Consider the following 71315-nt stretch of genomic DNA (forward strand, 5'->3'; position numbering starts at 1 on the left):
GAGGTGTGAGGAGGAAATTGAAAAACGCAACTGAAATAAGGCTTGAGGATTATCTGTAGATTTCATTTATCTTTGCCTTTTTTTCCATTATTATAGTGATCAAAGGTGTAATTCAGGGTTTGCAGCAAATGCTTTTGGCTTTTGCAAATTCAACTGTACAGCCCTGGCAGTTAGAATTTTTAGAATGTTCACAGAAAGACAGTTGGAGCCTGATACTACAAATAGTGTTGAAGTTCCAACTGAGGGGCTTTTGCCTTTTGGCTTCTGCCTTGGCCCGTGCTTATTTGTCTTGGAAACATTTGGACCTAGCCTGATTTCTCTGGACCTCTCCCTGATCTCTCCATTTACATCCCTCCTATTTCCCTGAATTTCCCTTTGGGCCCTGGGAGGAAGGGTGGTTTTGGTGGCTGGACTTCGTGGGTTAGCTTCTGTAGGCAAGTAGTACATCCTTAAATCAAGCCACCCCCTTATTTAGTGATCTTATAAATACTTTACTTCAGGGCAGTGAATCCTTCCTGACTGGGAGAGCCATCTCTCTGTCTAACCTTCTCTGTGACCCTTCTCCCAGCATCAGTTTTCTCCCTAGCAGCAGTTACAAAACCCTGAAACCTTTTCTCCCTCAAGTTATCCCTGCCATCAATAAATCCCCTTTGTTACCTATACAAAAGCCTCTGGTGAATCATTGTATTGAATATTAAGGCAAAGGGTGAAGTGGGAAGAAATTACTTCCTTTTATTTTCTTGAGGGAAATCTAGGCATCCATCTTGGTCAGGAAGTACCCAGCCAAGACTTCCTGCAGACATCAATTTCACTGGCAGGGAGAAGCCTTTGATTCCTCCCTCAAGGGTTCTTAGAAATTAACAAAAGAAAACCCTCCAGCCAGATCTAATAATTTTTGACTATCCCAATTTCTCTTGTATCATAGAGATACTTTCCCTGCCTGAAGATCCAGCCTATTCCCCCCAGTATCCTCTGTCTCTAGCCTCCTATGATTAGCCTGTTTGAGCAGCCCCTCCTATACTCCCATTTATTCCATTACCTTCCTATATACAACCCATTCATCCTTTCATTACTCACCTAACCCCTTTACTCCTCCCTATACCAAGATTGCCTATTCATTCCCTTAAGAGTTAACTCAGCCATCACCCTTTATCCCTGTTATTTCTTCCCATTATCAATATTTTGCCTTACTTCTTTATAAAAAAAGGTTGACTGCAATCTAAAAGACAAGGCCTAATGGATCCTCACAGCTTTTTGCAAGGCTAGAAATGAACACCACTTTGGGGATGAAGGGGATCTTTGAGACAATGGATAATTATACATATTTTAACGAAAACATATAGACACTGAAACACAAGTAGTATGTTACTTCCAACTTGATTAATTCCCTAAATAAGAAATAACTAGTAATAAATTCATTAATTAATGAAAGAGCTGTCTGATATGGTCATGAGAGAAAGGCCATTTGAGGGTAATACTCTTAAAATATAATTTAATTTCTGCATTATACTTTCTGCTACCTTATATAATGTTATTTTGTTATATTACAATAAAGTATTCTACTACAATATCATATTACAGCATATTTTATAAATATTCTACTTTAATATTATATTATAGTACATAATGCAATTATAATGCTGCATTTTTTCAATTGATGTCAAAACAATTCAATACCATCCTCATCCGTACTGATTTGTATACTTTAATTAGTTTATTTAATTTATAAAGTTAAAATAATATAACTGAAAGATCAAATAATTCTTCACTGTCTCTAGAAAGCCCTTATAAAGCACATGTGAAACAAATTTCTTTTTTTCAAGTTGTTGGAGATCTAGGAGCCTCTAGCCTAATACCAAAGGCCTAGAAACTGTGGGAGAAAATGAGGAGTTCTTGCATTAGTGCATGAGTACGATTGGTTTATCCAGTTCACTAATTGTACTTGGAAGGTAGAGAGAGTCTAGTCTTGCTGGGAAAAGGTATGGAATATGAGGTAGCCAAATAGAAGAAAGAAGAAAACCTGGAAGCAGCAAAGTCTGAGTCTCACTGCAAGTGTGATACCAATAAGGAGAATAGGTCCAAGTGGGGCACCCCAGAAGGAGCTCTGTGCTTGGAATATAGCAATAAGAGTTCTAAGCCCCAATTCTACTCTCATTTAACACTAGCAAATCTGTAGCACACATTTTGTGCGTGAGTGAAGAAAGTTAAAAGATATGCTTAATTTCAGTTAAAAGAACCCATTGCATTTAAAATTGTGTGGATCTTAAATACCATCCCTCGCCAACCTCTGAATTAGGAGCACGTTTCTACATCTAGGATTAATAATAATAACCCTTTGTTTGAGCAACTAAGGTTTCCTTATTTTATTACTGTCATTACTCCTAGCTCTGCATATTTCCTAACAAGAACAAGAGGGCTTTGGTCATAAAACCAATAGGGACGAAGCCATCCCTGCCCTCTCCTCAAGAAGCTTAAGTTCTACAAGAGGATGTGGCAGGTAAACAGAAAAACAAATTTAAAGAAATCTGAAGAGGAAGAACATTTATATGTGTGGACAGACAGATGGATAGACGGATAGACGGATAGATAGATAGATAGATAGATAGATAGATAGATAGATAGATAGATAGATAGATAGATAGATAGATAGATAGATATAGAAAATTGTGATACTTTGCATTCCCCTCTTGTTAAACTCTCTCACTAATTAATGGGAAAATGAGCCAAAGAAATTGTGAAAGACAGTTAAGATAGGGCCTCTAGGAGGACTTGGAGGACAAAGTAGTAGTGATACTTGTGGGTGTCACAGGAGGAGCAGGGATGAGGAATGGTTAAATCATATGATAAATCATGGGAGGTGGGAGAGGTGACTCCGGCTACTGTGTTGGCAAGCATGTCTTTTTTCCCATCTCTTTAAGGGAAGCTACATAGGCTCATTGGCAGGGACTGGGAAAAGAGTGGAATGTGATAGCATCCAGTGTTCAGATACTAGGGGTCTCATACTATGTATGTTCAATGAACCTAATAATAGTTTTTAGTAGAAGCTCTATAGGCTCAAGAGATTTCTTACACAAATTTTTGGACCTTGAAAGGCCATGACAAAATTGGTAAGAGTGGATTTGTGGTCTTAGTCCAGATGAAAGTGATCAGCACAGTAAAGGTCTTAAGATGATGGCATATAAAGGATTGGTGAAAGAAAATGGGAAAATTTAGGCCGCTGAACACTCCAGCAGGATGGTATAGCTGCTTCAGGTATATTCAGGGTGGTTATGTCTGTTTTGTCTACCCCAGAGGACAGAGCTAAGAATATAGGACAGAATCAAGGGCGTGTTGGAGTCAGCTAGAACCAATGTGAAGGGACAACTGTCAAATTTTTATCAGAAGCATTTACTGCTCAGAAAGCCCTGCAAATGCTACAAATTGGGGCTTAATTTGTTTTGTTGGTTAAAAAAGCAGTGTTGTGTTGATGAAAAGGGAGGAATGGAGGATGATGATGGGAGAAGGATGGGAACAGGAAGGGAAGGGAGGTAGGGAAGGTAACCTGGATAGCCCCCAGCCACGGTGGGGAAATTTACCCAAGCCCTTTCGGAGCAGAACAAAGTCAGGCTAGACTATAGGGATATTTAACTGGGTTTATTTAGGTTAGAAAAGAAAAGTTCTGGGGAAGCTAGCTGGTAGATCTCCAACAGCTATGTCGGGACCAAGGTTTTACAGGGGAAAAACATTCTCCTTGGTTCTAGGGAAAAGGCGACAAAATACCCACACCCCTCTCTCTTATACTTTCTCAGACACCTTCCACAAAGGAAGTAGGATGTGTCTGAGGAAGTTGTGGTAGGGAGTCTGGGAGATGTAGTCTCCCAGGGTTCAGAAGGTTTTCAAACTGCAGTTTCCTCGCTGTTCAATAAACAAGATTCTTCATTTCCTAGCTCTGGCTGTTGTCCATGCCTGGAATAACCTCCCTCCTCATTTCTGCCTATTGACTTCCTTTAATGTCTCAATTAAAATTCTATCTTCTATAGGAAGCCTTTCAAAACCTCTCCTAATTCTAGTGTCTTCCCTCATTTAATTATTTCCTACATATCCTGTATATAGCTTGTTTGTGCCTATTTGTTCTCTCTTGTTAAATTGTAAACTCCTTGAGGGGAGGAATTATCTTTTGCCTCTTTTTGTAACACTAGCACTTAGCACACTGTTTGGCACATAATAAATTTTTATGGCCTGGATACAGGTACATAGCACCTTAAACATTTTATAAGTATTACCTCATTTAATTTTTTTAACTCTGAGAAATAGGTGCTATTATTATCTCTAATTTATAAATAAGGAAACTTAGGAAGACAGAAATTAAATAACTTACCTAAGGAACAGGAAAAGGAGGTGCAGGAGAAGGAGGAGGAGGAAGAAGAAAAGAAGGTAAAAGAAAATTAGTTAACCATGTAGAGAGCTGGAAGGGACCTTAGAAGCCAATTAGTCTCTCATTCTACAAATGAAGACACCAAAGCCCAGAGGACTTTTTTGTCCATAGTCAAACAAGAAATAAATAGCAGAACTAGGATTAACCTACACCCTGGCTCCCGATCCAATTCTCTTTTCAAAACACCACATATTTACTTTATTCCCACTATAGCTGATCATCTACAGATGCCCAGATAGTTCTCCAATTTAGCTTCATCCCACCGCATTTTTTGACCAAGTGAGATCTCAGACTCAAATCCAAGGTTTTCCCTGCTCTGAATCCCAGCTATACTACCTTCCTCTTGCAATTATCCTTTGGTCTAGTTGCAAGGCATTTTGATTCTTAAACAAACAATAACAACAACAAAACCCTTACCTTCTGACTTAGAATCAATACTAAGTATCAGTTCCAAGGTAGATGAGCTATAAAGGCTAGGCAATTGGGTTTAAGCGACTTGTGTAGGATCACATAGGTAGGAAGTGGCTGAGGCCAGATTTGAACCCAGGACCTCCCATCTTTAAGCTTGACTCTCTGACTGCTGAGATAGCAAGCTGCCCCAAGGCATCTTGATTCTTGGTTTCATGCAAAGAAAACTACTTTTCTACCTGGCCTCCTATAATTCTTTCCCTTAATTAATTCTTCCTTGTGGTAGGGCCTTCTGTGTTCATACAGGTCTGATTAGCCACAGTCAGACACACATAGTGATGTCATTTTGGTACTCTTTTGAGTATAAAGGATAACAATCAATCAACCAACCAGATGGGCTCACATTAATCTTGTGGTTGTCTTCATTCTCTGCTTGACCTTTCTCAAAATTTTTCATGTCTCAGAAATTTTATTCTTTCATTGTCAATATTTAAACTTTTAATAACAAAACCTGAAGACAGTATAAAAAGAATATAAATATTCTTATAATATAAATAAAAAAGTATAAAAAATAGTTTACTGCTGTTGTCAATTCCCAGAAAAAACTTTTACAATGAATCACTAAACATTTTATTAATTTTTTTACATTTTATTTGTTTCTTTGTTACATTAAAATTGCCAGGTACCTCCCTTCCTCTCTCTGCACTAGAAAAGGCATCCTTTGACTATATATATAGCTTATTTCTGTTTATCAGTTCTTTCTCTGAAGGTGGATATATACAAATTATTCTTCAAACAATATTTCTGTTGTCTAATGTTCTCTTCGTTCTGCTCATTGTAGTCTTCATAATTTCATGTAGGTTTTTCCAGGTTTTTTAAATTAACAGTTTAAAAAGTAGATGATCAGGACACAGTAATTTTACTAATGGCAAGGCATGCCAGACAAAAATTTTGACAGATTCATTAGGCTAGCAAATAAGGGAAGTGGAAATGGCATATATTAGGTTTTCAAAAATTACTAATGCATTTCATTTTGATATAACTATCATTTGCCCGTTTTTTAAAAATTCCCCAACCACAGCATTTTTCTTTTGAAAAACAATTACAAAAAAACCTTTGAGGGTAATAATTAGGACTGACAGCAGATGTAACTGTATTCTTATCTCAGAGCTCATCATTTCTTAACAGAAAGGAAGGAAATGTAAAGCATACTCTAATATCATTCTTCTGGAATCTATTCTGGACCAGATTCTTTACATTTCTACTTTCACACAACATGCTAACTTTATATCGGTTCAGCAGTGATACTGAATACAAAATAATTGTTATGTTTGCTCACAGGTGTTATTACAAGAGGATTGTAATAGTGAAGGTATCTGAAGGCTCTTGAATGAATACACAAATTCAAAATAGCACAGCTAAAGTGCCATACTTATGTATTTGTTACTAAAATAAACTGCAAAAAGAAGTTAAACAGGAAAATGCTACCAGCAAATTTATTATTCTGTTTTATACAGTTGTTTTATCCCTTTCCTTTTACTAAGGGAGCTTTTACATTATAGATCATATAGACATGCTGAATTTGACATTATATGAGGTAGTCACAGGGAGCAGTGGTTAAGAGCACAATGCGCTTGGAGTGAGGCAGCCGTAAGTTCAAATCTGACCTCAGACACTTCCTGTGTGACCTTGGGCAAATCACTTAACTTCTGATTGCTTGACGAAAGGATCCACTGGATCCATTAGAGAAGGAAATGACAAACCACTTCAGGGTCCTTGCCAAGAAAGCCCCATGGATTAATACAGTCCTCGAAGTTGATCACAACATGTCAGATATGACTGAGCCATTGAACAACAACAATGAGGTAGATATACCTAATAAATAGTTTGAAATATAAGAGATGTCAAGGTTATAGATACAGATTTGGGAGTCATCTGCATAAAAATGATAACTAAACTCACTGGAGCCAAAGAGATGACTCAGGAAAAGAGAGGCAAGAGATCTCTAGCCAAGGACATAGTTTTAGGAGACTTTAAGAGACTTTAGGAGATTTCAGGAACAGGAGGAAGACGAGTCAGTGAAAACTGAAAAAGAACAGTTAAGAAGAGAAGAACCAGATAGAACAATCTCCTGCTTGCCAAGGGATAAAATGAATTACACATCTATATTTTAACCTAACATTTCCACTGAATGTAAAATGGATATATTCTTTAGCCAGAGGGATGTAATTAGGTCTGATCTGTGGCCATTAGACCCTTTGCTGCTTTATTAAGAATATTAGAAAGAGTCAATTAGCACCTACCTGTTATGGAAATCTATAGTGAGCTTATTAGTTTATCTTTGGTTAATTATCCTACTTGGAATTTGTGATCATAATCACATTCAAACCATCCATTTTTGGTCAGTCAACATTTACTAACTGCTTGCTAAGTGCTAAGCAAAGGAGATACAAAGAAATGATAAAATGTATTTATGTACATGTAAATAACTAGGTACATAGACCTATATACAGAGCAGATGAAGGTAATTTGAAAGAAGACAGCAACTGGAGGGCCTTGGGAAAAACCTCCTATCAGAGATGATCTTTGAGTTGACTTGAATAAAGCTAGGAAAACTAAGAAGTGTAGTAGTAGAGCATTTAAGGCATGGGGGACGCCTAGAGCAAAGATGGGAGATGGCCTGTCATGTTTAAGGAACTGCAAGTAGGCCTGCTGTAACTGAACCACAGAGTTTATGGAGGGAAATAAGGGTTTTAAGTAAAGCTAGAAAGGTAGGAAGGGGCCAGGTTATAAAGAACTTTAAATGCCAAATATATGACTTTGAATTTAGTCTTGGAGGTGATAGGGAGCCAATAAAGAGCACCAAGCAAGGGAGTGGCATGGCCAGACCTACAATTTATAAAAATCGTCTTGGCAGTTGAGTGGATTATGTTTCAGAGTCAGGAGAAACTTGAGTCAAAGAGTTTGAAGACTACTGCAGATAGTCTAATCAAGAGTTGATGACCTAGAATTTTGGCTATATAAGTAGAGAAATAGGTATGTATTGTAAGAATTAAATTTTAATGGTTTGACTAAAATACATGAAGATTACATGGATTCAAAGTATTATTGCTCAAAGTCTAAATGACTTTAATAGCTTTCATTTACAAAAGAGGTGGAAAGAGTGAAAGTAGAGAAATATAAAAGGGTAGAGAAGACATTAGCCTGCCTAACTAAATATTGCTCTGGTGCTCGACTCAGTCAGGACTTGTTGACCATCAACCGGAATTAAACTCTCTCCAGAAGACAGGAAGGGAAAGCCAGCTATTCACTCAGCCGAGTTTCCTCTAAGAAGCAGGTCAAGACAATGACTGGAGCTGAAGGTGATCCCTGAGGCCGACTTTCTTCTTGAAGCTGACTTTCGTCTTGAAGTCCAACTCCTTCTTGAAGTCGACTTCCCTAGCCCCAGAAATTCAGGGCCTTTTATAGTGGCTTCTTATCCCTTCATCTCTTCACAAGGGCCAATCATAGCTTCCAAATTGCCCAGCACTGCCCAGGGGCAGTGTTTGTGGGGACCATTTCTCACCTTCTGGAGAGGTGAATATTCATCAAAAGGGTTCACAGATTCCTGGCTGACTGAGGTGTGAATTCTCATTTCCTGGCTGATCTAGTTGAAAGGGCGGAGAGCTCCTCCAACTAGGGCTAAATAGGGTGTTCAAGCTTTTGTTGATTCAATTCAAAAGTAGACAAAGGAGAGTTAATCTTGTTTTCACAATCTGGTGAGGTACTAAGTAGGGGCACTTAAGTTATTGTTAACCAAGGTGTTAACTCCAACTAGGCAAAGAGAATAAAGAATTCCCTTTTCACAAATGTAAACTCAGAATAGACAAAGAGAACCAAAAAATTCCTTTTACAGTATAAGAGAGATATTATGAAGATAGAAACAAGATTTGGTGATAGTGTCTGGATGGTGAGAGTGACAAGTTAAGGATGACATCAAGTCATCCTGTGTGCCTGAGAAGACAGTGGAGTGCTCAAGAAATAATAGGAAGATTGGAAAGGGGAAGGTTTGGGGAAGAAGAAAATGAGCTCTGTTTAGACATACTGAATTTGAGAAAAATCAAGGAAATCAAGTTTGAGATGTCTAAGAGGCAAAAGAAATTGTATAAAAGCAGAAATTAGAAGTTGATATGGATCTGGGAGTGATCTGCAGAAATGATAACTGAACCCAGGGGAACTGATGCAGTGAGACAGTATAGAATAAAAAAGATCAAGATTAGAGGGCTTCTTGATTAATATGAATTACCAAATTTTACTCCACAAAATAAACAAATACATACCCAGAATTAAGACCATAAACATTTTCTACTGAAGGGATAATTGTTTCAATGTCAACAAGATTCAATTTATTTTATAAAAAAATGCAATAAACAAATTCATTAAGATATTACCAGGTTGTGATTTCTGTATAAATTCCAAAGAATTTGAAATTAAAATTTTAAAATAAAGGCATTCTTTAATGCTTTAAGGAAAAATACCTTCAATTCATATGATAAAAACTGCAAGGCTCTCAAAGATTTACATAAACTAATTCATTTATTTTTACAAAGCCATGTCCCTATGAGAAAAGTAGAGAAGAGGAACTATAGTATAGTCTCCACCTGACAGATGGAAAAAAAAAAATTAAATGCTTTGTCTGAGGTCATCCAGATGGTACAGTAGAGTGTATATATACAGACTGGATGTCTGCTGATTAACTTCCATCTCTTTGCTTCTTCAATATTTTACCAAGTGTGTTTGGTGGTTTTTCTTTACCCAGAGGGCTTTCTTTTTAGCTAAAGAACTGGACAATTAATTCTTAAAAATGATCAATCTTGCTTATACGAAGTGCTTGGAGAGTCAGAGTTTTCTGAAAATCACGCACCAGTTTCCCTGATCATAATAGCTTTGCTCAATGCTTATGTTACTTAACTTTCTACAGGCTGCTTCCAGTTCCCCTTCACAGAATACGTGGTAATAGCGGTGAAATACAGGGCTTGGATCATGTGGTCCTACCAGATCAGGTACTGGTTTCAATGGCTCAGGCCCTTTGTCTCTTCTAGGGTCCTTTTTGAAGTGCCAAGGGACTAGTACATCTTGAGAATGGAAAGAGGTCCTGTTAGTGTGAACTGGCAACTTGGAATTACTTACTCCATTTGTATTATAATCTCTGTCCTTCAAGTCATTAATGGATGGGGTAGAACATACAGAATTGTGACTGCTGATGCCAGGGATCACACCACTGTTGAGATGCTCTTTCTTTTCTTTAGTATCCCTGCTCCCCTTAAGGTACTTGGACTTCTGCTTATTGTATTCTTGTTCCATTGCCCAGACATAAATGAGAGCCTTTCCTCCTGGCCTTAGGAGTCGAGCTAATTCTTGGAGGGTTGCCAGTCTTCGTTCCTATTTAAAACACATTGCCATTTATCAACCCAAAGAAGATAATGGAAGAAAATGGCAAACAAATAAATAAGCAAATAAATAAATATGCACACACACACATATATATATATGCGTACACACACACACATATATATTGTCTTCAAATTTGAATGTGCAACTGCACTAAGATATGCTAAGTGAAGAAGAAAAAAAATTTTTTAGTAATGAGTTCTCAAAATAAGAAATGCTATAATTGGACTGAGTAAAAAAATACATGTTAATCTTATTAAACCCTTTATCATTGGCCTTTCCCTCATCTATTGATTATCCAGAAGCTATACATTCTCTTTACTTCTTAAATGTTGATATGTGTAGGCTTTTATATAAGTCACATTTGATTTATATAATGAAAGCATCCACTTGAACAAGGACTAGCATGTCACAGAAGATATATTATGGGAGTGAAAGCCCATTTCCCACCCAATTGATTCACATCTCTTCAGTATTCCCTGGCTGTGAGGCCCCTTTTTCCCTCTTATTGGAGAGGGTAAAAAGATAGACAGAATTCAGAGAACTCCTTCTAGATCCTTAATTTACAAAGGGTCCTCAGGGCAGCCGTTTCATCATTTGTCACTGGCTTCATCATGTCCCTAAATCAGGTATTCTGTCCCCTTCCACCAAGCACCTCCAACTTTCAACTTCTTTTTCTTATGTTGTCTTCTCTACTAAATTGTGACTCCTTGAAGAAATAGGAAATAATAAAAAGCTGCAAAGTAACAAGCAGGCAAAAGAAAACCAAAACCAAAAAAAAAACAAAAAACTGGTATTCTCAGTCATTGTGCTTACCACATTAGGTAGAGAATGAAAAATACTTACTGCTGTTGCAAAATGGTGAATAACAGCAATGGAAATGCAGGCATCACATGTCTCACTTCGAATGGGGACAGCTAGGGCATCACAGACAAAAGCCTCAAACTGCCTTTCCCCACATATCTCAACAAGGTTTTGACTGCGATCACAACCAACCTGTTAACAGAGAAAATTCAGTTTTAAGTGTATTGTTTGAACTTCTTAGGAAATTAAAACTATTGTCACTTGATCACTATTGATAACCACTGAGGACACTGACCAGGGACTATTCATTTTCATGAATAATATGACAACCAAACTAAGAACATGGTATTATTACCATGTATAGATTCAATGTATATGATAAAAAGAAGGCCCACATTCAATTTGACCAGGATAGCTTTCATTACTTTGAAAAATACTCTAGGTATCAAGTGCCCAAATTAACAAAACAAAACAAATGGATGAGAGGAGTAAATGTGCAAACAGTTGGAATGTGACATCTCAATCTCTAACTTTACAACCACAGTTTGAAATCTAAGCTTCTTATAAAACACCATATGGTTGTTTTTTACTACTAAACAGTCATCATCATGAAAAGTTTCTGCCACTCCAACAGTCTCCAACAGCACATACTTATCTATGATTATTCAAAGACACATCTGCCTTTAAATTACAGACATTTAGACTATTTCATAATAGCTACTCAATGGCCATAAGTTGAAAGTGAATAAAGTAATCCCACTTTTTTGTCTGTTTAGTACAGAACTGTGGCCTCAGTGGATAGAGAAGTCTCAGTGAAGAAATCTCCCTACCAATGTAGATCAGCAACTGTTCTATAACTCACAGATACAGTTACCAAAAATATTGAGAGTTTAAGTGATGATACAACCAGATTATAAAATATGAGACTTGAACCCAGATCTTTGATCTTGACTCGAAGACACAGGACTTGAACCCACATATTTGACCTTGACTCCAAGGTCTGTCCTTTATCCCCTATATTACGGTGCCTCCCAAAACCATTGTTTTTTTCAAGGTATTTTAGTTCTCTTTTCCCCCTTGTTCCTATCAGAGAAGAATTTAGAAACCCCATCAAGAATGAAGTACTTTATTTTTTTTTTACATTTTTAATATTTATTTTTTAGAAAAGTTAACATGGTTACATGATTTATGCTCTTACTTTCCCCTTCACACCCCCCTCCCCCGACCTCCCCCCTTCCCATGGCCGATATGCCTTTCTACTGGTTTTAACATGTGTCATTGATCAAGACCTATTTCCAAATTGTTGATAGTTGCATTGGTGTGGTAGTTTCGAGTCTACATCCCCAATCATGTCCTCATCAACCCATGTGTTCAAGCAGTTGCTTTTCTTCTGTGTGAAGTACTTTATTAAAAGCTTTTACAATTAAAAAATTTTAGAATTGTTTGATTAGTGTTTATTTGTAGCTAGCTGGATGGTGCAGTAGATCAAGCACTGAGTCTGGAGACAAAAATACCTGAATTCAAATCTGGACTTAGATACTTACTAGCTTTATGACCCTGGACAAGTCACTTAACCTCTGCTTTAGTTTCTTCAACATTGAAATGGGGATTATATCATAGCACCCTCCACTAAGGGTTATATAAGAATCAAATAAAGTAATATTTTTAATGGTTAGTCCACTGTCTGGCACATAGTAAATGTTACAAAAACGCTATGACGATGATGATGATGATCATGAGCATGATGACTACTGTTATTAGTGTGTATGTGTATTTGTGTCTATGTATGTGCCTATATATAGAAGAAGAGTAGAAGAAAATGAAGGTGGTAGTCTGTCTTTCTATCAAGTACACACAAGGCATGATATAGCCTTAAGTACCATAATGCATGTGTCTCTTTTTATTGAACTTCTTTGTGTGCCTTCTCTTAGCTTTCTGATCATCAGAGTTCTAAGAGGATCACTGCATATGGACCATGGAAGGTTTGGAACTTAGTTGCAGGTGCTTAGGGAATATTAAATAATAAATTAGCAACTAATTATCTTATGCATTGCCTTAATTTAATTTTTGTAAGAGGAGAAGAAAATTATAAACAGATTTAGTTAGATAGGAAAGGTTACCTCAAGCTTTTGTTTACTCTGATAATTAAATGAGCAATGATTGCCAGTTTCAACCACCCTTTTGAGAGTTGATGGATATTAACTATTTTGCAAGGGAATTTCTTTCTTATTTGATATGAGATCATTAATTGTTTGTGTATTAAATAGGTGTCATATTCTATATCAGAACTGAATGCATATCAGTGGTAGATAGAGTGGCATGAATGTAGTAGATAAAAGAAGAGATAGTGAAAAGCACTATGAATGAATGCACAATTATGGCATAACAATTCCTAGGGAACTATACCTTAAAATACTGCTCAAAATAATATGCATTCTGTATTTTGGCTCTTGTCTCTCATTACAATGAATAAAACTTTTCAGAATTATTTTTTAAAATTATTTTAAATTTCAATGATTTGAGAGCCAGCCCTAGGGACAGAAAGTCCTAGGTTCAAATCTGGCCTCAAATACTTCTTAGCTGTTGTGACCTTAACAAGCCACTTAACCCCCATTGCTTAGCCCTTACAACTCTTCTGTCTTGGAACCAATATACAGTATTGACTCTAAGATGGAAGATAACAGTTTTTTTAAAAAGAAAATTGAACAAAGTAAAAAAAATTTCTTTTTAAGAACAGAAGATTTATGGATGCAAAGGACCTGAGGGATTATCCAGTCAAATCCCTTCCATTTCCACTTGAGGAAATGGATGTTCAGAGAAGGTCTTACTCATTGTCACACAATTAGTAATCATCAAAGCAAACATTTAAGCCCAAGTTTTCTAAATCCAATGATAGCATTTTTTCTATTACATAAAATTGCTTTGTGAAATCTAACTTCCCAATAAAAGGATCTCATTTTCTAAAGATACAGGTCAGCTACTTATACTGATGACATGAGAGCCTTGAATAAGCAAATCACACTTTAGGGAACATACAACAAAATGAAACGAGAAGCATAATAGCAGTAATGAAAGAAAATTTCCCCAAATGAGTACAGTCCTTATACACTCTTTCTTTTCTCCATAGGAGAGAAGTCAGACAATGTTTGGCAAGTCTAATGCACCAAATCTAGTGTATTCCCCTCAAAGAGAAATGACCAAACCCATCTAATGTGTCCACTGGGTTGGTTTCATTCATTTATAGTCAGTCGCTCATCTAACTATCTGCAAATTCTTCATCCTATTATCAAACATTTTTTATCCTGAATTTCGGTTCTCCAATCTATCTTCACATCTCTAAATGTAAATCTAAATCCCTAAACCAGGGGTTCTTAACTTTTTTTATGTTATTGATGCTTGTGCAATTTGGTGAAAGCTGATACCTCAGAATGTTTTAAATGCATAAAATACATTGAATTATAAAAAGTACTGAAATGAAATTATAAAAATATTTTAAAAAAGAAAACAAGCAAGTTAGCAGAACCTACATTAAGAATGCTTGCTCTAAAGACTTTATATTGAAAATGGGGCAGAGTATCCAGATAATCTCTACTGACATTGGTATGTAATCATCAACAACAATGAGCAGAGACCATCAATTTATTCAAAGATATCTACATGTATTTCTTGGAAAAGTAAAATGATAAGTGTTTTGAGGCAGGATACATGTCATGACAGAATAAATCATATTTCTCAAATTAAATCCTATTTAGATTACTCATCTTAAAAAAAACACAAATCTCCAAAATCTACTTCTTATAAGTATAAACAAATTACCTTGCCATAAATGTCAATGCCTTAACCTGTTGGAAAAACTAAGTATATTTTGTCCAAAATAATTACTTCCTTCTAACAAACTTTTTGGAGTTTTATAGAATCTTAAGAGTTGGAAGAGAGGGGGCAGCTGGGTGGCTCAGTGGATTGAGAGCCAGGCTTAGAGACAGGAGGTCCTAGGTTCAAATCAGGCCTCAGACACTTCCCAGCTGTGTGACCCTGGGCAAGTTGTTAATCCCTATTGCCTAGCCTTTACCACTCTTCTACCTTGGAACCAATACATAGTATTGATTCTAAGACAGAAGGTAAGGGTTTAATAAAAACTTTAAAAAAAAAAAAGAGTTGGAAGAGAATTCATATACCATTTGGTCTAACCTAATCTTGAAAAAAGATCTATACCAAATCTACAAATTTACTGGTCTTTGTCTATCTCCAATAAGGAAGAATCTACTGCCTATTTTTCATCAGCTCTAATAGGAAGTTTTTCCTTAACCACTAACACAGTGGATAGAGAGTTTCCTAGCACATGTTAAGTGCTAAGAAATACTTGCTGATTAAGTGACTGGCCTTGAGGCTGGGAAGAATTGGATTTAAGTTTCATATCTAACACATATCGGCTCTGTGACCTTAGGCAAGTCAAACAATCCAGAACTGTTAAAACAATGAAACTATATAGTTCACCTATCCGATCTGTGGAGAAGGGAAGAATTTGTGATGAAACAAAAGATAGAGAACATTACAAGATATAAAATGAATAATTTTTATTATGTTAAATTAAAAAGGTTTTATACAAACAAAACCAATGCAACCAAGATTAGCAGGGAAGCAACAAACTAGGAAAATATTTCATAACAAATTTCTCTGATAAAGGTCTCATTGCTCAAATATATAGAGAACTAAGTCAGGTTTAAAAGAATCCAAATCAGTCCCCTATTGATCAAAGGATATGAATAAGCAGTTTTCAGATGGAGAAATTGAAGCTATCAAAAATCATATGAAAAAATGTTCTAAATCCCTCTTGATTAGAGAAATGCAAATTAAAACAACTCTGAGGTACTTCCTCAGACCTAACATTTTGGCCAATATGACAGTAAAGGAAAATGATAAATGTTGAAGGAAATGTGGCAAAACTGGGACACTAATGCATTTCTGGTGGAGTTGTGAACTTATCCAACCATTCTGGAGGGTAATTTGGAATTATGCCCAAAGGGCTATAAAAGAATGCATACCTTTTGATCCAGTAATACAACTATTGGGTATGTATCCCCAAGAGATTAAAAAAAAGGGGAAAGGACCTGTTTGTATGAAAATATTTATAGATGTTCTTTTTGTGATGGCAAAGAATTGGAAACTAAAGGGATGTCCCTCAACTGGGGAATGGCTGAACAAATTGTGGCACATGACGGTGATGGAATACTATTGTGCCATAAGGAATGATGAATAGTATGATTTCAGAAAGAGCTGGAAAGACCTACATGAAATGATGCAGAGTGAAATAAGAAGAACCAGGAGAACATTATACATAATAACTGAAATACTGTGGAATGATCAAATGTGATAGACTTTGCTACTAACAGTAATACAATGATCCAGGACAATTTTGAGAACTTATGAAAAAGAATGCTATCTACCTTCATGGAAAGAATTGTTGGAGTAGAAATGTAGATGAAAACTTATAATTTATCACTTGTTTATTTGGATATATGTTTTGGGGTTATGGTTCTATAAGATTTTTGGCTTACAAAAATGAATAAAATATAAATATGTTTTGCATGATAATACATGTATAATCTGGATTGAATTGCTTGTCAGCTCTGGGAAGGGGGAGGGAAGAAAAAAGGGAGACAATATGGATCATATAACTTAGAAACTTATATAGAAATTTATTATTAAAATAAAACAATTAAAAAACAAATGATTACTGTGGGTTCAATCAGATTAAAATATAATTGGGATATGTTCCGACAATAATATTAATTTGTGATTTTCTAAATCAATATGCACCACAGGGATCCTCTATTTGAGTTTGTCATAACATAACCTCTCCGTGCTCTAGGAAGCTTGCTAGAACTAAAAGTTGTAGAGGTATTGATCTGTAGTTGCAGAGAGCATCCTCATCTGAGAGTTCCCCTAATCACAGGTCCAGTCTCTATTTAGAATATAAAGAAGGTAACTTGAAAGGAGAAAGACTTGTCAGCAGTAGGGACCAAGAAAGATTACCTGATTAAACTCATGTTAAACCAGAAATTTTCTTTTCTAGTATTGCTTTAGAACAATACTGGATTGTGGGGAAGAGAAGGATGCTGGTGGAAAGGAAGCAGGGTAGAAGATTATTGTATTTTTGTTCTATTTGTTCTATGATCATATACTTCATTTTTTTTAAACTCTTACCTTCTATCTTAGAATCATTACAAGTATCAATACCAAGGCAGAAGAGAAGTAAGGGCTAGGCAAATGATTATTTATGTTTTTATTTTGAGGTTTTGGTTTTATTTGAGTATTCTCTTACAATGACCAATATGGAAGTATGTTTAACATGATAATACATGTATAACTCAGATCAAATTGCTTCCCATTTCCAAGAAAGGAGAAGGGAGACAGATAGAAAATTTCAATCATTTATAATTTCAGAAAACATGTTGAAAATTATTACATGTAATTGGGAAAATAAAAGATCTTTTAAAAAAAGAAACACTTTCAAGAAATAGACAAATCTTAATAATATCTAGTAAATCTAAAGATGAGAAATATAAATTTTCCCCCCATTAAGCTTGGGATAGATATTAAGAAGTCACATTAATCTTCACTCTATTTTTACTATTGTGCATAAATAACATTTTGGACAATTTTGGGCCTTTAATTATGGGCTAGTTGTAGATATATTATCTGGTATCAGTTTGGCTAAGTTCCGAAAAGTTTATCACTAGATAGCTGGTTACCAAGCAATGAACTTGACCATCAACTTATAAAGCTGTGATAGGTCTGTGATCTGCATCAGTGAATGAAAAAAACCACACCAATGAAAGCACAGTTGCCTTGAAGTAAAAACAAAACAAAACAAAAACTCCATATATGAGGATAAGGGATAAAACTCACAAAAACCAAGTATGATGTTTACTTACCATATATATCTCCTTGCAGAGGCCCAGATATTTTCCATTTCCACAACCAATATCTGCCACTACTGAGCCCTTTGGTAAAGCTTTCAAGAATGCCACAATTTGGGGCCATGGAGTATGCCTTGTGCTGCTGAAGTGTTCAGCTATCTCCTCATAAACTCTATGAACATACTCTCGTTCCAGTTCTGAGGCTTTTTTGTCATTCTCTGGGAAGGAGGGTAAAGTTTCATTTTGATGACATCTCTGACTGTCACAGACCAAATGGTAACCTGAATAATAAAATCAAAAAAGTCTTTAAACTCACACCCATGAAATAACTTAATAATTTTTCTCAAAAGCGGGGGGGGGGGGGGAACTACAAAAGATAAGTTTTCAATTCCTGCAGAAAAGAAAGAGTTCATATACAACAAAACCCTCAGTAATATAGTAGTATGTATTCTGACTGAATTTTGATTGAATGAAATTAATTGTCATTTCAATCCCTTTAATTCTCTTGGAAATTATGAACACCTGATTTACCAAAGATAAGAGCTACCTCTGTTATTAAAAATAACAACAATAACAACAAAAATTCTCTAGATCTTCAATATAACTTTTTAGTGGATAGTTTTGGGCTTAAAATTAAAAATAAACTTATAAACTGACCCCTGAATAAAGGCTTGTTAAATATATCAGTATCACATTAGGAAGGTTGTCGATGAAATCTGTTAGTGAAATATTTGCCTAATAAAACTTGTTTTTACAGTCAGATCTAGACTCTAAACTCCTGGACAGTGAGAGCTAAGGCCATCTATTTTTTCTAGATCTCCTATAACATCCGCCAAGGTACCAAATACATAGTTGCTTAACAAAGACTTGTTAATCAATAAGAAATTTCATGCTTTAGGTTCCTATTAGAAAAATAGACAAAGAACTATTTTAAGCTTTACTGTTGTCAAGGTAACCTATTACCTCTAGAGATTTTAGATTTTCCAAAAATATTTATTTACAATTCTGAGAGATGTAATAATAAGCATCTTTAACTCAAAAAGTTACTTTAAAGACAGTCCTTATGTCCTATGATTAAAGATAGCTTATTCTGTTAGATGAAGTATAATTTGTTTCTGTTTTATCATGCATAGAAATTAGAATAATTTGTTTTCTGCTGCCTACAGTGGAAGCCCCCAGAATATTAAATGCAACTCATTTTCACTGTAATAACTAAATATTAATGGTCTAGTCTTGTTAAGCTTAAGCTTAAAATCACTCAGTTTAGTAAAAATTTTCTATGGGCATCTTTGTTACCTATAAAATGGGGATAATAGCCTCGTAGCAGTGTTCTTTTTTTTTTTTTTTTAAACCCTTACCTTCCATCTTGGAGTCAATACTATGTATTGGCTCCAAGGCAGAAGAGTGGTAAGGGTAGGCAATGGGGGTCAAGTGACTTGCCCAGGGTCACACAGCTGGGAAGTGTCTAAGGCCAGATTTGAAACTAGGACGTCCAGTCTCTAGGCCTGGCTCTCATTCCACTGAGCTTCCCAGCTGCCCCCTCGTAGTATTATTCTAATGCTATAATGAGACAGCATTTGTAAAATACTATACATGCTAAATAATATAAATGCCAGTTATTAGTGTGAAATACTTTTCCACCTTTCTAGGGTTCCAAGTCAACTAAAAATAAATCAGTATTTATGCCCCTTAAAGGCAACCTACTATCTAACAATCTGTCATATTCAGCTCCCCTGTAGAGTTAATGGGAAGTAATTTTGAATCTTGACAACCAACAAATTTATGCTCAGCCCAATAACTGTGCAAAGAATACTTTGTTTCATTCCTTTTCCATTGTAGACTTATCACTGTGCACTTATAGTTCTATAAGAGCCAGTAAAGTCGATTTTACAGTAGAATGATTACATACTTACTGCAGTCACAAGGTGTTCTCCTCACTTTTCTAAATGTAAATGAGGTCCGCACTCCTCTTTTATTTAATGTTAAGTTTCCAACATCATTAGTGATAATTCCACTTTTCTGTCCCTCAGATGCCTGAATAACATCAAATTTTCTGGGTGTGATTCTTTTGTAAAAAAGGAAGACATAATAAATTGTTAACATTTTATCATAATAAAATATTTCAGATTAAACAATAAAAAGTACAAATGGAATAACAAATACTGGGAGAGGCATTATGAGAAAAAGATAGAAAAAATTATCTTTGCCTACCACAAATTTACAATTGACAGTTGTTAAGGGTTGAAGATATTAAAGATACTCACGAATAGAAAAGACAACACAATATAGGGTATCCCAAAAGTCTTAGTAAAGTTATAACCTTGAATAACTTCAGAGGTATAAACGCTATCAAAGTTTACTCCCCCAAAATTTGAAAATAATTTGATTAAAATATCGATATGCCTTTTTATTAAAAATTAAATATAATAACTATCTTGTGATATACACTGCTTGGGTAGATTTTTGCACTTTGTAAAAACTTTCATCACTTCTGCCCAGTAGCAGTAAGGATTGCAACTGTAATCCTAAAAATCCCCTAGAGAGCAAAGTTTTGATGCAAACATGGTAGTTTTGATGTATCTTCATAAGGAAAATCTAATGGAGAAAGATCAGGTTGCTGAGATAGCCAAATAGGAAGACTTCCTCTCTCAATCCACTAATCTGAGAAAGTATCATCTAGAAATAGTCACAATGCAACACATAACAAAAGGGTGCCTCATCTTGTTAAAATTAAAACATTTTAATTATCTTTTAAAATTAACAAAACTAGATAAGCATAAAAATTTAAATAGTGATGCTTTTCAAAGATTTTTTGTCAAATTTTTGGCATTTTTACTTCTTAAGTTATTAAAACTTAAAAGGATAGGAAGACATTTGGAATACTCTATATGTGGTAGTATATAGCTGAATGGTAGAATAGTTTAAAAGAGGCTTAAACTACAGTGGTCTGGAACTGGTGAAGTAAGGCAGATCTTGAAGGAAACCTAGATTTTTGAGTAGGATGAAAACTGTGGAAATGGATAAACTACTATAATGGGGGTTGGAACAATATTGGAGATTAGTAATAAATTTATGTAACCACTTATGTTTATATAATTTAGAGTTTATAAAGTACTTTCTTTTCAACAAAGCTATGAAGTGGTGGTAGAAGAATTATTATCTCCATTTTATAGATGAGAAGGGAATCAGAAAGGCTGAAAGGCTTTACCCTAGTCATAAAGCTAAGTATTGAAATCATAATTTGAAAGGAGATGGTAATTTGTAGAAGGTACAAGTAAACAAAAATTGACTATTAATTATTGAAGGAGATTCAACATATGATTTTAAATCAAGTCAAGAAGCTGCAAAAGAATAAGAGAACATCTTGGACCTCTTTCTAACCAATTAAACAACTAGTGAACATTGGCTGAAAGACTGAAATGAATGAGAGAATAAAAAAGGGTTTAAGTCCTTACTATGTGCCAAACTTGATGCAAAGTGTTGGGGTAAGATACAGAAACAAAGACAGTCTCTAACCTTAAGGAAGTGAAGGTAACACAGAGAAGGCAGTGGTGGCCAGGGATATTTTGGTTTGAAAAAAGTTACAGATGAGGCAGTTAGGTAGCTCAGTGGACAGAGAACCAGGCCTGGATAAAGAAGGCCCTGGGTTCAAATCTGGCCCCAGATACTTCCTAGCTGTATGACTGTGAGTAAGTCACCTAATCCCCATTGTCTTAGCCCTTACCGCTCTTTTGCCTTGGAACCAATATGCAGTATTGATCCTAAGACAAAAGGTATGAGGGTTTTGGGATGTAGGGTGAGGGTGGGGGAATGGGAGAAGCCAGCAAACTAAAGATCAGTGAGCTTGCTTTAATAGTTCTAGAATGTAATACTGGAGTGATTATTAATGAATATCTAAAAAAAGAAAATGGTAGTCAAAAAGAGCCAGTATGATTTCCTCAATCAATCAAATAACAAGCATTTAATAAGCTCCTACTATGTGCCAGGCACTGTGCTAGGGATACAAATAAAAAGAATGAAATCTTGTATCAAGAACAGGTCATGTCAGGATAACCGGAAGATATAGTTTATGTAGCAAAGCATTTAACAAAGTCAATTCAGGTAGACAGGATGGAGGATATAGGCTGGGCAAAAATACAATCTGATAGTTATGTGGCTAATCCTCCCAAATAACAGTGATTAATGGCTCTGTATCAATTTGGGAACAAGACTTGGAAGAAGTAGAATGTTCCTGGAATCTGTACTTGGCCCTGTGTCATGATTTGGATGAAGGCATATGTAAAGACAGGCTTATCAAACTGGCAAATGATATAAATTTAACACATTAGGACTCTATACAGAGCTCTCTCCCTCTCCTCTCTCAGTGATTTCATTCCCTCCTATGTTTTCAACTATGGAGAGGATTCCCCAAAACTACATTTCCAGCCCTCATCTCTCCTGACCTCCAATTTTGAATCTTCAACAAATTTCATAACAGTTCCACCTGGATGTTTCATAAGCATCCCAAATGCAACATATTCTAAACAGAACTAATTACATTATTCCCTGAGTCCATCCTTCCTCCTAACTTCTCTTTTCCCATGAAGGATACAACCAAATCTTCTAGTCACTTAAGTTTAAAACCTAAGAATCAACTTTGACTTGCTATTTCTAACTGCCATGCCTAACTGATTCCACCTCAATATGTACCAAATTCTATCTTTTCTCTAATCAGACCACATCACACAGGCCCTTATTACCTCTTGCCTGGATTATTGCAATTTGTTCCTAATTGCTCTCCTCAAAGCCACTCTTGTCCTTCTCCAAATCCTTTTCCCCAAAGCCTCCAAAGTTATGTTCCTAAGACAAAGGCAAATGATACCACTCTGCTGCTCAAGAAACTTTTAGTGGGCTTCAGAGAGACTCTCTGATAAAGGTTTTATTTTCAAGTTGTATGAGGTACTGATTCAAATTTATGAAAATAGGTGCCATTCTCTCAGTTGGTAAATGTTCAAAGAATGTGAACAAGTAGTTTTCAAAGAAAGAAATCCAAGTCATCAATAGCCATATGAAAATAGACACCAAAACACTAACAATTAGAAAAATGCAAATTAAAGAAACTATGAGGTTTGTTATATTGAAACTCTGGGAGCAGAGAGTCTCACTGTTGATTGACAGATGAAGGTCACTGGACATCAGAATGTTCCCAGAGGCCATGAGGACAGGGGAGAAAGCGGTTGGCCGGGGGGGTGGGGGGGTGGGGGTGGGTGTTAAATACCCCAGCAGCACTGGCTTTTGGTTCCTTTCACTTCCCTTGGACCTGAGATCTGTGGACCTTGGTCTATTGGGATTTGTGACTTGCTTGGTTTAACCTTGCAAGAATTCCTGTCTTGTACCTGATTAACATTGCCAACCTGTACCCAGACCATGAATCTTCTTATTCTTCTGTCCCCTATTTAGGAATTCAAACATCTTTAGTTATTTAGGTATCCCAGGGCCCGGGAGGGATCTGGGAAGTGGGCAGGAGAAGAAGAAGAGGGTGGAAAGGGGTGGTACCTGAAGGCTGTAAAAGGCATAACAACATCTGGCAAGAAGAAGAAGAAGCTGAAGTCATCAAACAGCAGTTGCTTGCTCTGGTTTGGCTGTGGCCAGGCTGATCCAGAGGAGCTGAACAAGCCAGAATCACTCACTTGCCTACAGCTCTGAGGGATTACTATTATCAACATTAGTTTAGGGTTTCCCAATTCCTCTACCCATTTCCTAATATTCCTTTTTTGCTAGAAATATAGATAAAGCTATTTAAGTACCTTCCTGGAGTGGTTGTGTCATCACTTCTCTGGGAAGGGAGCAACGCAGTCAGATAAATGTATCCAAGGCTAATAGAGCCCAATAACCATCATTAATCAACCCCAGGTGGGACCTGACAGGGAGATTCATCCATTGACCTGAAGGATCCTGCCTGGGCACTGTTATAAAGGAGGGAGGTGGTACAACATCTAGCTAGGTGGCAAAATTCAGATCTCTTGCTCTAGCCACATATCTGAGCTGCCACTGCTGTCTCCCAATTGGCAGTGGTAGTATCCAGTTTACCCCTCTGCTCTCTCTATCTGCCCATTTATATATAACAGGTTCTACCTCACACTAATCAAACTGGTATAACTGAAGGGGGAAAATGGAAAATGACAAATATTGGAAGGGCTACAAGAAAATAGGTACACTAATGGACTGTGTGTAGAGCTCTAAACTGGTCCAGTCATTATGGAAAGCAATTTAGAACTATGTCCCCAGAGTTATGCAGAAAATTAATGTTGAACTGGGATATCTTTGGGAAATAATTTTCCCCTTTGGCTCCACTTACCCAAGGTGAGGAAGAAACAGCTTCTGTTCCAGGCTATGAAATTGGATTTGGTACCTCCCTTCTTTTATTTAGAACTTAAAAGGATCACAGGATTAAGAGCAGGGCTGGGAGTCACTGCGAACCCTGAGTAAGAGTGTGTTCTGAAGTCATGTTGGATTGGCCAAGCCATGTGGCAGAGAAGAAAGGGTGTATTAGCATCCTCACTCTATGGACAAATATCTGCCTTTTCCTGTGATGAAGTAATGAGGAAGGAGCTGAGATCTCTAAGACCACCATCACTTCTGTGATTATTTACCAATCTGATATATCTTGGGATGCTAGGGGAGGGACTATAACAAGTGGTATATAAGGTCTGCTTGAGAGGGGTTCAGTCTCTTTTGTCCCACTTTTATCTTTTATGCATATCTGGATCCGGGAGGGAGACAGCTGACCAATTTAGATGGTCTCAAGCAGTCAACTAAAAAATTATCTTAAAATTAGGATATCTTGTCTCTCTAGAATTTTGATCATTACATTACTAAACTGAGTATGCAAACCCTTTGACCAGTTATTCCACTACTAACTAGTTTTATACTTCAAAGAAACCAATGAAAGAGGAAAAAACACAAATGTACAAAAATATTTACAGTAGCTTTTTTTTTAAAGCAGCAAAAACATGAAACTAAAGGAATGACATCAACTGTGGAATGACTGAACAAATTCTGGTTATGAATACAACGAAATGCTATTGTGCTATAAGGAATGATGAAAGGAATGGTTTCCAAAAAACCTAGATGACTTGTGTGAATTGTGTGAAGAGTGAAATGAGCAGAGCCAGGATTTGAAAAGTAAAGAAAAAATTTATAACAGTTAGTTATACCAAAGTAGAGAGTTATCTTGGGTGGAAGAGGGGTTCCCTTCATGGAAGGCTTTCAAGCAAAGCTTGGATGAGCACTTAGGCAGGTTGTGGAATGTATTATTATTCTGTTACAGGACAGACTAGATGGCCCAGTTCTGATTCTGATGAAAGTGGTATTTGAGAAGAAAAGAAGTAAACTGACAATGGAATGTAAGATAAATTTTGTTGTTCTTGTTCAGTCATGTCTACTTGACTTAGTCCATAAAATTTTCTTGGCAAAGATACTGGATGCCACTTCCCTCTTCAATGAGTCCCATTTTACAAATGAAGAACTAAAGCAAAGAGAAGTTAAATGACTTGCCCAGGATCACATAGTTGATGTGTAAGACTTGATTTGAACTCAGATCTTCCTGACTCCCTATCCACTGTGCCACCTGGCAATAATTAATAATATAGTTACACATAAAATGTTCTTTTTATTTTATAAATGTTTTAACTGAGGGAACTCCTTAGGAAGTTAAGAAGATATGAAGAACAGATGTAATCAATCTGAACAAAGCTGGACTCCCCAAACTCTCAATTCCAAGTTTATTATTAAACCACTATGTGTCACATAGCCATGTTCCCCTTCAACAGCTCATCTCTGTATATATAGACAGAAATGGAGCTGCCCATTAAAAACGGAGCAATTATTCAGAAAATCAGATTGCTTTTAAAGAGGTTAGGATCAGTCAATGTTTAGAACCAGTCATAGTTTCTTTTAATTTTTGCAAATATAAAAGTTTCTGAGTAGGAAGCAGAGTATAGATCACAGTATGCTTCAGCTATATTAAAACATTACAAAGAAGCAAAAAACTTTTACACAGCAATCCACCCTTTTTAAAAGGGCTACAATAGTTCTCCTTGGCAATAGCCTCATAACAAAATTATCAATAAATACAACTTCAGACAAGGTAAGAAGGAATGAAAATTCTTACTTAACTCTACAGAATATACTTTCTGTATTAGGGCAGACAAGTCAGTTATCTACCCTAGATCCCATGTTTTTCCTCTATAAAGTGAAAGGGTTAGAAAATGATCTCTACAAGCACTTTTAGCTCAGCATTCTATTGGACAGAGAAGTCTCAACACATACCCATGGGTCCAAAGGTATCTAGATTCTCCTGTCATCACCAGCAAACTCCGCTGAGGCAGCATAACTGATACTGTGTGGCCATCTGGGTGCTTAAAATCCATGACAATCTTAAAAAGATCAAAAGTGTAAATATTAAACGTGTGGAATAAGAATGAAAAAATGACTACTACTTTATGAGCAAGTATTAGATAAAATACATATGATTATAAATATTTTCACCAAGTAAAGACTGCTGTTCACTAAGGATTCTTAAACTTGTACTTTTTTAAAATTAACAGGTATTTTCTATTTTCCTCCTTGGAACATATATAGTCAAGTAAAATAAATCTGTAGTCCATCACCTCTTTTTCAGGAGGTAATTAAGTTAAGGATTCTTTCTCTATTATTATTGTTCCTGTGATGACCTGGGCCTTCTCTTTTCTCTTTATATCAAAGTTTCTAAACTTGGGGTCTGTAAATTAAAAAAAAAATTTTTTTATAAAAATGTATTTAAATATGATCAGTTTCATTTGGAATTTATGTATTGTGTTTATTCATTTAAAAACTATTCTGAGAAAGGGTCCATAACATTCATTAGATTGCCAAAAGGATCTATGACTGAAAAAAAAGGTTAAGAATCCATGGTTTATACAATTTCGCTTTTTGATCACATCAGCTTTCATAGGTCCAATTACTATCTCTATGCAGATGACTCCCAAATCTATATATCTAGCTCTAATCTTTCTCTTGAGTCCCAGTCCTATATCAACAACTGCCTTTTGAACATTTCAAACTGGATATCCCACAGGCACTTCAAGCTCAACATGTCCAAAATCCTTTCCCCAAAACTCTCCCTTCTTCCCACTTTTCCTATTATTGCCAAAAGCATCACCATATTCACCATCCAAGGTTCAAAACCTCAGTGTTTCTGTGGCTTCTTATCTGCATTAAACATATGTGATATGTTATGACAGCTAGTGGCACAGCAGATAAAGTACTGGTCCTAAAGTCAGGAAGAACTGAGTTCAAATCCAGCCTCAGATACTACTTGTGTTACTAAGTAAATCACTTAATCTTGTCTCTCACTTAGCCTGTTTGCCTCATTTTCCTCAACTGTAAAATGGAGTATCTACCTTGTAAGGTTTTGTGAAGATAAAGAGTGATATGTTTTTTAGAAAAGTACTTAGCAGAGTACCTGACATATAGTAGATGCTACATAAATGCTTATTCCCTTCCACATTCCCTTTTCCCATACATCCAATGTGTTGTCCAATATTGTCTCTCACATACCCTAGTACAGGCTCCCATCATATCTCATTTGGACTAGTTCAGTAGGTTTTTAATCAGTCTCTCTGCCTCAAATCTCACCCCAACTCCTCTCTTTAAGCTTAGCAATCAAAGTAATTTTCTTAAACCATGTTTGCCCATGTTAGTTCCTTACTCCATAAACTCTAGTGGCTCTCTATTATCTCCAAGATCAAATACAAAATCCTGTTTGACATTTAAAGCTCTTCACAATTTGGCCCCTTCCTTTTTTTCCAGGCTTCTTTCACACTCTATGATCCAGCTACCCCGACCTACTTGCTGTTTCTTACACCTGACGCTCCATCTTTCACCTCTATGCTTGGAATACTCTCGCTATTCAACTCAGCTTCTTAGTTTCCCACGTTTCCTTCAAGACTCAGGTCAAATCCTACTTTCTGCAAGAGTCTTTTCCTACTAAAGTCCTTCCCCTCCAGTGCCTGACTCATGAAATTATTTTCTATATACTCTGTATATATCTTTTATGTACACAACAATTTACATCCTAGAGGGTAAAAGGGACAGTGTTTCTGCCTTTCTTTATATTCCTAATGAAGGGTTTCAGTAAATGACCAATCATGAAGATACTAAAAATGTATTCAAAAGCTGACTCCAAGAGCTAAATGGTAAAAAGATATGAACAAACATGAAGAAATCAAAGCTATATATAACTATATGAAAATATGCTCTAAATCATTATTGATTAGAGAAATGTGAATCAAAACAACTCTGAGATATCACCTCTCCCTTACCAAACTGGCTAAAATTATAAAAGGGCAAAATGATAAACACTGGAAGGAATGTGAAATAATAGGATATACTATTGGTGGGTATGAACTGATCCAACCATTTTGGAGAGCAATCTGGAATTATGCTCAGAGTTATAAAACTGTGTATCCCTTTTAACCCAGCAATATCACTATCAGGATTATTTTCAAAGTGATGAAGAAAAAAGAAAAGAAACTATAAGTTCTAAAACATAGCAGCTTTTTGGGGTGGCAAAGAACTGGAAATGGAAGGGAGATCCATCAACTTGGGGAATGACTAACAAGTTGTGGCATATGATTATGATAGAATATGTAAGAAATGATGAACAGAAAAACATGACAAGACCTACATGAAACTATGAAACATGAAGATTGAAACAAGCAGAACCAAGAGGACATCATCTACAGCAACAGAAATATAGTTTGGGGGGCAGCTAGGTGGCTCAGTGGATAGAGAGCCAGGCCTAGAGATGACAGGTCCTGAGTTCAAATTCTGACGCAGACCCTGGGCAAGTTGCTTAACCCCCATTGCCTAGCCCTTACTGCTTTTCTGTCTTGGAACCAATACACAGTATTGATTCTAAGACAGAAGTTAAGGGTTTAAAAAAAACCAAGAAATATAATTTGAAGAATGACTTGTGTATGTCCACTTCCAGAGAAAGAACTGATAAACAGAAATAAGTAAGACATAGCTTTATATACACAAATATTTTTTATCAAGGCATTCTTTCTCAAATGGAGGGAGGGTAGAAAGAGGGAGGGAATTAATTTGTTATTTAAATGTAACAAATAATTTTTAAAAAATGGAATAAAATATATAGCTTTTTTAATTCACTAAGGATTCATAATCAATAGTATTACTCTGTCTCTACTGAATCAATATGCCTCATGACAGCTTTGTTCCAGAGTAGCTACTCTCAATTATTCTTTTTTTATCCAATTTTCTTTATTTTTTGAGGTGGCACAGTCAATAAAGATCAAATTGCCAGCTACTCTTGGCACATCACTAGGGATTATACTCAGTAATAAAAATGCTAGACATTTTGATCCTATATAACCTTTACACTTTTTGTATTTGTAGAAGACGAACACTCAAGACGGAGAAGGCTGAAAATCTTAATCACTGGTATCATCTTGCTTATAAAGATAATGTGCTTAAGACGGTGGAACACATTAAACAATATACAGATCTCCAGGTTGTCTAAACAGCCAGATGAGATGTTACATTGCCATTGAGAATGGTACAATGTATAACCCAATTACAAAAAAAAAAAAAAAAAAAAAAGCATATGAAGAGATAAGCCTTTTTTTTCTACTTAGATTTCAACTAAAGTGAATAACCTTTTGGGAGAGTCAGAGAAAAAGAAATCTAAAAAACAAGGTGGCAATGAAAAATAATGTGATTTAATTAAAGGGGTGAAACATGAGAGAAGATGGAGGTTTCTTTACCAATGTAAAAAGAAGAAAATGAGCATTCCTTTACTTACAGAAAGATGAAAATGCAAGCTATGCCAAGGGTAAGTCTTCCACAGTTAGACTAAATTGGTCTCTCATTTCCTAATTTCATTTGAACTAAATGCAATTAACTTTTTTTTATTAGTGCCATTCATCTCAAAAAAATTCTTAATATCATTGATTTAAAGCTGGTAAAGAACTAATAGGTCATCTAGTCCATTCTCATAATTTTACCGATGATGCAAACGAGGCCAAAAGAGATTAAATGATTTGCCCAAGGTCATCTACAAATGGCCTTCTATTGTTTATTAATGCAGAGCTAGGACCTGAACCCAAATCATTTGACTCCAAATAATTTTTATTGGATGATGAAAGTCTCCCAAAAATGAGTGCTCAATAAATGTTTGTTAAATTGAAATACACACATAGAAGGGGAAAAAAGGCAGGAAAAAGGACAATGCATTGGAAAAAAGAGAGAAAGAATAAGTATTAAGTCTCTTGAAGTGTCTACATAGAAATATTCACATTAACATTTGTTAAAATCTTTCCTCTAAAACCTCATAGAAAATAGAATCTAGAGCTAGAAATGACCCTAACCTCATCCTTTATTTTGCAGATGAGGAACTGTGTCCTGGACAAACTCTTTAAGAAAAATAAGTATATGTAATAAAATAAAACCATTCCTAATAAGGTTTTATTAATACACTTTTTCCTGAGTAATACATTACAATTTTGAGGTTCCTACCATATTGGTCCATTTTTTCTTTGCCAGAAGCTTTTCCTGTTAAAAAGTTCTTAGAGCAACACTCTGAGAGTTTTACTGAATAATGAATGTGGTTTTTTGCCTCACCACAAAAGCGGCAGCCTCCAGAGACAGCTTGCTAAATGAAGAGTAGCAGAAGTGAGAGGTACAGCAGCCAAGAATGCTAACTTGAATAGAGAAAAGGCAATAGAGAAATATGCAAATTAGCCCAAGATGTTCTATCTTAACCTGAGGGCCTATAACTTTTTTTTTTTTGAAGATCACTATATTTCAGTATGATAGATTTTATTTATAACCCAATTTATTCTATTTTATATGCATTTAAAAGACACTTCTGAGAAGGGGCCTATAGGCTTCATCAAAGAGGGTCATGACAAAGAGATGAAAAACTCCTATTCTAAAGACTAAATGACTTCTGTTTGTAGGGGCTTCTGATCTCCTTTGGTATCATTCAAATACAGCTTAACACACTGAGAAAAACAAACTAAAATATAAACTCATCACAGCAAATAAGTAAGTTTCCCTACAAGGCCATATATAGCAATATGAAATAGGAGGGAAGCATAGAAACTCAAGATTTATGAATGTATTGAGAAGCTATATGGAAATAACCCTAGATTCAGAGTTCAGACAAATTCCACCTTGGTCGTTTACCACCAGTCTTAGTTTGCTAATCTGTAAAATGGTGATCAAGATCTATTATTATTTATAAAAAAGAGGTTGTAAAGATCAAATGGGAGAAATCAAGCACTTGGGTTTTTTAATTCTATTTATTTGCTTGTTGGCTACATTAAAATTCCCAGGTATCTCTCTCTCTTCCACCCTTCCCAGTACTAGAAAAGGTATCATCTGACAAAAAGATATATGTACATAAAAACCATGTCTTGCTTGTTTCTATTTATCAGTTCTTTCTCTGGAGGTACACACTTTATTTATTTATCTGTTTGTTTTTTAAAAGTCCTTACCTTCCATCTTAGAATCAATACTGTGTATTGGTTCTAAGGCAGAAGAGTGGTAAGGGCTAGGCAATGGGGGTTAAGTGACTTGCCCAGGGCCACATAGCTAGGAAGTGTCTGAGGACAAATTTGAACCTAGGACCTCCTGTCTCTAGGTCTAGCTCTCAATCCACTGAGCCACCCAGCTGCCACCAAGAGGTGGACACTTTAAAAATTAAATGTATTATATGATTGCTAGCCATTGTTTTTATGTAGAATAAAATGGCATTGATTAAAATCTCAGCTTGTCTACTTATTACCTCTGTGGTCACATTAAAGCCACTTTAGCACTCTGGGTTTCAGTTTCCTCAAGTTTTAAATGTGGGGGAGGGGAGGTTGATGATCTCTAAGGCTCTAATTCCTATAATTAGACTAAGTCTCAACAGATGAATGAGCAGATGCCCTCATCTCCTCTTTATTCCCATATGCAGACATTCTGTATTATGTTTGTTTGGCTGAACTGAAGCAGGATCTCAAATTGAGATCTTCTAGTTTTATGGTCAAAATTAATTTCCATGACATAGTGTTCCAGAAAAAATGAAAATGTGAAATTCAATTGCACAAACACTTTTTATACATCTATTATGTACAGGGCTACCAAGGAAAAAACAAAACTGTCCTTCCCTGACCTCAAAAAGCTTACATTTTGTTGGAGGGGCAGGAAAGGAGGTAACAGGATAGAATATGTACACACTTAAGTACACAGTAATTTGAGCCAGAGAGCACTAACAACTAGGGAATTAAAGGTTTCTCAGAGCAGGTGGTACCTGAGCTGAGTTTTAAAGAAAGATATGGATTCAGAGAGGCAATATTATTAAGGAATACATGCCAGGTATAAAGTCTGATTTCAGTACATTCATGGAGGATGGAAATGGAATGCCTGGTTCAGAGAAAAGCTACCAGTTTGGAGTGTGTGTAAAGTGAAATCATGTGAAATAAGGCAGGTATGAGTTGGGAAAAGCCTTAAGTACACCTTAGGAAATGGTATTTTATCCAAGAGACAAAAGAAAGTTGCTCCAGGGTGGTGGTGTTTGTTTTTTTAAAGTACTGATACAATCAAACTGGTGCCTTAGTTAGATTATTTTGGCAGCTGTGTAAAGGATAGACTGGCAAAGAAAATGCTGGATACAGGAAGATCAATTAGGAGGACAACTGCCCAGGAAGGAGACACTAAGAATCTGAATGAGGGCGATAGCTGTCCAAATGGAGACCAAGAAAGAGACGGAAGAGAAGTTGTAGATATAGAATAATAGTAAATGACTGGCAATGGAAATGAGGGAAAGGGAAGAGTCTACACTGACTCAGCACAGTGATACACAGTTATATAAACCAAAGTAATTAGAGAATGTTGCAGCCCACAACAGAAATAGAGAAGTCTGGAGGCAAAGCAGGTTGAGAGTGGGGTGGGATGGCGATTAATTCAATTTTGAACAAGCTGACAATTGGATATTTGGATAGAGATGAAAGACTGGAATTCTGGTAAGGGATTAGGGTTGGACTCTATGTGTATATATATGTATCACTATCTATGATCTTTTAGCTGTTGGATTCAATGAAATTTTTTCATAAGTTGTTCTCCTTGTTCCCCTCAACTTCTGAAACTCCTGACCCTCTTCTCCTTGAATTTTTCTCCCTTGGTTTCCTGCTTAACCTTGCCCTATAAACAGGAGAGGAGGTCTCATGGAAATCAAGGGAGGAGAATGTCTACAAAGCCAAGGGATGGTTGGCAATATTAAAAACTGCTGAGAACAAGAAGTTGTTTAATAAGTCAGACATTTCCAACTAAACCATAAACTTCTTTGAAGGCAGTTACCAAGTGTTACACAACAGAGCAACATCAAGCTGAGGATACAGGTATAACATCAGTCAAACCTACCTGCTTTTCTAACTTTCTTTCTGTTCGTTAAATATCTGAGGAGACATAATCTTGGACTCTACAGTTCTGCTACCCAGTCAACCTCTGCCTACAAATCTAACAGAAAAGATTCAAGAATCAGCATTCAAAAAGCAATTAGACGTGAAATATAACCAAGTCCCCTATTTAATGATGTCACTGTGAAAAAAAATTTCTTGGGGGCAGCTAGGTGGCTCAGAGGAGAGTGCCAGGCATGGATAGGAGGTCCTGGGTTCAAATGCAGCCTTAGACACTTCCTAACTTTGTGACCCTGGGCAAGTCACTTAACCTCAATTGGCTAGCCTTTACCAGTCTTCTGCTTTGGAACCAATACTTAGTACCAATTCTAAGAGGGAAGATAAGAGTTTAAAAAAAAAGAAAAAGAAAAAATATCTCTTGGTAGATTGCTGACTGCTGTCCTCATGCCACAGGTAGATCTTTCAGGCATTAACATTTTTGTAGACACCCAGATAAAGGAAGTTCTTTTTACTTTTTTCCTCAGTGAAGAGAGCTATCTTAGAAAAAACAGAACCCATAAGAATAAAAACAAAACCCCATCAACATAGCTGGAGCAGATAGATTTTCAGTGCTGAATTCCATTTGCAAGAAGAGCAATTTGAGCTTCTATGAGATCTAGAAATATGAGAAAATTACATCAAAGCAAAGAATCTTCAAGAAAAGAGATTTGAAGGGGAAAAAAGTCTAAGAAGGAAAGCATTTTAAAAACGATGATCAGGCAAGATGGGTTGTAGTTAAGAGGTATTCTTCCTTATTTTGGGTTGATGAATCGGTGACTCTAATCAGGAACAATATGGCCAAAATATGTGATGTTTTGGCAGCTATGCTACACTGCTGAATTGTACTGTAATAGTAATACCAAGATTCATTAGGTGAACAAGCTCATTTAAAAGTAGTTTTAGCTTGCCCCAAAGGCATCCCTACCAGTCTTTTACAAGTTATTTTGCATATGTAATGCCTAGCTAAGATGGAAGCTTAAATTAGGGGAGATGGAAAAAATAAGTTAAGATCAAAAAGGAACATGAATGGTACAGAGATATGTTCATCACTCAACTGAAACTACTCTGTTCAAAATTACCAATGATCTTTTAATTGTCAAATTTGATGGTTTTTGCTAAGTCCTAATTCTTTTTGGTCTATTTTTGAGAGTTGACTCCTCTCTTCTTCTGAAGAGTCTCTCCTATCTGCATTTTCATGACATTGCTCTCTTCCTGGTTTGTCTCCTACCTAATGCTTACTTCTTAGGCTTCTTTTCTGGCTCTTCATCCACATCATGCCCCCTCACTGTGAATATTCCCCAAGGTTCTATTCTATATCCTCTTCTCCTTTTCCTCTCAAAACTTCCATAGGTTTATCTATCATCTCTATGCAGATGACTCCCAGATCTAGAAAGCCATCTCCCGACTCTTCCAATAAGCTTCAGTCCTGCGTTGCTAATTGAATATTAGACATTTCAAACTGGCTGTCTCATACACATCTCAAACTCAATTATGTCCAAAGCAGAAGTCATGATTTTTCCCCCTTAAACTCTCCTCTTCCAAAGTTCTTTATTTCTGTTGAAGTCACTGTTTCAGTCTCTCAGGTTCAAAATCTCAGAATTATCCTCAACTCCTCGTTTTCCCTCACCTCACATATTTACCCAGTTGTCTAATCTTTTTATTTTTATTTTCACAACATCTTTTGCATCCAACCCCTTCTTTCCACTCTCAAAGCTCCCACCTCAGCTCAGGTCACCTCTTGCCTAGATTACTACAATCACCTGCTCATTTATCTCCCTGACTCAAGCATCTCCCTTCCAAGCTGTGCTGTCAAAGTGATTTTTCTCAAAGATCTACGTGTCTCTCCCACTTAGTCAACTTCTTATCTTGTCTAGGACAAAATACGCTCTCCTCTATTTAGTGTTTTAAAAGCCCTGCACCACTTGCATCCCAGTCTATCTTTCCAGCCTCATGTTATATTTTGCGGTATTTCCTTTTCTACACTTGGAGATCAAGTCAAATTGTTTTTCTCTATTATACACACATACACACACGTGCACACCTATGCACAAACATACACATTCCATTTTTGGTTTCTGTGCCTTTGCAATGGCTGTCCCATGTACTATACCTCCATCTCAGATTCCCTGTATTCCTTTGGAATGAGATCATTACCATCTTCAGCATGAAGCCTTTTATGATACCACAACTTCTAATCCTCTCCTCCTTCCCTTCCAGGCTACCCTGTACTAACTACCTCATAAATATCTGCATTTATTAACTTTATATTTATGTTGTTCATATTTTGTATGTATTTGTTGGCTCTCCCATTAGAATATAAGCCCCTTAACAATAACAGTTAGCATTTACATAGTCCTTTATACATGTTATCTCATTTGATAATTGAAAGTAGAGACAGTGTCATTCTTTGTACTTTGCACAGAGCAGATGCTTAATAATTACATCTTGAGAGATTGTCTTCATTGTTCTTTATCTTATTTAAATGCTCTCTACTGTTATAAGGAAGAGAGGGTTTCAGCAAGAGAGGTTGGTTTGCAGGAGAAGAGATGCAGGAGGATAAAGATTCTAGAATGTAGAAATAGGGATGAGACTGTTAACTGAGGGGTTTGGTGGTCTCTCTCTAGATTTACCTGGGGAGACTGGCTGCCTGTCCTGTGGTTGCTGATCTACCTCGATCCCCCATCCTACCCGCTGCCTTGCTGTTGTCTGTTGTGTCTCCTTGTGATCCTGAACATCTGGCTACCTGACTGTAAGACCAGGTCTGGGTTCCTTTTGGATCCAGGACCTTTCCTTGGGTCCTGCCAAACTGCCATAGACCACTACCTCTAATACCATCTAAGGAGGGGTTTTAGTGCAGATTTAGGTAGAACAGGGACTGGATTTTCTTTAGATCAGAGAGATGAGGGTTAGTGTAGATCAAACTCTCTAAAGATTCCCTGTGAAGGGACATTTACATCTGGGGGATCTTAGTTAGTTGACATTAGTATCAGGGTTATCCTAATTCCCATCTATCCTTTCTTCTTAGAAATAAACACAACTTCCCTGTTACTAAATGGTTTGTGTGTGTTGGTCTCAGACCAGGCTCAGCCAGGGCTGGGTTCTGTTGGCCATCCCAAACCACAGTTAACATCCTAATACTAGCCCAGTTTTAACTATCATATCCCATTCCTAATACTATCCTAATACACTACCATGCTTTCCTCTTTTGATTTCTGAATTTCTTTCTATGAGTGTGTTCTACTCCAACTCTCACATGCCCCTTGTACCTTTCCTGTTCTTTCTTTGTCCTTCTAGAATCATATTTCAGACACAAGACTGATTTTACCAAGACTCAGTACTACCTTTAAGGTAAAATTTGCCTACTTGCTTTTTTCCTGATCTTTCTTTATTTTCTTATGGGTATCTGTAGCCTTCATTGCTGGACACTTCCTTAAATTTGTCTCTTGTGAACAACTCTACTATCATCCTTCTTTCTACACTGTAGCAACTATCTATGGTTTCAAGTAAGGTGAATGTATAGAAGAATTATTCTCTTTCTCTTTTCTTTGCATCTTTTGTCTATCCAGTGATGGAGAAACTATGGCCCGTGGGCAAGATACAGCCCCCTGAAATGTTCTATCCAGCTGCATGACATTATTCCTAATCTGACAAATACAATGAGTAGGATACAATACAACGAAACTTCAAAACAGTTGCCTTAGAAACAGAGTGACAGATGAGCATTTCCTTTCCTTTGGCCCCCTATTTAAAAAGTTTGCCCATCACTGGATTCTATGCCATTCCTTTGAAGTGTGGTACATTGGGAAGAGTTGTCCACAAGGAATCACATGACCAAGATTCTAGACCTAGCACTGTCACAAATAAGCTATATAACCAAGGGCATTTGACTTAATCTCTCTCTATTTCAGTTCTCACCTCAACATTGAGGAGTTGGACCAGATGGTCTCAACAGATCTAATAATCTATGAATCTATTAATTTAATTTGGTGACTGTTGGTAGAAGAGATGAAGTTAGTTTGGAAAAATTCTCCAAAGAACAGTATATACTATTACTATTACTATTATTACAACTACTATTAGCTAACATTTATATAGTACTTACTATGTGCCACTTACTATGTGCACTGTGCAAGCTCTTTTACAAAGACTATCTCATCATTTGATCCTCACAACAACTCTGGGAGCAAAGTGCTATTATTTTTTTCCATTTTACAGATGGAGAAACTGAGGCAAATAGAGGTTACATGACTTTCTCAATGTCACAGGGCTAGTGTCTGAGACCATTTTTTAACTCAGGTCTTCCAGACTCCAGCTATAGCACTAGATCCTTTGCATTGCCTTGCCATTCACTTACTCCTTAAACTCTTATAAATTTAACTTTTGTCCTCATCAGGGAAAATGAGAACTGGCCTTAGGCCAGTCTGAGTGGATCTATACTCAAGACCCCAATTAGTTTTACAAAGTTAGAAAGAAAAGGTCTCAAGAGTAAAATTCTAATGGCACCATCATGAATGCTCTAGATAAATAACAAAGGGGAAGCATCTAAAAGTACCTGGGCAGGGAGTGAAGGGGATAAAAACCAGATTTAGAAGGGTTGAAAGGTTTAAGGTCATAGGCAATAGGGCAGTAGAAAAATGAGTATAGATTATTCTCTGGAAAAGTCTGATGGAGGGAAAGAAAGCTCAAAACAGAGTTGAAGGAAAAATTCTTGTTTTGTTTTAGGAATGAAGGGACCTGAGCATGTTTGCAAGGTAAGGGCTAGGACTATATAAGGAAGGAAAGGTTAAAGTCTCAATAAGATTAATGACTTAGAGATGAAGTTCTCAAACTTTTTGGTCTCAGTACCCCTTTATGCTCTTTTTTATCCAAAACCTTTACCTTCTTCTTAAAAATAAATGCTAAGTATCAGTTCCAAAGCAGAAGAGCTGTAAGGGCTAGGTAATTGGGGTTAAATGACTTGCCCAGGGTCACAAAGCAAGGAAGTATCCCTTTACATTCTTAAAAGTTATTGAAGATCCTCCAAAGAGCTTTTGTTTATGTGGATTATATCTTCTGATATTTACATTAGAAATGAAAACATCTTAGTATTATTATGAAGACAGTTTTGATCACAGTGAATCCCTGAAATTCTAGGGAACCTGGAAGGGTTGGAAACATTTTCTTCTAAAAAAAAAATAAGACAAAAAAAAGCATAAACATGAAGGATAACAGAGGTATAAAAGAGAGAGAGAGAGAGATTTTTTTAGTAAGTAGGAATGAAATGATCACATCAGATTCATATGACCTCAGTAAAGTAGGTGGAAAGGTTATCTGAAGGGGAAAGAGGGGGAAAAGACTTGAAACATGCTAAAAAATAATAGTCAATAGAGACTGACAAAAAAAAAAGATTGCTGCATAGTACTAAGGGCCCAGCTGAGGTTATAATAGCATGATTTAATCAATATGGCTTGGTCTCTTTCTTTAGTGATACTCAGGAGTCCTGAAGAAGAGGCAGAAAAAACTCACAGGTGGAAGTCAAGGTGAGAATGGCAGATCAGGAAAGCAAGGAATTCCAATGTGATAAGTACCTGCTGAAATGGCTAGATAGAAGCAGGAAGAGAAGTGACTATGGACCAAATGGCCAAAACTTAACAAATAACTGAGGGAATTCCAAGGGTTCAAGGTCTCAATGGCATAAAGAATTAGATCAATAAATGTGAAGGGAGTGGAAAAGCTTGACAAATATAAGAAGTCATTGTCAAAAGAGCAAATAATGAGTTAATAAAGGGAAGTATACAATTACTACAGTATTAAGCTTCATTTTGCCTCTGAACCTGTATTTTAAAAATAAAACCTATTATTTTCATCACAGGCTTATAAACAAGGTTTTAACCTGAAGCTCTCTATTTCTTTCAGAAAACTGAACTCCGTGTGTGCTTCCAGAGACACCAAATGGATATGGTGAATATGACAAAAGATTTTCATTTTTCCAACTAAAATGTGTTTTCATTTCTTATAACTTCTGAATAAAAATACACAAAATGACCATTTATCAAGGAAAAAGGATTTTAAAAAGCATACATTTCTCTCAGTATCATCACCAAAATCACCCTGCATAGTGTTTTGTTAAATGACATCAAAAGACAGACATTAAATAATTTTAAATAACTGTTGACAATATAAAATAACTGGGAGTCTATCTGCCAAGACAAGCTATATAATCTACCTGCTAAAGAACTATATGAACACAACTATAAAACACTTTTCACACAAATAAGCATTAAATAAACAAATAGGAGGGACACAAAGGGAAGCCAAAACACAGGATAATCTTCAAAATGGATAATAAAATGCCTGAATAAATAAGAGTTGCATAACTTTATATACTTATAACTTTATAACTTAAAGTACTTACATTTTTATAAATTATTCTTTTAGAGAGGTACTGTTGTTTAGGAACCAGGAACTAGCGTGAACTGGTTTGAATACATCTCTGATATATGCTGAATGTATAACTCTTGGTAAGTCACAGCCTTTTGTACTGCCTCAGACACCTCTTTAAGACTATAGGTTGAAGAAAAGATGCCAACCTGCACTAAGCAGTAGTAGGAGTTTCATGATCTAGGAGTTCCATATAACAGTGAAATCATAGGTCTAGTTTCCATCCCTACAAGCATTATTAGTATGAACAGGTGTTTCTGAGTGGTAAAAATATGCATATACAAACAGGTGAAATGCAAAGTTTATAAACATTCAGTTAATAAAAAGAAAACTTCATTTAAAAAAAAGGTAAGATTTACAAAGGTTCTTAGAAAATGGGAAGGAATCTGATAATTTGAGAGTGGAAAAGTAATTCTGATACAGCAATTCTATACCCAAAGGAGGGCACAGAGGTCAGAGAAGACAAAAACTATGGCCAATATATTTTGACCATCAAGAAGATAAGAGATTGTACTAAGGCCCAAATCAAATGGAACTTTCTTGAAAAAGGCTTCCAGATTGTGTCAGGTGAAAGCAACCTTTCCTATTCTGGACCTTAAACTGCATTTTACCATTTACTATTTGCCAAACAGCATTAAACCATTTAAATGTTGCCTACATTATCCTCAATTGCAACTATTGGTGTATAGGTTGGAGCTTTTCAACTGGACTGTGTACTGTTGGAAGATGAGTCCTATTTTTTATATTTTTTTTGTATCCATCACTGCCCAAGTCCAGAGGGCCTTACACTTAACTGATACTCCATACATATTTGTTGAATGACTGATTTGGTGAGTATTATTTTTTAAAATTATATTCTAGGTAAAGAAGAAAATTAAAATATAGGTCTACAGGATTTTATCTGTCACTACATGAATTATATCAACAGAATACATTAAACTATCCACAATGGACAACAAAAAACAGATTAAAGTTAGTAAAACTGAGTTCGAGCCCTGGTTCTTTTGCTAACTTGCTAATCAGGCAAGTCATTCATCTCTCCTAGATAGAATTTAATGAGATATTCTCTAAGGTTCCTTAATTTTAAAAATTCTTTGCTTTCTCTGTGCTCAGTTTGCCTCAGTCACAGACAGAGTTTGTAGTCTCACACATACTGTTTTTGATCATATACAGTGTAGTCACACACATTACACTCATACACAAACTAGTCACCCCAATTTGTAATCATACACATACTGTTTTAGGTCATATACACTATTTTCAGCCATATACACTATAGTCACACACACAATTTGAAGTTATACAACTGTTTACAATTACACACACAGTCTGTAGTCCCACACACTGTTTTCAGTCATATTTCCAATCATATACACTGTTTGCAGTCACACAGCTATTTGCAGTCACACATACAGTTTTTGGCCATGAAACTCTTGGTTCTTCTTGAGGACAAAGAGTTAGGTTTTGGTCTTCATATCCTCAGAGTCTAGCAGAGTGACTGGCACATAATAGGTATTCAGTAGATTTCTGTTGAATTGAATTACTGAGATTAAGTTAGAGATGCATTGTAGTGCAAAACGGTGCATATCAACCCTGCAAAGCCTTAATGCAGAGTTTCTGACAGTTGAAAAAGGTTTAGAATCCTGAGGTTAGACAGTTGACCCTGGGGACTCGATGAGAGTAGAAGGAAAACCTGGTCTATATTCTGCAGCTTTTCTCTTAAAATTTGTTAGCTTAACTATTTCCTTTAGATCTCCCTAACCTCCCTTATTTCCAATCATCATTTTCCCTTCCTAAATTTCTTGGTGTTTTGAAAGGAGGGTGGACCTTGGGGTTAGCTTTCAAACTTGGTAGACATAGTTCCCCTGTAGTCAAATAGGGCTTACCCTTATTACAAATTATCTCTTGAATCACTGTATCCAACTTTCCTAATCCTATAAACTACAAAACCTCTCGGAGCTGAGTTTAAGGCAGGTCCTTTCTCAGTCTCACATTCCTGTCTCCCTCCCCACCTGAAGCTTTCCCTAGGCGGCTGTTAGAGTTACCTTATACCCCTTCATCCCTTCCAATCGACCCTAAAATCAATAAACCCTGTTTGTCACTTAATCAAACCTTTAGCTAGTTCATTAGTTGACTGATAAGAGAGGGAGAAGGGGAGAAAGGAATAATATTGTTTCTGGATCGTGAAGGGAATTGGAGGTGTCCATTTTGGAGGAAGTGTAATCTCAATACTTCCTCTGAACTCTTCCTTTGTGAATCTGAGAAACTGACTAGAAAGTCCTCTAGTCAGTTTCAAGCCATTCTTGGCTGGTCCTAACCTTTGTCTGTAGAAGTGCCCTTCCTACCTGAAGGGCTCAGTCTGTTTTCCTTTATTGTCTCTGTCTCAAACCTGTGTCCCAGTCTGTGTCTCTCAGGCTGTAGCTGTCTGCTCTTGCAACTCTTTATACCTCTGTGTTTATATTCCCTAAACTCAGTCATTCCCTTACTTCTCCTACCACCTCAATCTACCACCTTCACCATTGTATCTTCGTTATCTATTTACTGCCTTAGGGATCCACAAACCCCTATCCACAGTGCCTTATCCCTATTCACATTACCTTTAGTCCTTTACCTGCCTTATCCCCTATTGCAACCTTACCTTGCCTTAATCTCCCTATTACCTCTAGCCTATACCCATATTACAACCACTTTAGTATCCTACTAGCCTAATCCCCTTATTACAGCATACAAGCAATTTGTAGGGAACCTGGCCCAAAAAAATCCACCAGAGGCTCTTAAACAGGATTGTAACCTCTTGATATAATTCATCCAGAGGCAACTCTCTATATCCCCTAATGTAGTGCTGAAAAATAAAACTAGTATAAGAGAAAGAAGCACAGATTTAGAATCGGAAGCCCTGGTTATCAGTTCCAGCTCTGTCACTTATTTCCTTATGAAAAGAAATCTAATAATATTTGTACTGCCTTTCTTAGAATTAATGTGATAAAAGCACTCTGTCAACTATCAGTGGTTCCCAAACTTTTTTGGCCTACCGCCCCCTTGCCAGAAAAAATATTACTTAGCACCCCCTGGAAATTATGAACTATTTATTGAACTTAGAATAGAATGTAATACAAAAAAAGTGTGGCCATCACTGCCCACCCTGGATCACTGCAGCACCCACTTTGGGAATCATTGGCCTATATAAATGTAGTTGAAAGCATTAAAAGCTTTTATCTCAATAAGGAAAAGATTAAGAAGGTGAATGATTACTATCGTTAAATATCCAAGAGGTTACCAAACAGAAGAAGAATTAGACTCATTCCATTTGACCAAAGATCAAACAAGGCTACATAGAGAGGTGGGTTTCAATTCAATGTAAGGAAAAGTTTCCTAACAATTAAGGCTGTCAAAAAAAAAAAAAGAAGAAGAAGAAGAATAGGCAGCCTCTTAAAGTATAGAGTTCCCCATCATTAGAGACTGGGTGGTTACTTTTTAGGAATGTTGCCAATGATATTCCTACTCCAGTATAGGCTGGATTAGATAAAACATTAGAAATATACTCTTTGTTTCCTATAAAGCCTGAATATACTCTCTTCTTTCCTAGATTGCAATCCTGTAAAGTAGAAGGGGTTTGTGCAATGATCACTGACTGCCGCGTATGCTACTGAAACTGTGTAATAAGAGAAGCAACCTGACAAATGTTGGCACAGGTGCTTTTTTGGGATAAAATGAGCACAGAGGAAGAAAGCCCGAGGGAGTAAAAGTGAAAATTGATACCTGAACTCTCTGTAGTAGATATCAAAGGATCACAGAATCATAAGATTTAGGACTGGAAAAGACCTGAGGGATCATGTAATCTAATTCACTTTTTGGAGGATGAACTAAAGTGAAAGGACAGAATCATTACACATCACCCACACTGAAAATGAGTGACAAACATGGCACTATCTTAGAGAAGGTACAAGACTGAAGTGTCAGACTCAGTTATCTTCAACTAAGTACCAAGGCAGAATATCAGTACACAAATTACCTACACAAAAAATAAGTGATAAACACACATGATCATTGTTAGTTCTTTTCTGGTCTTTTTTGGGAGGCTGGGTTCTTTCATACAAATTCATGTGTGACATCCATTATGGTAGCCTTATTTTGTATACTAAGTGTAGATGAACCTGTCTACACTAAAAATCAAAATACATGGGAAACAATTCTATGTAAAGCAAACTATATAAAATGCATTAGCTAATCAGAATTTAAGAGAACTTACCTCTGCTCCCAAACTGAGAGAGATGATCTCATTCTCAAAAGCAGAATGTGTGTCAATGTGAGGAGGAATTCCTGAAACACAGAATCAGTTAGCAGGTCATTATCTTTTTCTTTCCTTTTAAAGTTTATAGGTATACATACTAATCCAGACATAGGTTTGTGTAGGAAATGAGTGCTTTAATAAATAACCTTTGCCTGATTAATTGGTTCTATTTAGTAAAGTAAAAAGATCAGGCAATAGTAGGGGAAATATTACAATTTGAACTAAAAGGGAAATGTAAAGTAAATATGATTTCCCAACTGAGAATTAAACACCATGAATAGTCTTAATGATCTTAAGATCTTAATATTCAGGAAAAATTCTATTATCCAAGTTCAGCTCATTAGATTTACTTCTTACTTGAGAAACTTATTGTTCCTGCAGGTGCCCAAGTTAAAGCTAGAGAGGAGTGGGGCAGCTGGGTAGCTCAGTGGATTGAGAGCCAGGCCTAGAGAAGGGAGGTCCTAGGTTCAAATCCGGCCTAGAGAAGGGAGGTCCTAGGTTCAAATCCGGCCTTAGACACTTCCCAGCTGTGTGACCCTGGGCAAGTCACTTGACCCCCATTGCCCATCCTTACCACTCTTCCACCAAGGAGCCAATACACAGAAGTTAAGGGCTAAAAAAAAAATAAAGCTAGAAAGGAGAAGGGTACGGGATTGGCAAGGATTCATAAAGATGTCAACTGCTGAATGATCAGTGCCACTTCATTACAAAAACCATACTCAAAGTTAGATTTGATTTGTCTGGGATTTAGGCAATCAAGTCTTAGTAGGGCCTTGATTGAAGCACTGCTTTTTCTGTTCTGTTTACTCATGCTCTATAATCAATTGCCTATTTTCTGTTTTCTATACAGGAGAACCCCTCCCCATAGTAGGGGAAATCAAAGAAGCATTTGAGACAGTCCTTCCCCTCATGAAGTGTATATATTCCTTATAAAGGGCTGATAAGTATATTAGTTGAGAATGTAGCCAGGTTAGTTGAGATCACTTAAGGCAGTGATGTCAAACTCAAATGCAGAAAGCATAATGATTTAGAAAACTACAAAATAACATTATAGCATGTTGCATTTTTATTCATGTTATTAAACATTTCCAATTATATTTTAATCTGGTTTAAGTCTTATTCTAGAATACTGGCCTGGATCACAAATTTGACAACTTTGAGTTGTGAATTTCCTATCAATCTCTGAACCTAAATTTGCCATTTACAGATATGTTCTGGTGTGAGAGGAAGAGCAAAGCCACCCAACAACACTAACAAATCTTCTCACAATTGTTCATCATTATATCCATGCCTCCTCCACTGATGCTCATTTACCTTTTGAGCTCATCTTTTTCTATTAATCATTCATTTCTTCCTTTTTCTCATTTTAGGCATTTTAACAATTTCTCTAATGAAAACAGGAGATAAAAAAAAATCTAAACCTCTGTTTTTAATATATTAGCCTAAATATCATAGATAAAACTTCTACATGCATTCTAGATCAACTATATTGGACCAAAGATAAGCAGAAGTAATTAGTAATGGTAAAATAGAAATCATTTATAAGGCAAGTATGTTTAAAAATAGATAGTACTAATAGAACATTACATTCTTTAGTCATTTCCTCCACTTTTAAAACATGAAGTATAGGCTTTGGAATTTTCAGAAGAAAAAGTACTCACCCTGCCCAGGTTCATACTGATTTATTGTCAGCTGGTCAGGAATATATTTAATGTGCCCTTCTGTCAACCACTTCTCCAAAATGCTGTTACAAATATCAGGAAGACCTGCAGTTAAAATTACAACTATAAAACATCTAGACTAGAAAAGTATTTATTAAATATTTTTGAGGCAAGAAATCAAACAAAGCCAGTGTGAAAAGCACAGATAAAATATGTTTTCCTCTAAATCTAAAATCTAGATTCATAACCAAATGACAAGAAAATCCAAAACACAAACCATTTATACTTAAAACAAAATACCAAAAAATTATTTCCTGGAATATTTTTAAAAGTTTATAATTTTTAAGGTTGTTACATAAAATTTTTAAACAAAATTCAGGAAAGCAATTTTTACTAACAATGTTTACATTTTATAAAAGAACAAATCTCAGGGGAAACAAAGTGGGTCAGTAGATTGAGAGTAAGATCTAAAAATGGACAGTCCTAGGTTCAAATTTGGCCTTCTTAGCTGTGTGACCCTGGGCAAGTCCCTTAACTCCCCCTTGCCTAGCCACTACTGCTCTTCTGCTTCGGAACCAAAACTCAGTATTGATTCTAAGACAGAAAGGTAACAGTTACAAAAAGAAAAATCTCAGTAAACAACAATAATACATTTTTTAAAAATCTAAATCTAATTCTACTGCTATGGAATTTCCTTCTACCAATGAAGACTATAGTTGATAATCTTAGAAAATTGTCTGGGGCATTGAGAAGTTGCCCAGGACCACAGAGCCACTTTGTGTCAAAGGCAGGACTAGAACCTGAATCTTTCTGATTCAAAGGCCATCCCTCTATTTATAATTTCATGATGACTCTCTAATACAATAATATTTTACTTATCATTTGTAATATGTTGTTTAATGAAATAACACAATAAAAAATTCAAAAATACTGCTACAAAAATTAAGTTCTGATGCAAAGTATTTCTTTTATTGCCAAATCAATATTAAACATTGTTAGGGATGGGAACAGAGGGAAGGCAGGGTTTTTCAACTTACAAAAATTGTCTCTAGGTTTTTCTTTTTTCCTCTGTTTTAGAAAATTTCATATTTATTTGAAGAAACTATCTAATACATGCAGAATCACAAAATTGAGAGAGAGAAACTAGACCAAACCCCTTCATTTGAAAAATTTAGACTATAAAGTCCAGAGTAAAGTGACTTGTCCAAAGTCATACAGATATTTAGGAATCTTCCAGGACCAAAACCCAGCTGCACTGTCCCCCAGTCGAGTATTCCTTCTGACATATTATGTTGCCTCCTTCTTTCTTGAATCCTACTTCAATAGTATGCACAGCTCAGAGCATCATAGGCTCACAGGTTTAGAATTAGAAGGTACTGTATAGGCTATATAGTTCAACTGTCTGATTTTATAGGTGAGAAAAAGACTCAGAGTAAGTCGTTTCATTTCCCACTGTGATACATTCCTCTGGATTCCTCAATCATGCTCCAAACACCTCTCAACCTGCTTCTAAGCCACGAGCTTTCTTAATCCAATCCGACTTAATCCACATTTATTAAGTGCCTTCTATGTACCAAGCATAGTGCTCTGGGTTGTTCAATCCCATTTGGGGTTTTCTTGGCAAAGATACTGGAGTGGATTGTCATTTCCTTTTCCAGATCATTTTACAGATGAGGAATCCGAGGCAAACAGTGTTCAGTGACTTGCCCAGGGTCACATAGCTAGTAAGAATCAGAAGCCAGATTTGTACTCTGGTCTTCCTGACTCCGGGTCCAGTGCTCTATGCACTGTCCTACCTAGTTGCCCGCCCCTCCACAATCATTTTCAACTTCAACATGTAAAACATGCTATTTTCCCATGAGAATGTAAGTTCCTTGAGGGGAAGAGCTGTCTTTATTTTTGTTAATATTTGTATTCCCAGTGCTAGCCCAGTGTCTGGCACATAGCAAACACTTAAATACGTTTTGATGAATTAGTTGACTTTGCTTTAAAAAAAAAAAGCTACTAAGGATGAGGTGTAGCATCTGAATTTGGGTTATCCTGACTCTACTTTGGTATGGCTATGAGTGGTTAATTTCAATTGTTACCTTCAGATGCCACTAATTACAAAGTAACTTGCCCCCCTTCCCCACAAAGAGGCCTCATTTCCTTGAGAATATATTCCAAATTGAAATGATGTACCAATATCTATTAATAGTATCTTACCTCCAGGTAATGGCTTATCCTTATCTATATTGTTGTTATCATAGCGAAATTCATACCCATAATGCTTTACTTTTCTATGTTTTAAAGATTTCTGAGCTGCCAAAAAAAAAAAAAAAAAGCAGTTATTTCTCTGAAGAAAAAACATTTAGCCTTCTTCATGTGCTTCTAAATCACCACTGTGTAAGAATTCTAGAGGAATCTGCAGTATTTACAAACTCCCTCTGCTGATGAATTCAACAAAATTAACCAAATACCCTGCTTTTGTACCCACTGCTCCTTCAAGTCTAAAATTGTAGCAATTAGGATTTCACCCAATGGCTGGCTTAAACACTACCCTGCCACTCACATTGCTGCTAATGAGCTGGAAATTTTTAAATCTGAGAGGGTACTCAGAGCATTTAAAGAGAGTATATTGGTTTTTTTTTAACTGAGAATAAGTTTGAAATATCTGAGGTTCTAATTATAAGAGATGATGAAAGAATAGTTTTCCTAGTTCTTACAAGCAATCTGCACCATGGAACCAAAGTATTATTAGTATGATTTCCTTAACTTCGAAATAAAGAAAAAAAGAATCCCAAGAATAACTCAGAATTGAGTTATGAAAGACCAGGGGCAATTAGAGAAATTTGTCATCAACTGGAAGTCCTTCTTTGGTTGAGATTCCATCTAAAGCTTCTTTAATGGCATGGGCAAATACATAGGTTTTCCAAATGTTTTCATTTATAGATGACATTAAGCAAAGAACCACAGAATATTCTAATGCCTCCTCAGTGGAACCCATAACAATTTCCAAAAAGATTGCTTTAAACATCGACTTTACAAAAACAAAACGGATGAAAGATGCATTTGAGGCAGAGTATCTCATCTAGCTGGGTGGGTGACTGCAGGTCTGTGGGCACATGTGTATGCTACTGTGGCCAAAAAATTCATCAACCAATGATTAACTTGGTTATGAACCTCACCAAACTTAGCTAAGCTAGTCAAAAGATAACCAGCACAGATTCATCACTGAGTCATACTAAATATCTTTCTATCTTGTGAAAACCTGCTAGAGCCTGCACAGAGCCCTTAGGAACTAAGTCACCTCAATGCTGCAATGAAGCAGAATAGTCAGAATTATGAGGAAAAATAAATACATATATGACATTTGTCATGTATATGTGCCACACATGCAAATGCACGCGTGTACATAAAGAATGGTTGTGTGTGGATTGTGCATACATGTGTGTATATCTGTCTATATACCGATACACATGTATGTGTGTATGGTTAATACAGATGTGTATACAAAGACATGTGTATATATACATAGAGTTAGAGATATGCCAATATAGCTGATACACACACACACACACACACACACATATACACATTCCACTTGGTTCATATATATGGCTAATATAGATATGTATATTCAGATATATGTACATACATATCATTCTGCTTCTTTTTACACACACACATTTTAGACAAGAACTATCTGAGCCTAGTACAAGGAGAATGACTGAGCCAAATTAAATTGAGGAGGTTGCGCAGTATTTTCAATAATTCCACACTGCTCTTGGCTACAAAGGGCCATCTCTTTAAACATCAACATTCCCCTAGTGCTACCAAAGCACCATAAATCATGGAACACTACGACCTCAAAAAAATCCAAAATATAAGTAACTCAAAGAACCCTAGAAACATCAAATATTACTGGGATGCAATAGGTTACCAGTGATGACATACTTGAAAAGATGTATAAAATACATCAAGGATCCATGCAACTAGAAAAAGAGGGAGATGAGCACATATAGAGAGAACTGGGGATAACCAAGTGATAGACAGAACACTACACTGGTATAAGATACTAAAAGAATAAGAATAAGGCCGCTAGCATATTGTGTGAAGTCTCCACAGAGGATTTATGGAAAAGCCCTGGCAACAACAGTACAAGATAAGAAGCCATGACATGGTAGTTAATTACAATGGAAAATCCATGCCACTGAAAACATGGATCAATCAGTGGGACAGAGAAACAAAAAGCAGGTTAAGAGAGCCACTTGAAAAGATTTGCAAAGACTTTCATAAATTTCACTTACCATTTTTATCAGCTAAATTGTGAGTCCAATCAATACTTTCTAATAAGATTTTCTCATCCTCTGGAGACACAATTTCTTCCATGATCATGAGGCCTGGAGGTAATACTGAAGGTCTTAGATCTTCCCAATGCACTAGAGAAATAAAATAAAAACAATTCCATACAAAATAGTATTCTATCCATATATCCATATTCCAAGTCATAAACTCCTTAAATTTCACTTACAGAATATAAAAATTGGTTTTAAGTAATATTTTACACACATAAAATACAAAAGCAAAAATTAATAAGAAATATGAGTTTTTCCCACTGTCATAATCAGTAATTGGGAGTAAAAGGGAGGATTTTACTTAGATATTCTGTTCAATCATGATTAAATCATTTTCTCAAATCTCATACAAGAAATAGTGTTTATCAAAAAATGTTAAGCCCAACAACATGCCTCTTTAAATAAAATATCAAGTGCTCTCTAAAAGTGCTCTCTAAAAGAGTACTAACATAGTTAATCCTTCTGAGATACTAGACAATAGGTTATAGTCAATTACAGAAAATGAAAATTAACATAACACTCTCTAAGAAAATGAACAAATCAAAAGAGAAAATTCCCATACTGTCTTTCAAATGGCTCTAATTACACCTAAAGAGATAATTGATTAGGATGCAGGTATAGAAAACAGGTACAAGAAAATCCATGCTTAAAAGTATTTTTTGCTTAGTTGTTTTTAGTTATAGCTGACTCTTTGTGACCCCATTTGGGTTTTCTTTGCCTTTTCCTTCTCCACCTCATTTTATAAATGAGGAAACTGACTCAAACAGGGTCAAGTGACTTTCCCAGGGTCATTCAGCTACTAAGTGTCTGAGATCACATTTGAACCCAGGAAGATGAGTCTTCTTGACTCCAGGCCCAGCCTTCTATCTACCATGCCACTTACTAGCCCCTTAAAAGAATTATGATGAAAAAAATGAATGCAAAGACTATAATACCAACCAGGACATGTGCTATATCTAAATGCATGAAATCACAAGCTGATACAGTAAAAAGAGTGGTAGAATCCAGGGCAAGAGATCTAGGTTCAAATCCTGCTGTTGCTTACTAGTGCACTGTGGCAGCCAAGTGCACTGTGGAGCTAGGAAGACCTGAATTCAATTCCTGCCTCATACACTTACTTGTTGTGTGATTCTGGGTAAAGCTGATCAACCTACCTGTGCCGCAGTTTCCTCGTCCATAAAATAAGATAATAGTACCTACACTACAGGGTTGTTGTGAGGATCAAATGGGAAGAAATATGTAATGCACTTTACAAACTTTAAAGCCCTAAATAACTGTTATCTAATATTATCATCATCATCATCTTCTTCATTATATGAATTTGGGAAGGACACTTAACTCCCCTATCAGTTTCCTTATCTTAAGAATAGAGATAATCCTTGCAATATGTACCTCAAAGGGGGAATAAGAAGTTTTCCCTAGTTTCCATAATCTACGAGTACCTCTTGCCCTCCTTACCTTTTTCAAAACAAATATTTGAGGGGCAGAGTATACTCTTTGCTTTGTCTTTATATCTCTGGGGATATATATATATATATATATATCTCAGTAGGAGCTAATAAATGCTTACTGTTGAAATGAAATGAGCATATGCAGAGCACTTTGGGAATATAAAGTGCTAGTAAATGTAAGCTATAAGTAATAAACCTTACCATATTTTATCACCCCAAGATCACAAATTTAAATACTTGGGTATGTTATACAAATGACATAAGGATAAAGCCTTGTGCATGACTTCAGTTTAAAGATAGTTGTAGGGGCAGCTAAGTGGCTCAATGGATAAAGAGCCAGGCCTAGAGACAAGTTTTGGATTCAAATCTAGCCTCAGGCATTTCCTAGCTACATGACCCTGGGCAAGTCACTTAACCCCAAATGCCTAGCCCTTACCACTCTTCTGCCTTGGAACCAATACTTACTATCAATTTTAAAACAGGAAGTAAGAGTTTAAAAAATACATTAAGATAACTGTATTTATACAAGGAGTTAAATCAACTGTACAAAAAATCAAGCCATTCCCCAATTGATAAATGGGCAAGAGACATGAATAGGCAATTTTCAGGTAAAGAAATCAAAAGTATCAATAAGCACATGAGAAAGTGTTCTAAATCTCTAATTAGAGAAATGCAAATCAAAACAACTCTGAGGTATCACCTCACACCTAGCAGATTGGCTAAAATGAAAGAAGGGGAGAGTAATGAATGCTGGAGGGGATGTGGCAAAATTGGGACATTAATGCATTGCTGGTGGAGTTGTGAACTGATCCAACCATTCTGGCTGGCAATTTGGAACTATCCTCAAAGGGCTATAAAAAAATGCCTGCCCTTTGATCCAGCCATACCATTGTTGGGTTTGTACCCCAAAGAGATCATAAATAAACAGACTTGTATGAAAATATTTATAGCTACGCTTTTTGTGGTGGCAAAAAACTGGAAAAGGAGGATATGCCCTTCAATTGGGGAATGGCTGGACAAATTGTGGTATATGCTGGTGATGGAATACTATTGCGCTCAAAGGAATAATAAACTGGAGGAGTTCCATGTGAACTGGAAAGACCTCCAGGAATTGATGCAGAACAAAAGGAGCAGAGCCAGAAGAACATTGTACACAGAGACTGATATACTATGGTAAAATCGAATGTAATGGACTTCTGTACCAGCAGCAATGCAATGACACAGGACAGCTCTGAGGGATTTATGGTAAAGAACGCTACCCACATTCAGAGGAAGGACTGCAAGAGAGGAAACACAGAAGAAAAACAACTGCTTGAACACATGGGCTGAGGAGGACATGATTGGGGATGTGGACTCGAAACTACCACACCAATGCAACTAACAACAATTTGGAAATAGGTCTTGATCAATGACACATGATAAAACTAGTGGAAATGTGCGTCGGCCATGGGTGGGGAGGGTGCGGGGGGTGAAGGGGAAAGTAGGAGCATGAATCATGTAACCATGTTAAAAACAAATATTAATAAATGTTTAAAAAAAAGATAACCGTACTTAGTATTCTTTGAACAAAAGACAAATATATACTTAAATTAAACTTTGATTTCTCTCTAAAAATTAAAAAAAAAAAGAAAAATTAAGAACACCTTCTCAATTTGCAGTTCAGTGGACATTCACAACTGACAAATACCAAAATCATTTTGCTTTTGTTATATTCTCATTCATAAAGTCACAAGTTTGTAAATGTGAGTGCAGAAGCTCTAGAAATTGGCAAATTCTATCATTGCATTTCAGAGTCCCTAAAGTCACTAATTCTAGACTATTTTTTAATGTGTCCTTAATAGAGAAGAAAAGTGACAGGAAATGACACTGATGATATTTAGCTTTCTAATGAAAACCTGTTTCCTATCTAATTTTAAAAAATTGATTAGAGGCATATAAAATTCAGACTTAATCTAATAGAGATCTAAACTTAGGCCACGAATTTAAAATTAGATGAGTTTTGCAATTAGGCAGAGATGAAATGCAATTTTATTTTTACAACACAAAAATATTCCTTAAAAATGATTGTTCAAAACTTCCTTTTGAAACACATTTTTTTAAAAAACCCTAACCTTCCATCTTAGAACCAATACATATATTGGTTCGAAGGCAGAAGAGTGGTAAGGGTTAGGCAATAGGAGTTTAATGACTTGCCCAGGGTCACACAGCTAGGAAGTGTCTGAAGCCAGATTTGAACCTAAGAATAGCCAATCCACTGAGCCATCCAGCTGCCCCCAAAACACATTTTGAAGCAATGTAAAACTGATCTATTAAATTGTACCCTAGAACTACAAGTAAATATAAAGTTTTTTCCATTTCCCAAATTTAAGTAAATGGCAACAGAAGGTGATCCTCAACAATAAACCAGAATATCAAAATGACTTTTGTTAATTAGTTCTATAAGATGCACTACTGTGCATCTATCATGACTACTCAATATATATTAAATGAATATATTTGGGCATCAATAGAATCAATGGCTAGGCAAGCCTTGTATTTAAACTAATCTTCATTTTGTAAGTTCTAAAATCCTAATTAAAAAAAAAAAAACAAAAACCAAAGCAAAATCAAAAATCATTCTCAGAAGGATTAAACAAATAAAATACCTTTTTCCACAAAGTTTAAGTACAGAGTGATATTTTGTCCCAAGTCGTCTACCATTTCCTTTCCATTGAGAGTTACATAGGCTTTTTGAGATTCCTCTTTGGTCCTGTATCTTACAAAGGAGTAGGGTTTGTTAGGTGGCATTAAGAGAGCTTCTACAGATCCACATCTTTCAAATATGTTAAGCAGCTGGGTTCTACTCACACCATTACCCAAACCTCCATTGGCAACAACCAGACTCTAATTAAAAAAAAAAAAAAAAAGGTGGCATTAGCAATCAAAATTAATTTACCCTAAAAGAGTATTTTACTAACACATTAGTACCAGAAGGAAAAAATAAGAAATTGTTTCATAACTATTCAATAATTATTTGATTAATAATTTTATACAAAAAGACCAAAATACAATTGTATTTTGACTCAACAGCAAATGTGAACTTATTGTGTTGGCATTTGAAAAAATAAAACTTACACACCAGCCCAAAGTCAAAATATAGGCCTTCATTATTAACTGTAAATATAAATTTGATATCATCACATAAAGGAATTCTAACCCCATTATTTCATATTTTTCCAAGAACTGGATTTTTGAAAACTGCATTCTAATGCGTCATTAATAATAGATTCTATTTAAAATGAAATACATGTAAAACTTTGTCCTACACCAGGCTAACTAAATTACCCAACGTACAGAGGGACAAAATCCCATTCAGTTTCCTATAAGTGGCATACATCATCCAGGAAGCACGGATTTCAGCAAATGTGTGTTGTTGAGTTTTTTTAGTGCCTTGTTCTAAACTTTATTGAGGGAATTTTTTTTCTCTTCTTCCTATTTTTCTTCTGATGACATTTTCTTTTAGTCTCATAGTCAAAATTCTTGAACAGAGAAAAATCTGCTGTGTGGTCTGGATCATACATAACCTTTACTTTATCATCTGCTACTTCTAAGAATATTGAAACATAGCAGAAATAAGCCTCTTAGTGTCCAATCTCATCAAGGATAAGATTAGTTTGTGATTTGTGAGATCTTCACAAACAAAAACAAGTAGGTAAATCTAGTCTCTGCCATAAAATTTTTAAAGAATAAAACTTTATGATAACAAAACTAAAACTAGATCATTTCTCACAGAGTTGACTACACACATGAATCCTGCTGTAACAATATACACTTTAGACTAGAATTTAATTTCTAATATATGTCATATCTAATATGGATTTTCATTAATAGAAGTTAAGTCCGTGACATATGGAAAGGACCTCATTAAAAGATTATTATAAGACTGCACTAAAAGGCAAACCATGGTATGAATTTCAAGATGGCCTTAAGAGCAAACTCTGTGTCTATGATAGAAACAGAGAAATAGAGACTAACAGACAAGCAGGAAGATAAGCAGGCAGACAGACAACTATGCCCCCAGAGTAGGACAGCTGATGATTGTATATACCCATGGTGGTGGCAGTCAGAGCCCTCTCAGCAGGCACATGTCCTCCTTACGCTGAGGACATTTCTCATATCACTCGCCCCTCTAAAAGGTGTGCCACCACTGTTATACTGAAAGTTATTCCCTTTTGGGGAAAAAAAAAGAGAGTAAGTAAGAGAAAGAACAAGGCAGGAATAAAGAGAGCTTCTTTATTTTCTTCTTCCTCCTTTATTCCAACTCTTTTCATATTGGCTGGAGATTTCAAAATAATGCTTCAAGTCATTGTTCTCCTTTACTTTACTTTGACAAAGGTAACTTTAACCCTTAGTTTTATCCAAGGGGTAACATACTAATCTCAACATTGTTCACTTGTTTCTTTATTTATGAAATCTATCTATAAGTATATTTTTCAGATGTAATCTGAAAAAAATTCTTTTTTTCTGAAAATACCTTTTTAAAAATCCAGAAAATCTGGTTTAAAACTTGAGAGCTTGGAACAGCTAGGTAGCTCAGTGGTCTGAGAATCAGGCCTAGAGACAGGAGGTCCTGGGTTCAAATCTGGCCTCAGACACTTCCTAGCTGTTTGACCCTGGGCAAGTCACTTAATGCCCATTGCTTAGCCCTTCTTGCTCTTCTGTCTTAAAACCAATACACAGTATTGGACTAAAAAATATTAATGGAGCACTCTTAATGAATTCATAGTATTCTTATCTCTAGGGCAATAATTCTCAATTAATGTCCTGGAAACCTCTGATCTCCTTTATGGAACTTTCCTATATCATCTATAGATGAGTCCAAAAATTAGAGCAATGGTTCTAAAATTAGAAGATCTGAATTCAAAACTCACCTCTGTCATTTACTATCTGGGTGAGCTTGGGCAATTCAATTAACCCCTATCAACCTAATTTTCATTATCTCTAAAATGAAAGTTGTGCTAAGTGTCCAACTAGCCTCTAAAGCCTCTTCTGGTTAATGACCTTCTGAGCCAAATCGAAGAATAATCGGTTAATGTTTGAAAGATACATTTTGCACAGCATATGAATATTTTTTTGAATGTGCAAAAATGAAGATCTTTTAAAAAATATCCAAAATGATTCAATTGTTTTTAAGTCAGGTTAAAGATCAACAATTGACACTCCCTCGCTATTTGACCCTGGGCAAGTCACTTAACCTCAACTGCTTAGCCCTTACTGTTCTTCTGCCTTCGAACCAATACTTGTAGTCCTGATTCTAAGGTAAGGGTTTAAAAAAAAAATCAATGACTTTTTTCTCCCGGGAAGTCAAAGATATGTAGGGAGAGCAGATCTATAAAAGTCTTATTTTGTCATGGTCCTTAGGCCAGAAAACAGAAATCTGTTAAATGCTAAGAACTTGTAAAATAAAAAAGGTTCAAGCATCCAGGCAAGAATGGAGGAGCTTGTTTATCACAGGAAAGCCATGAACATAAAAAAGAGGTTCAATTGTAACCTTACTCTTCAAATGTCACCTGTGGTTTGATCAAGGCTGCTAAACAAAGCCAAAGGAACTTCAAACAGTTCAAGAATTCCTCTCTTGAATCTCTTCTTACTACTATGTTGTATGGTTCTTGAATGCAGCAAGTAGAATATCACTCATTAGGTGGAAAATCCATTTAACCCTTTGGCTACCTTAGCAGCAACCTCAAGAGAAACAAATGGTACCATTAGTGAAGGATGAGGTGCAGATCAAAGGTAGGCAAATAGTTAAATATCTCCTAACTTCTTTGAAAATCTATTAATTTAATTTAGTTTCTCAAAATACACTAGTTATTTAAAAATCCAATTCATCATGTGTAAAATCAGGCTAATAATAATTCCATCACCTACCTTACAGGATTGTTGGGAGTTGCTCTGCAAATATTGAAGCACTACATATATGAATTATCAGTCACTAACTAACATACAGTGTTTCACCTGATCTTCACAATGATCACGTGAAATATGCAGTGCAAATATTCCCATTTTATAGATGAAGAACTGGAAGTTTGGAAACAGTTGATTTGTTCCCTAACAGCTTAAAGTAGCTGAGTAGGAACTAGAAATCAGGTCTTCTGACTTCTCGTCCCCAAAGGGACATCATCTCCTAAAATATGACTTTCCTCTAACTACCCAGCAAAAGGAATGGGTATTCAGGTATGAAATAACTAAGTTATATGTGATTATATACAATTTTAAATGATCAAGATACAGTCTCAAGCAGAATGTTAAAAAACCCTAACATATAAATGAGGTAAAACTACCTCTCTTCAAACCTATTTCACCAAGGAGGTTACTAATACATTAATATTTGAAAATAGCATGGCAACTACATCCACAAAGGGATAGTAAAAGTTTTACATCACCTCAGTGGCATGAGACACACTCTCAATGCCTTCATGTCTCAGCAATGTGTGTCTGGCTTTCGTTTGTTTCCTCAAGAATTTCTTCTCGGTTTTACTAAGTTTTGAATGGTAGTTCTCTAAGCTGGCACTGCATAAAAATATTAATGGAACAATTAAACCTCAAAGCACAATTTTCCCACAGTAATATTTTGTTTTATTTTCCCCCAAGTACACATAGAAACAATTTTTAACATTTGTTTTCTGACAAGTGGGATCCAGATTTTCTCCCTTCCTCTTTCTCCTCCCACCTTTATGAGATGGCAAGTAATCAGATGAAAGTTATACATGTGTCAAAGCACAAATTCTAAAAATGTTATACTTGTCTTGTACTTTGCATCTATTATCAATTTCTCCACCACCCCTTGGGTTCCTTTGATTCCATAGGATTCAAACCCAGGATCCTAAACACACAATATTGACAAGAAAATATCTGTTAAAAAAATGGATTTCAAAATATTTATAATGGTACTTTTTTGAGTGTGTAGTAGCAAAGCAATGGAAATAAAAAAAATACCCATCAACTGGGAGGTTGCTAAACAAACAATAGTTGTACATGATTGTAGTGGAATATTATGGTGCTGTAAGAAACTATGAGTAGGATAAATACAGAGAAGCATGCAAATATCTACATAAATTAATATAGTGAAGTAAGCAGAGCCAAAAAAACAGCATACCCAAGGACTACTACATACCTAGATGATATATAAAATGACTAGAGGCAATGAGATAATGCAATGATTAGAACTCAGGACCTAGAATCAGAAAACACTGAATTTATATCTAGCTTCACACTCTTACTAGCTGTCAGATCCTAAGTAACTTTTTGCCTCAGTTTCTTCATCTGTAAAATATGGTAATAATAACGCCTACCTCCCAGAGATCTCTATAAAGTGTTTTGGAAACCTTAAAGTGCTATGTAAATACTAGATTTAACAACAATGTAACTAGAAATACATAGGTAGGTGTTTAACTCAATAGTCTGCCCATACATGGTATAGTCTGACTAATAGATAATCTTCATCCCTTTAATTTTCCCTTGTATGAACTGTTAGGTTGATCTCTTCTGAGAAATCACTGATCTCATTGAAGGAACCCTATAATGTTCTCAAGTTGATGCAATCATCACAGTAAATGGCAATTAAGAGTGAACCTCTCTTCCATTTGGACCTTGTATAGGACAACCGCTATGGATGGGCAAATACCTTTGGTGAGCATATATTTTTATCTACTTTTCACCTTACATGATTTTAATAATCTGAAGATCACTGAACCTAGTTAAGTCTTTGTGATAATCTTTTTTAAAAAGTTATTTATGTCTTTTGTTATTTATGCCACAGTCAAATCTGGAGTTACTTTCCACAGCCCTCTTCCCCATCCTTTAACTTCCTTATTTTGACTGGCACTGTACTTTCAACATGGTAGGGGCAGCTAGGTGTTCAGTGAAAAGTGTGCCAGGTCCAGAGTCAGGGGCACCTGGGTTCAAATCTAATCTCAGATACTTTCTGGCCATGTGACCCTGAGCAAATCATTTAACCCCAAACTGCCTAGCCCTTATAGATCTTCTGCCTTAGAATCAATATTCAATATCAATTCCAAGACAGAAGGTAAGAGTTTTAAAAACACACACACATGAAATTTAAAACACACACGCGCGCGTGCGCACACACACACACACACACACACACACACGCAAATATAGGGTCCTCCTACCGAGGAACTCCCCTACCAATTTGGGTAACATCTTGGAGAGTAGCCTGGATGCTCTGAGAAGTTAAATGACTTGCCCAGGGTGGCACAGTCAATAAGTGTTAGAAATGTACTCAAAATCCAAAAGTTCCTGACTTAGGCCAAGCTCTCTTTATTTAGCCAATTTCACCATTTAGCCATGATGTCTCTCTTAAGACTCTCTCATAAGAAAAAGTTAATTAAAATCAACCAACAAAATATTGTATCTGATAGCATATTGCATTCTGCACCAATAGTCTCTCATCTCTCTCCTAAAAAGAAGGGAGAATATTTCATCTATGGTTGCTTTTATTAAGGAATCTTGTATGTCCTTAACATATGCATTAAAAGATGACAAAGTAAGCTATAGACTATTGTCAATGATGAACTCCACAAAAGTGGCTTAAGGCAGAGGTGTAAAACTTAAAAACATATCATTATGTCAGATATAGAAAACCACAAATTAACTTTGTTGTATCATATTTTATTTATTTTGTTAAACATTTCCCAATTACATTTAACACGGGCCCAAGTTTGATACTGGTATAAGAGATATCATCAAGGAAATATAGATTGAAAAAGAAGGTTGCACTGGTTATATAGAAGGAGCAAGGAAGACAACCTAGGTTCTTAAATGAAACTGATAAAACAGAAAAAGATCTAGAGGAAGGGACCTAACAATTGAAAGAATCCTCTGTGAAGGATCTATGGAAGAACATGAACAAATTCACACCAAATGAAAGATATGCATGGGTTATATGATGTGTAAGATCCATGTTAGAATGAGATCAGAGATCCATTGCAGTACTGAAGAAGTTCTATATCAACACTACAACTGTTTGTATGATCTTTGTTTTTAAAATACATTTCAGATTTCCATACTTTCTTTAAGAAATCTTTATTACTTACTGTTGTGTGAAGATGCAAAGCATGGAATCCCTGCAAAGGTACAGGGATAGCCTCACCCAGAATTCCATCATAGGGTTAGCCCCTGTAATTCTGGGTGAGGCTATCCCTGTACCTTTGCAGGGATTCCATGCTTTGCATCTTCATACAACAGTGCATATTAGTTAAATGAGTTAACATATAAAAAGTGCTTTGCCAACCTTTAAGAGCTATAGAAATGCTCCTTATCATTAGCTATTATTTGTGCAAGGTACTATCATCAAACACACAAAAAAGTAAATAATTAAGGCACATTTTGGACATTATAGATATTGTTTGTGATTAGTCATTTTTCAGGGGTGTCCAACTCTTCGTGGCCCCATTTGAAGTTTTCTTGACAAAGATACTGGTATGCCATTTCCTTCTCCAGCTCATTTTACAAATGAGGAAACTGAGGCTAATAGGGTTAAGTGACCCAGGGTCACACAGCTAGTAAGTATCTGAGGCCTGATTTGAGCTCAGGAAGTCTTCCTGACTCCAGATCTGGCACTCTATTCACTGTGGCACTAAGCTGCCCCATGGGCATTAGAAAAAGAGAAGCCAGGTCACAAAGTGATACTTTTCTGATGGAATCTGAAAGTCCTAAAAATCTCTCCCAAATATCTTGGATCACTAGGTTAGATATTTTTCCTATGCTAGTTATGCAAAGTGGATAACATTTTTCATTTTAGCTAAAATTTAACACTACTTTCCCAGAGCCATTTGATATATGATTTAGTGATATCTGACTCTTTTCTCCTCTCTCACTGTCTACATATAAGTCACCAAGTCTGGCCAGTTCCATTCCCCAAATATGAGATCCAGCTTCCATTCCCATTGTTATCACTATAGACCAGGCCCTCAGTACCTTTTGCCTGTCCTATCGCAATAGTCTCCTCACTGTTCTCTCCTCTCCCTGACTCTCCATAACATGCACCACAGTCAAATTTAAAATAAGCGTGGCTCTGATCACTTCATGATCCTGCTCAATATTCTCTAGCTGCTTTCATCAATCAAGTCTAAATCTTTACCTCAGTATTTAAGACTTCCTGGATTTGACTTAAATCTACTTCACGTACAGGATCTTTAGGGGAGAGAAGGAAGAAAAGGAACAGCAGAGGAATCACTATTTTAAGACTGAAAAAGAGTGGTAGGAAACAGTATTAGAATCTAAGAATGTTTATATTTGCAGTTAGCCATCTAGCTTCCAGCAGGTGGAGCTTTATGACCATATATGACAGGCTATTTTCTTAATTGACACTGACAGAAGAGTATCACACTTAATGCAATAAGTTTATGTGTTTTCTGCAAGCTCTCTCTAATAAAAAGAATCCATTTCCTTCCCAATTTATATTATAATTCAAATATAATTTTTCTTTGGTTCTAAATGACTATAGATCCTCACTGGCAACAGTCACTAACTACTGAACTTATATCAGAGGAGTTGGATTTCCTCCCTCCTAGCGGAGGTTAATCTCACCATCAAACCATTCAACCCTATCCCTCTCATCTATGCCCTCACCTTGCCCCGTCGGTCATTCTGTCTTTCTCTTCATCTTCAATCTCTCTCTTCTAACCACTTCTCCTCAGCCTACAAATTGGCTAAAGTCTCCTATCCTAAAAAAGCCTTCTCCTGTCTCTGCTACTCAATCCAGTTATAATTTTTTTTTTTAAACTCTTACCTTCTATCTTGGAATCAATACTGTGCATTGGTTTCAAGGCAGAAGAGTGGTAAGGACTAGACAATGGGGGTTAAATGATCCAGGGTCACACAGGTAGGAAGTGTCTGGGGACAGATTTAAACCCAGGACCTCCTATCTCTGGGCCTGACTCTCAATCCACTGAGCCACCTAGCTGCCCCCAATTCAGTTATAATACTGTAGATAGAATCTGCTCCCTTTCTCCCCAGCTCACCCCTACTTCATTTCATGGCTGGTTGTCACATGAATGCTCCAAACAGAGGTCACAGGTGAAAAGCCCAAAAAACATGACCTGGAACTGAAGGTTATTGGTCCAGGTTCAAGAGAAAGGATAAATGTGTGGGGAGAGACACACCAGCTCTCTATTCCCTTGGAGGCGGTCAGGTGGGAGCATGGCTGAGAAGCAGAGGTGGTTAGTTAGGTTAGATTAGGCTTTATACTTCTATCTTTTTATTTTTCTACTTCAAGTGATTATTAATACACTTTATAAAAAATAATACTTGGAGTTATTGATATTAATTTAAATCTTAACAATCTTAAATTGACATCAATCAAGTACAGGATCTTTATGGGTATAGAAAGAAGAAAAAGAACAGTAGATTCACTTCACTGCTTGAAGACTGAAAAAAAGTGGTGGGATGTGTTATTAGAATCTGGGAGGAGGCAGCTGGGGGGCTCAGTAGATTGAGAGCCAAGCCTTGAGACAGGAGGTCCTGGGTTCAAATCTAGACCTAGGCACTTCCTAGCTATACATCTTCTAGCTGTGTAATCCTGGGCAAGTCACTTAACCCTCATTGCCTAGCCCTTACTGCCCTTTTTGATCCAGCCATTCCAATGCTGGGTTTGTACCCCAAAGAGATAACTGGGAAAAATATTTGCACAAAAATATTTATAACCACACTCTTTGTGGTGGCAAAAAATTGGAAAATGAGGACCATCAATTGGGGAATGGCTGAACAAGTTGTGTTATCTGTTGGTGATGGAATACTATTGTGCTCAAAGGAATAATAAACTGGAGGAATTCCATGTGAACTGGAAAGACCTCCAGGAATTGATGCAGAGCGAAAGGAACAGAACCAGGAGAACATTGTACACAGAGATGGATACACTGTGACACAATTGAACATAACAGACTTCTCTACTAGCAGCATTGCAATGATCTAGGACAATTCTGAGGGACTTACAAGAAAGAACTTTATCCACATCCAGAGAAAGAATTGTGGGAGCAGAAACACAGAAGAAAAACATATGATTGATCACATGGTTCAAGGGGGATATGATTGGAGATGTTGACTTTAAATGGTAACTCTATTGCAAATATTAATAATATTGAAATAGGTTTTGAACAATGATACATGTAAAACCTGGTGGAATTGCTCATTGGCTCCAGGAGGAGGGAGGGAGGGAATGGAAAGAGCATGAATCATGTAATCATGGAAAAATATTCTAAACTAATTAATTTTAAAAAATAGAATCCAGGAGAATTTCTCTCCTCTACTTTACTGATGAACTCCTTGAAAGAAAAAATATTTCATAATCAATGATTCTACTTCTTCATTACACACCCCTCCAACTCAACCTAACCTCCAACCCACTCATTCCACTGTTCAAAGTCAGTAGTGAACTCTTTCTCACTAAATCCAATGGCTTTTCTTCCTTGGTCTCATCTTGCCTTTTGACACTGAGTCAACCTCTCCCTTCACTTCCATGATACTTTACTATCATGATTTACCTCTTCCTCTGATGGAATGGGAAAGGATAAAAAGTGGAATAAGAAAGGAAATAAAACAACAAAAAAGAAAAATTAACAACACACAGAGGGCAACTGCAAAGCTTATAGTAGGTTTGAGCAGTATGGAATATAGAACCAATGAAGAATTTTAAAGAGCAGAAGAAATAGAGGTCACTAAGAATTGTATACTAAGAAGAGAAGATGAGTGAATCGGGTGGTGAGGACATTGAGAATGCTTCACTGGCACTTTTATAGTTTCTGTCAGGAGAAAGCAAGGCAGGCCTCCAGTAGGGCATCTGGAAGAAAAAAGCCAAAACAAAAGGGTGTTTGGCAGGATGGGAAGGCATGGTTTGATTGTAATTCACATCCCTATAGGTTGATCAATGAGAACTAAATCAATGAGAATCCATTTGGGTACCTTTAAGGTTTATGAAGCACTTTCCCCACAAAAGCCTTGTGAGTTACAACTATTAATCTCATTTTTGGTTCTCCATTATGCCCCAGGAACCTCTACATCCTACAAAAGCCCTGGAATTCACATCTCATCATTACAGGCCCCCCCCCCCACCCACGCTCTGCCCAAAAGCTCTATTTAAGGACACCCTAGGCCAGCTGTCTCTTCTTTTCCTTATCCAGCTGCTATTGCAATGAACTTGTCCAGGCACAGCTAGGTGGCTCAGTGAATAGTCAGGTCCAAAGGTGGAAGGTCCACAGTTCAAAATCAGACCAAAGACACTTCCTAGAGGTATGATCCTGGACAAGTCATTTAACCCCCAATGCCTAGCCCTTACTACTCTTCTGCCTTGGAACTGATACACATTATTGATGCTAAGACTAGGGTAAGGATTTAAAAAAAAAATGTGTCCACCAGGACTCCACAAAGAGTACCTTCCCCCATTCCCTTTTCAGTTTCCTTTTGTATGTCTTCCCCAGCTAGATTGTAAACTCCTTGGGGCTATCTTTTTTCTTTTTGTACTCTCAGTCCTTAGCACAAAAAGAAAGTGGATTTGGTGTACCTGGGTTCCAATAACAGCTTTGATCTGTGAGAGCTTGGGCATATGTCTTAACTTATCCGGACCTCAGTTATCTATACAATGAGGGGGCTGAGCTACTTGTGTAGCCCTTAGGGGAAGCTCTTTGTACAGCGGGTGGGTCGTGTCCCTAATTCAAATCCAGATACATAAGAAGACTGCCAAGACATAAACTCACCACCCTGGAATCCATACGCAAGAAAAATGCATACACGTTACATAATATTTGGGAGGCCCAACCTGTAAAATAGGAAGTGAGGAAACCACAAGGGATGGAATGGCATTGCCCGGGACCCCGACAATCAGTAAATAAATAAATAGTGCCAGCAAACGTGCTAAGCTCGGGTCTCAGAGTCAGAGGTACAAAGAAAGGTAAAAGAGAGTCCTTGCCCTGTATGCAAATAAGTTACCTACACATGCTATCGACTTGAAATGACACAAATACAAAAATGGCCATAGACCACACAAACACCAGCCAACCACACATTCAAGTACAGACACCGTATGCGGGAATTCCAGGCCCCGCAGCCAGCTCCCGATCCCTGAGTTCGACTCCAAGACCCGCTCAGTAGAGGGAGAAAGGGAATAGCAGCAGCAAGAGCCAAGCGAAAGCCCAACTTATTTCTCCGTTAGTAAGAACCCTAACCGCTCCACCAGCTTTGCAAGCCCTCAGACTCCCTTCCTTACCCGCCCCACTCGCCCCGCAAAACGCCGTACCTGGGGGCAGCCATGTTGGAAAAAGTAGCACTCCATTTCCCATCAGCCCACGAGGTTACGACCACAATTCCCACAATCCCTTCGTCTCCTCGCCCCAACCCAGTTAACCCTTTTGTGACCAAGCCTCCTTGGTTACTAAGTTCTCTGAACTGGCCACATTCCCGTCTTCCTCAGAATTCTGCTCTTGTTGGTTATGGTTGATTTTTCTTCATTGGAGGCGAGGAGAGGAAAGGAACTGGGTGGAAGGAAGGGGACATTTTCTTATGTGGCAGAGGATCATGTGTCGTGGCTGCATTAAAATTATTATTTTTTAATTGTATATTTTATTTAAACATTGATTTTTTTTAAATCTTGAATTCTAAATTCTCTCAATTTCTATCCATATTCTATCAATTATACACGCGAATTTAAAACGTATTTCAATATTAGCCATGTTTATTAAAAAGCCAGAAAAGTCAAGAAGTCCAGCTTCAATCTGCACTCAAAGTAGATCAGTTCTCTCTTTGGAGATAGATAGCGCTCTTTATCAGGGGTCCTTTGGAATTGTCATGGGTCGTTGTATTCCTGAGAATAACTCAGTCTTTCACAGCTGATCACTATTGCTGTTACAATGTACAATGTTCTCTGATTCGCACTCACTTTACATCAGTTCATATAAGACTTCCCAAGTTTTTCCTGGCTGTATTTTCATTTCTTTCCTTTTTAAACCCTTACTTTCCATTTTAGAGTCAGCACTGTGTATTGGTTCCAAGGCAGAAGAGCAGAAAGTGCTAGTCAATGGGAGTTAATGACTTGCTTAGGTTCCCGCCCCTAGGAAGTGTCTGAGATCACATTTGTACCCAGGATCTGTCTCTGGGCCTGACCTTCAATCCACTGAGCCATCTATCTGCTTCCCCAGCTCCCTTTTTCACAATTAGTTTTAATACTCCTTTATTTGGCCTCTTTTTCTGACATCAGGTTTGTGAAAGCCCACTTCTCTAACACTCTGCATGGATATCTTGGATTTGTAAGCTAAGGTGTCAGGAGACCTGAGTTCAAATACAGACTAAGAACTGCATGAGCTGTGTGATCCTATACAAGTCAATTAGGTCATCTGTAAAATGGGGATAAAGCACTATCTTTTTCCGGGGGGTTCTTTTGAGCTTTGAATAAGAAAACATGCACAAAGAATTTCAAGAACCTTGAAGTACTGTGCAAATACTAGCTATTTTAAAAGGTTTTTTTATATGCTTGAAGCATCCATTTCATTGATTTTTTGTTGTTGTTGTGTTTATGCCACATCTTTCCTCTTAAACTTTATACAGGTCTGGAAGGGGCCCCAGGTTTGAAACACAATGATCATATATTGAATGCTTCAGAAAAGCTTTTCCTTTCCATTAAACTTATACTCCACTAAAAGTATCATATCAGTTAAGTATTTAACAAATATTTATGAAATGCTTACTATGTACCTAGTTTCACTAGGTAAGAATACTGCAGGGAAAATAAAGGAATGATTTCTGAGACCCAAAGGAGCTTATAATTTTACTGAATATTAGAAAGATTGGTGATTTCATTGGGTAAACTCCTAGAGGAGGAATTAAAAACTTCCTGAGACATATAAAGGTTAAATAATCTACCCACACTGGCAGTTGGTGTCAAAGATGGATTTTTTTTTAAATTTTAACCCTTACCCTCAGTCTTGGCAAAGCAGAAGAGCAGCAAGAGCTAGGCAATGGGAGCTAAGTGACTTGCCCAGGACCATACAGCTAGGAAGGTTCAGTGGTCATAATTGAACCCAGGACCTCCTGTCTCTAGGTGTAGCTCTCAATCCACTGAACCACCTAGCTGTCCCCCACCCCAAATATGGGTTTTTTTTAATCTATATTTTCCAGACTCAAAGATCAGCACACTATTCCCTGTTACACATTTTAAAAATGAGATAACTAGACTAAATAGAATGAAAGATATAATGCTAGGAAGACATAACAGGAAAGAAGTGGATTAAAGTCATCAAGGTAAGTCAGACTTCAAAAGTGTTTTGAATAAATCAGCTTTAATTTACATAGAAAGTTTAGGTGACTTGTCCATGCCTAATCAGTAACAGAGTTGGGTCCCATATTATCTAACTCTATTGCTTTCTATCCCAACTGGCATTAGTGTTGGTCTGATAACTCTTCCCAGTTTCAGTAAGTTAAGTTTCTGGAAATAAAGTCACTTTCCCTCCCCCTGCCCCTCTCTTCTCTCAGAACTAGAATTCTCACTTAGGCAGAAGCACACTCTTCCATTGCATTTTAGAGCAGACTCTCAGAAAATTTTTTATAAGAGAAGGCAAAAAACACCAGGTTTTTCAGGTTGAAGGCCAGTCAGTCCTCACTTTTCACTAACTCAGAAATCCTCACTTCATTATTAATTGTATCACATGGAATACTATTGTGTTGAAAGGAATAATGAACTGGAGGAATTCCATGTGAACTGGAACAACCTCCAGGAATTGATGCAGAGCGAAAGGAGCAGAGCCAGAACATTGTACACAGAGACTGATATACTGTGGTAAAATCGAATGTAATGGACGTCTGTACAAGCAGCAATGCAATGACCCAGGACAATTCTGAGGGATTTATGGTAAAGATGCTACCCACATTCAGAGGAAGAACTATGGGAGTAGAAACACAGAAGAAAAACAACTGCTTGATCAATGTGTTAAGAGAGTTCTCCTTAATGTCTCCCTTTTTCTATTTAAGAGGCAAGGGAGCAATAAGATTTCTGAGTAAGAGTCCCCCTGCTGTGCAAATTGTCAGTTGGTGACAGTTAGAAGGGCGTGGCTGAGAGTTAGTCAGTTACAGCTGGCAGTTGGAAAAGAGCTTTTTGGCTCTGTGTCCCCTGGGGAGAGGAGTGTGTGGCTCTCTCTCTCTCTCTCTCTCTCTCTCTCTCTCTCTCTCTCTCTCTCTCTCTCTCTTTCTCTCTCTCTTTTATCTCTGAGGAGACTGAGAAATGGATTTAAGGCCTTAACAGCCTTATTGATTATTGATTATCTTGGGTAGATAGGTAGATAGATAGTGGGTATATTATTAGATAGAGTAGAAAAGTTATTAAGCCAGAGACTGGCTCTGGCAAAAGGCACTGCCCTCAAAAGTAGATAGATTTAGGGTTTTCTAGAAAATTTTTAGTTAGGATTGGGATCTTAGGTATAGTTAAAAGCTATTATAAGATTACTCTCACTTTCCTCCTTCCTATTTCCTATCCATATTTTCCTAATAATAAATTAAGCATTGTGTGTTTAAGAAACTGCTCTCCTGACTTTTGTTCAAACTCTTACCCCAAAAATTTAACCCTTCACACATGGTTTGATGGAGATATGACTGGGGATATAGATTCTAAATGATCACTCTATTGCAAATATTAATAATATGGAAGTAGGTGTTGATCAATGATACATGTAAAACTCAGTTGAATTGCTTGTTGGCTATGGGAGGAGGAGGGAAAGAATACAAATCATGTAACCATGGAAAAACATTCTAAATTAATTAGTTAAGTAAATAAATTTTTTAAAAAATTGTATCACAATTCTTGCTGCCTTTTTTCCCCATTCATTTTTTGTTTTCTCCAGCAGACCAGTCAAGATTCTGTATTAAGTCCATAACTGCTTTATAATTTTACAAAGAACTCTGGTAACTGTCAATGAAGTAACAAGACTTAACATGTTTAAAATACTAGAACTATAGAAGCTCAGAGTTGGAAGGGTTTCAACCTTACTTTTAAAAATGCTTTTCAGGACTTTGCTGATCACCTCAGTCATTAGTATTTCTCCCCAACCTACTCATCTTTGAGATTATTTTATTGATATTATTTTGTTTGTCAAGATTGTTTGGATAAGATTACTTACCTGTATCTGGATTATTGAAGTAAGGAACTTGAGAACAAAGAATATTTTGTTTTTGTCTATCTCCAGAGCCTCACTCTGGAACCTGCACATAACAGTCACCTAATAAGGCTTGTTTAATTTAATTCTTTCATTACTGTGACAACAAACATGTATATAGCTCATTCATCTGAATTTTGAAACAACTCTCACTTCAGTGAAAATATTATGGATATCCTTCTTGCTAAGGAAAATTTTCAAGTCAAAAAGGAAATTTCAAACTTTATTTTTTAACAGCTCTCTATTTTGTACCATTCCCTTCCAAAAACCTTCAAAATACTAAGAAGGAATATAAAATTGATGTTAATTAAATGCTTAATTGGTGTGTTACTTTTGGAACAAATCTATATTGTAATACAATTCTATTTTCATTTAATATATACTTTGTAGTGTTTGGGGGGTCTCTAGAATAATGTAGGTATTTAAGTGGCATAGTACATAGAGTGCCAGGCCTGAAAAAAGATTCATCTTTCTGAGTTCAAATCTGGCCTGTTTCCTCTTTGTAGAATTAGCTGGAGAAGGAAATGGCAAACTACTTCAGTATCTTTGCCAAGAAAAACCCAAATAGGGTCAAGAAGTTAGGCAAGACTGAACAAGCATAATGTGTAGAGTGCATTTATGGTTCTTTTAAAAACTTGTTGCCTATTTTGTTATTTTAAATAATTTACAAAGGTTTACAACTGTCTTATGTTTCTCTGACATTGCAATCATCTCTGTGATTATGTGATCCCCAGTCTTTGGTCATGGATTAAAAGACAAAATCCTTAGGTATAATACCTCTTATGGGAAAATGTAATCTATTTTATGACTGGCATGCTCATTGCCTGGAATGCTCTCTTTTTTTCCATTATACCTAATGAATTCCAAAGCACAACTTAATATTCAATATTTCCAGGAAAACTTCTTTTTTTTCCTCCTCCATCTCCTCATTTCTCCCCTTAGTAACAATTGCCCCCATTCATTATTAGATTTGGAGTTCCTTGAGAAGAGGGACTGTTTTTTGCCTTTCGTTGTATCCCCAACACTTAGCCCAGTGCCTGACAATTCCTAACACCTTGACAGAGGGTGGACTCTATGCCTGACTTTATGTTTATAACTGCCTTTAGTTAACTCCAGTTCCTGTGGGAGAGCATGTAATCTAATGGACTATTGGATTGATCCAATTGACTGAATTGATCCAACCATTCTTGAAAGCAATTTGAAATTATAGATAGATAGATAGATAGATAGATAGATAGATAGATAGATAGATAGATAGCACATTTATTAAGCATTTGCTATGTGGCAGACACAGGGAATATACATACAAACAAAAAAGAAAGACAAGTGGAGGAAGATGATGTATAAAAGGGAGCTGAGGGGGTAAAGGAATCTAGAGGAGAAAGAGAGAGAGAGAGACAGAGAGAGACAGAGAGACAGAGAGAGAGACAGAGACAGAGAGAGAGAGAGAGAGAGACAGAGAGAGACAGAGAGAGACAGAGAGAGAGAGAGAGACAGAGAGAGAGA

General features: G+C 36.5%; 1 protein-coding gene across 1 annotated transcript; it reads right to left on the bottom strand.

The window, feature by feature from the left end:
• Window positions 1–9257: 9257 nt before the first annotated feature.
• On the bottom strand, window positions 9258–59100 carry ALKBH8 (alkB homolog 8, tRNA methyltransferase). The gene is made up of 12 exons (XM_044669062.1): window positions 59084–59100; window positions 58041–58167; window positions 54264–54501; window positions 50120–50251; window positions 48036–48131; window positions 45831–45935; window positions 44128–44198; window positions 26287–26393; window positions 19890–20041; window positions 17992–18257; window positions 11099–11248; window positions 9258–10243 (listed from the first exon to the last, which is right to left on the bottom strand). Exons 1-12 carry the CDS (start codon window positions 59098–59100, stop codon window positions 9701–9703), a joined length of 2004 nt encoding a protein of 667 aa, XP_044524997.1. The 3' UTR covers window positions 9258–9700.
• Window positions 59101–71315: the final 12215 nt, after the last annotated feature.

The sequence above is a fragment of the Gracilinanus agilis genome, chromosome 3, assembly GCF_016433145.1.
Source record: "Gracilinanus agilis isolate LMUSP501 chromosome 3, AgileGrace, whole genome shotgun sequence".
Classification (NCBI taxonomy): domain Eukaryota; kingdom Metazoa; phylum Chordata; class Mammalia; order Didelphimorphia; family Didelphidae; genus Gracilinanus; species Gracilinanus agilis.

Excerpts from the sequence above, each read along its gene's own strand:
- ALKBH8 (XM_044669062.1), bottom strand. Across the intron at positions 48,132-50,119 it reads CAATTTAGCTGATAAAAATG|CTCAGAAATCTTTAAAACAT; the intron begins GTAAGTGAAATT and ends TTTTTTTGGCAG. Across the intron at positions 10,244-11,098 it reads TTCACCATTTTGCAACAGCA|GAACGAAGACTGGCAACCCT; the intron begins GTAAGTATTTTT and ends TGTTTTAAATAG.